Source organism: Hibiscus syriacus, unplaced genomic scaffold, assembly GCF_006381635.1.
Source record: "Hibiscus syriacus cultivar Baekdansim isolate YM2019G1 unplaced genomic scaffold, ASM638163v2 tig00110610_pilon, whole genome shotgun sequence".
Lineage (NCBI taxonomy): Eukaryota > Viridiplantae > Streptophyta > Magnoliopsida > Malvales > Malvaceae > Hibiscus > Hibiscus syriacus.
This window is the reverse complement of record NW_024062800.1, coordinates 4171156-4243244: the sequence shown is the minus strand read 5'-3', so window position 1 is coordinate 4243244 and position 72089 is coordinate 4171156. Positions and strand designations below refer to the sequence as shown.

Genomic DNA, 72089 nt, shown 5'->3' with positions numbered 1-72089 from the left:
AATTTTTCAGATAAATAACTCTAACATAGCTCGTAAGGTACTTTACAGCGTTTAGACAAATGTTACTGATGTTCCTTTTTGTACAAGTATAGTCTTAACGGATAGAAACTTTGGTTTACTCGCTACAGATAAGGACTCAGCCCTGGAGTTTCGGCTCATAGAGGTACGATTGTAGTCTAGGGGCATGTACTGATCAGACATATTTTGCCATTCAATCGGCTGGTCTATCATGAAAATTTTGACTCAAACCAAAGCTCTGATACCACTAAATGTAACCCCCACAGACCGATAAGGGTAACCTGATCCGATCCGGGGTGTCACATTAGGGCCACCAGAGCGACCCACTGTAATTATAGCGGAAAATTTAAAACTTTTTATCAGAACATGTAAACTTATAAAATCAGTTTTCACTATTTAAAAATAAAATAGATTTCCTAACTCGTATATAAATCAAAATACAATTAGATGCCCCCTAATAACATGCACCATACTCTGCAACAACGCCGGAAGAACTCCCTTACTGAAGTCGATAGATGCACTGCTACTGATATTTCAGGTGGTAACGGACAATGAGCTTTCAGTTCAGAGAAATATTTCGGATAACTGAGTTCAGGAGATCAGAACATGTTATCTAGTGTATTCCCGTAAACCAGTGAAAAGATACATATCTTTTAGAACAGTAGCAGTTGAAAACATATTTACCCTGTGCACAAAGCAGAGGAGCATACAAAAACGATAAGGTCTTATACTTGCACATAGCAAAAGAGCCTGGGGAAACTGTAAGGCTTACCCTAGCACACAACAAAGGAACCTGTGGAAACTGTAAGGCTTACCCTTGCACACAGTAAAGGGACCTAGGGGAACTGTAAGGCTTACCCTTGCACACAGCAAAGGGACCTGGGGGAACTGTAAGGCTTACCCTTGCACACATCAAAGAGACCTGGGGGAAACTGTAAGGCTTACCCTTGCACACAGCAAAGGGACCTGGGGGAAGCTGTAAGGCTTACCCTTGCACACAACAAAGGGACATGGGGGAACTGTAACGGTAATTAATCCATATTTAGAAATCATGTACAAAAATACCGTAATCAGAAACCATATCAAAATATGTGGTAAATTAGATCTCAAAATAAAATGTATTCAGAACATCGGGTAGTGTCTCATAAAAATATTCAGTACGTAATTTATCAAGATCATATTTTTCAATGAAAATAGGAAACCCTATAACATATTTCAAGTAAACATAGTTCATAAAACCAGTAGATTCCAAGATGTCATAAATCATTAATAATTCATATTTTTCGGTAAAACTCGTAATCGGAAAACATATAACATGTTGTCATGGTTCATAAACCAATAAATCAATAGTTTCGGTGAAACTCATTTAAAAACATATAAAATCGTCATGTGGTACATGTGGAACACACTAGGATATCCAAGTATTTCTCAGAGTCACTTAGTAGTTATCCGAATTAATAACATGAAACTGATGTAATTTGATCAGATTTTAAAAATGAGGTCCTATTGAAGGGAATCGATTACTAACTAATCTAATATGACATTTAAGGTTGATACTTTAGAATTCCGATATGATGCATATGCATCAGGAAAGTGTTCAGAAATCTTTATACAAAATATGTCGTTTGATCTGATTATCGAACAACTCTTAGATGAATAGTTCCTAGAACTAATGCTTATCGATTGATCAATTCATTGTTCTTCCAGGATAATTACTCTTTAATACCATAATTTCTAGTCCATATATTATCTTCGGAATCATCGCTAAATAAATCTTCCATAGTCTTTATTTCATGTTCACTTTCACTATACATGAAATGCTGACGTGCTTGATTTGTAATTCATGATCCATAAGAACATTACATCATGTATGTTCATTAACATTTCCAGATTCATCCAAATCACTTATTTAATCCTCAGTCCTTGAGGTTACTTAATTTATTTAGCATTCAAGTGCATTCCAGTTACTTCGGGATTTTCCAGAATAATTCAAACGTTCATGAATTTCAGATACATGTTGTACTTCCGTTTCATTCAATTTGGTCTTCGTGGTTGATTTGTCGAACAAACATCCAAATCTTAGTGCTTAACGCGATCTAGAATTGAGCTGAGCTGAATACTTCCAAAATTATCATCGAGCCAAGCTTGAGTAGACAAACATGCATTCAAGTAATAATTATGCCGTTCAGGTACTGACATATTATTAAGGTTGAGCGGCTCACTTAAGCTGTGTTCCATAACTTTTAAAGGTAGTCCAACACCTATGCTTATTTGGATTCCTTAATTAATCCCGGACATTTACTTAATATAGGCCATATGGGTATTTTGGTAATTTTGGTGTTCAGTTTTATTCTATTCATTTCAGAGCTCGATGATATATAATCATTCCTGAGCTTGGTGATATTCTTAAGTCATTTTCATTACAGGGTTATTTTGGTCATTTTACAGATCTACGGTATTGCAATCTTTTACTTCCATCCGGTCTTATTATTTAATCCAATCTTATCATTTCCTTCAGTCCTTTCGAACAATTCTGTCAGTAGAATACCCCCGATAAATTATTCTTTAGATATTTACTCATTACTCGAATATTTTCGGGTCAAGTGCCTTCTCAGATTTTACAAACGGAATATCATGAATTTTTCTGTACAAAGATAGGATCTTAACAATTAAATTCGTACTTAATCGAGTTAAGTACAAATCCTCAAAGTACTTTCTCATTCAGGGTCAACTCAGATTATTTTATCTCTCAAGGGCATTTTCATAATTTATTAACCAGATAATTTCGATATTATCTCTTAACGAAAATAATATAATTTAGAGATCCTATGATTAATTGCTTTCTTGAACACTCTCTGATCTTGAAATAATTCCCTGAACAGACTTCTAGTATCTTGCATAAGCCCTCTTGGGGTTAAAAACTAGTTATCGATAACTTCCAAGTACAACTAACATTTCTTATGCACATCAATATATTTATCAGATCAATATATCTTTTCAGATTTATTAATCCACTTCCAGGGACAATTCTTATCATTTTCTAATATAAGGGTAATTTCGTATTTTTACCCTACCGAAGTATTCTCATAATTTCCCATCCAAGTACCTTTAACATTTAACCTTTGATGATATAAAATATAATTTACAAATCCATGTCTGATTTCTTTATCACTAATCACAAACTTGTAATTTAATTCTAACAATCTTTCAATCTCTTATATTAATCATTTGATCCGTATTCAGATACTGAATTTCTACCACATTCATATCGAGTGTAGAAACTAATTAACTACACAAAAGACACCAACATTGTCTTAATCATGCATTTACCAATATTCACATGTTTCAAAAAAAGCATAAAGAGGTTGTAAAGTATTACCTCGATTTCCGTACAATACTGATCGACCATAAAAATTCCATTCGAACGCCTTTGATCTTCAGTTCAACTTCCAATAATTCCTCAGATACATATCAACATAAATTATATCAGAAACAGAGCTTAATTGCGATAAACGAATCGAATCGGGTGATAAATCAGTGAAAAACAGCTTACCGAGTTTGAATTTGGAAAAACGGACTTCGGATTTAGATTCAGAACGTCGAAAGCATAATATGACTTTTCAAAAATTTGGAATTTTCGGTCAAAATCAAAGTCAACGGGTTTGACCGGCAATTTCGAGGCCTTCGGGTTCGAATTTTGAAAAACGGACAGCGGAATCGTATTTGGAACGTCGAACAATGTCAGGATAGGTATACTCGGTCGAAGTCAAAGGTCGTTTAATGCCCGGTCAAAGCCGATCAAAGTTTTGGTCAACAGTGCTCAACAACGGTCAACGATCAACGGGTCGGGTCAACGGTTCAGGTCAACAGGTCGGGTCAGGTCAACGGGTCGGGTAAACGGGTCGGGTCGGGTTATGACCGGTCAAACCGGTCAACTATGCACCAAAATCGATCAAACCGATCATTTGGACCATCCCCACGCGCAGTGGCGGCGCATGGGGGAGCGTGGGACCCCTTCCGGCTGCCTAAAAATCACGGAAAAATTCTTAAAAAATTATTTTGAGCGATTTCAAGATATTTACAAAGCTTGGTTCAAATTTTTGAACGGCAGAGAGCTTGATTTCAACGAATCGGAAACTTTGACCGTTTCACCTCCTCACGCGCCACCATCGACGAAGACCGAGGATGACACCGGAGAACTCGGAACGATGCAACGAACACGATAGTGCGGGAGGTGTCGTAAACGGATGACCCGATCGTCGTGAATCGATGAAAACCCAACTAAAACCGAGTTATTACCGACTATACTTCCGACTGAAATTAACGACGAACGGCGATGATTCACGATAAAAGGTTTGAGGGGTTTTGTTCCTCGCTCGACAACGAACACGATGGTGGTTTCGGCTCATCGATCAGAGGTCGGACGGCGAGTAGATCGGAGTTCAAAGAGGGGTTGATGAAAAGGAAAATCTAGAAAAATTTCCAGAAAACATACGGGGGAGAGATTTATAATTCTCTCCAAAATAAAATGGCTAAATCAGGGTTTAGCCACTGAATTTCCTACACTTCTTAAAATGGTCTGCCAACTTTGAAATCTTATAATTTAATCCTCGATTTCTTCTAAAAATACCAATTAAATTCACCAATTTATATTTTCTTAAATTTAGCCCCTAAATTGGGGTGTTACAGCTAATATGGATCCCTCAGCATCCGAAATTACTTCTCAGACCGACCCCTCTTAATCTAATTTTCAGATATCAGATTTTTATAGTAGTAGAGGAAAAATCGCCTCTGGTGTGAACATTGTAAGAAACCAGGCCATACGATAGATCAATGTTGGAAGTTGCACAAATAACCAGCCGATTGACAGCCCACACAGTCCAGGTTTCAAAATGAGGCTCATATTGCCTCTAAAGATGATTCCTCAAGCAGTTTTAGCAATAAACAGATAGAGGAGCTGCAGTATATTTTGAGCAGTGTGACAACCAAGCCTACCAATGTGACTTATACTGCTACTGATGGAAATAATCCATATGCTTTCTCGGTACAATGGATAATAGACTCGGGTGCATCAGATCATATGACAGAAAATATTGATCTCTTGGAGTAATATAGTGAAAGTAGCTTACCAGCTTCTATCAAAATAACAGATGGCTCTTTCACTACAGTCAAAGGGAGTGGTTCTGTTACATTAAACAAAAATCTACTACTTCATAATGTCTTCTATGTTCCTAGACTTGCATGCAATATGTTGTCATTCAACAAATTAATTAAAGATTCTGGTTATAATGATGTGTTTGGTACTGGTGGTTGCATTTTTCAGGCACAGGGCTCGAAGAGGGTGATTGGCAGTGCTAGGCTGGGCAAAGGATTGTACACCCTTGAAGGTAAAGCATCTCATTATCATGCCTTATCCAGTTCTCTTAGGAAACCAATTTTATCTTCTAATCTCAATACCAATAAAATTATGTTATGGCACTCTAGATTAGGTCATCCTAATTTTTTCTATCTTTCCAAAATGTTACCGAACTTATTTATAAATAAAGATCCATCTTTGTTTTCCTGTGAAATTTGTCAAATAGCCAAACACGCCAGAAAACCATATATTGCAACCAAATTTGAACCAAAAACACCTTTTTTCGTCATCTATAGTGATATTTGGGGCCCTTCTCCTGTCAAAAGTATTTCTGGGTATACGTGGTTTGTGTCTTTTATAGATGATTACTCTAGGAAAACATGGGTATTATTAATGAGAGAAAAGTTTGAGGTTGAGTCTCTCTTTAAAAGTTTTTATCAAAAAGTTGAAACCCAATTTGACACAAAAATCAAAATTATAAGGAGTAACAATGGGAGTGAGTATTTGAATAAAACCCTTGGCTATTTCTTTAAGGAAAAAGGCATTGTTCACCTTACTTCTTGTGTCAACACACCTCAACAAAACGAGGTAGCATAAAGGAAAAATAGACATCTTCTAGAGGTTACTAGGTCTCTTATGTTTGTTGCTAATGCTCCTAAGTATCTTTGGGGGAAGCTCTTTTTACAACCACTTACCTCATCAATAGAATGCCAAGTAAGACTTTAGATTTCAAAATTCCTACTAAGGTTATATTTTAGCTTTTTCACCATTTTAAACATTTAAACTCAAGTCCTTTTTCCTCGGGTGTTTGGGTGTACAACCCTTTGTTCATATCCACAACAGAGGGAAATTAGATCCTAGGTCCATAAAGTGTGTGTTCTTGGGATATTCATCGAGTCAAAAGGGTTACAAGTGTTACTCACCTTCCACAAAAAAGACCTATGTCTCCTTTGATGTTACATTTTTTAAAACCAACCTTATTTTTCAAGAACAGAAATTCAGGGGGAGAGTTATAAGGAATTTCAACCTGTTCAAACCAATATTTCTTTACAGCCTACCCTTTCTTTACCTATTATTGTCTCTCCAAATCTGGCTAGCACTGCCCCAATTCTTAGTGATAGTGATGGGAATAACCTAAATAACTCTGATGAATTACCTTCCTCTTTATCTCAGAACTCTAGTCCGTGCAAAACACCTTCCACCACTACCAAAAATGCACCTAACAATGACCCTGAAACCATAACTCCCCAATCAAAACAACTCAGTGTTTACTCAAGAAGAAGGAAAGATGTTGTTGAAGAAATCAGTCAGTCTAGCATTTGCCAAGAACTAAATTCGGATCATGTTGCAGCTGAAATAGAAGGTAATGATGGTTACCAAGAGGCTACTATTGTTAATCTTGATGAATTTCCTATTGCTACTAGGAAGGGGGTAAGAAAATGCACTGTTCATCCCATAAATAAGTATGTTTCATATTGGAAATTACAGTCTAATTTCAGGGCCTTCATTGTCGGCATTAACAGTGTGAAAATCCCATGAAATATGACAGAAGTATTTCAATCTCCTGAGTGGAAAAAGGCTATGGAAGAGGAGATAAAAGCATTGCAAAAGAATAAGACATGGATTTTGACATATTTGCCAGAAGGGAAGAGAGTTGTTGGATGCATGTGGATATTCACAGTCAAATATTATTCGGATGGGAGTGTGGAAAGATACAAGGCAAGGTTGGTTGCTAAAGGTTTTTCTCAGTCCTATGGCATCGACTACCAGGAGACTTTTGCATCGGTTGCAAAATTGAATACCATCAGAATATTGTTATCAGTAGCTGTTAACATGTACTGGAAATTGCATCAGCTGGATATAAAGAATGCTTTTATGAATGGGAACCTTGAAGAAGAGGTATACATAGAGGTCCCCCAGATTAGAAAGAAATGTCACTAAGAAAACTGTGTGCAAACTCAATAAATCCTTATATAGCTTAAAACAATCTCCCAGGGCTTGGTTTGATCAATTTGTTAAGGCTATGACACAGAATGGTTTCAAATAAAGCCAAGCGGATCACACATTATTCAGAAAAATTATACCGAGTGGTAAGATAACCCTCCTAATTGTCTATGTAGATTATATGATTATAATTGGCAGTGATATAGAAGAAATAGAAAAGCTAAAGATGAATGTTGCAAAGGAGTTTGAAACCAAGGATTTAGGGAGTATGAGTATTTCCTGGGTATGAAAGTTGCAAGGTCAGAGGAAGGGCTGGTCATAAACCAGCATAAGTATGTTTTGGATCTTCTTGTAGAAACTGGATGCTCGACTGCAAACTAATTGAAACCCCAATGGAGGTAGGCTTGAAATTTTGCAAGGAAAGGACTGGAAATCCAGTAAACAAGGAAACCTACCAAAGGTTAGTTGGGAAGTTGATCTACCTTTCACTGACCAGGCCTGATATTGCATACTCAGTGAGCATTGTCAACCAACATATGAGTGATCCTTGAGAAGAACATTTGGAAGTTGTTAACAGAATTCTAAGGTTCTTGAAGTTTACCCCAGGAGCTGGACTTATATTTAGAAAAACTTAAGACAGAACAGTGAAGGTTTATACGGATGCAAGCTGGGGAGGAAAATTAACAGATAGAAGGTCAATTAGTGGCTATTATACCTACGTTTGGGGTAATTTGGTGACTTGGAGAAGTAAGAAACAAGTTGTTGTCTCTCGAAGTAGTGTTGAGTCAAATTTTAGAGAAATGGCTCTCGAAATATGTGAAGGAATGTGGATTAAAAGACTGCTCACAGAACTGGACTTAGATGACAAGAAGAATTTTGAGATTTTTAGTGACAGCTAATCAGCTATGAGTATAGCAAAAAACCCAGTGCAGCATGATAGAACTAAACACATTGAGATAGAGAAACATTTTATTTACGAGAATGTCAACAATGGAGTTACTGCAGTACATTCTGACGAAGAAACAGCTGGCAGATATCTTCACTAAAGCCCTTCCACGAGTGACTTTTGATGAGTTGTCATTCAAACTGGGTATATACAACATATATACACCAGTTTGAGATGGAGTGTAGGTTATGTAAGTGTAAGGTTGTAGGAATTATAGAAATGAGCTGTCAATTCCTTAAGAGATTATGTAATTATTCTCTGTTTTTCAATCTATTTCAAGGGATTACATCTCCTAGGATTAATATCTTTCCTAAACTTAGAGTTCCCTAGTTTAGAGGCATAATTTGTATATAAATATGTAATATGTTCTACTGAATATATACATGAATAAAATAACACAGACTTACTCTGTTTTCTACACTAAGTTAGACACAAAGATGAATTAGTGAATAACATATGAAAATTGACACAATTTTTTCCGTGGGACTCTAATCTAGGCTATATTCGGGTAGATTTTAAATCCAAAGCTGTGAATATAACATTAAACACTAGAGTTGAATGAAGAAATTATTTAAAAAAGTTATGGAAGTATTTATGGTTATGCAATTGAATCAAACTCAACCTAGAATCTACCCTGAAACTAAACATGCAAATTCCCATCTTTCGTTCCACCAAATAATTCAATCATAATCCTGATACAATTAACCCATGTTCTATAATTTCTTTTCTCTAGCCATGAAATCATTAGCCACCAAAAACTATACAAAAACTGTTAAGTCAATCTAATCGTTTGACATATATTCCATATCATAATTTCTTCTTAAAGCAAAAAACAAATGTTGAACTTACTTCTCTATTAATAATTTGGAAGTATGCAGATACACTAGGCATTTCAAATGGGTAAAGAGATGCTCATATCAAAGTTCAACAATCAACATTGATACTAAATAAAACACATCAAAAGCTTCTACAGTAAACAAATCCGCAAAATATTTGACCTCAAAAACATCAATCATCGCTGCCTGATAGAAGTAATGAGATAAAAATGTTCACTTTCTCGAGATCCTTGATCACCAATTATCCCTGAGCCTCTTTGTCTACTAACAAATGTTTTTAACTGCAACAAAACTAAAATTTGCCATCAGCAAAACACTACACCATCAATGCTTAGCCAGAAGTAACCACTAAGAAACATATATTCGTCAGTAAATGCCACTGGTGAATTTTCATTTTAAGAAATGTTAAGGAAAAAGATAGGAATTTTGACCTTCATAGCTCTCTTGTAGGGAAGGATTTGATACAGGAACTAGCAAGCAAGAATATACAATTTAAAAGGCGATTATCTTTTCTAATTAATTATACAAAAGTTAAGTCAGTATCAAGGGAAGTTAAGGTTCATAAAACATAGAACTCTAAAAATGATAAAACTATAATCAATCTTGTAAAAAATAATAAAAATCTTTAACTAATACAGTGGAGATGATTTGCATGGATCTTAATCAAAACCTATTGAAACTAAAAGGAATCTGAACTAAATTACCTATCATCTACCCAAAAACTAAAAGGAGATGAAATATAAGCAAGACAAAGGTTGTTATTTATACCTTAGTTTAACTTCCTTGAGTTGGTCTGCAGAAACGAAGAAGAAATACCTTTGGGCAGAGTTAAAATCAAAGAGAGACTTAAAATTAAGGGAAAACAGAAATTCGAACTGATTTGCATGGATCTTAGTTTAATAAAACAAAATGGAAAGAAACAAAACCAGATCTCTGCATTCAGAATGATAACTTTAAACCGATTTGCATTATCTCAGTCAAAAGTTATTGAAATTGAAAATTAACGAGAGACTCAAAATTAAGGGGAAAAGAAAAATCAAGAGATCAAAGGGGGGACGAACCTTGTTGGCGAACTCTATTTTCTTCATCGGAGTTAAGGAACCTGAAAAACAAAAAAACATTCACGATATGATAAAATCTGCACAAGATTTACTTAGACGTAGCTCTATTCTCTTCATATAAGTTAAGAAACCCTAGATTTTGTAGTTGAGAAGAACCAATTAGTAAAAAATCTGTTGAAACAAAAGCCTTCAAACTTTGAGAAATGGGAAATATGAAGAATATCGTAAATGGAGAAAATCGAAAATAATGAGAAAAAAAATCAGATTATGAGAACTTGCTGTGTTTATTCGTATAAATACCATTAAAGTGCTGCATATTTGTGGAATTTGCTGCCCAACGCCACTATATATTCATGTTTTGCGACGCTTATTACAAAAACGCCGATAAAGTATGAGGTTATGGCGGCATTTTCCAAGTAAATGCCATTATATATCACTATTTTACGACGTTTTAATAGAAAACGCCACTATAAGTACATTTAGTGGCATTCTTTCTATAAACACTACGATATATACAAAAATAGTGACTTTTACTCCAAAAATGCCGCTAGAAGCGCCACTACAGACCTATTTTGCTGTGGTGTGTGGAAAATACGGACATGTACAAGAGAAATTCCTAGACCTTGACTCTAAAGAAGAGGGAACTCCTATCACATAACAGCCTTCGGTCGAGCAGCCGCATTCGGACATGTACAAGAGAAATTTAACCCTATCTTTGAGGATGGTTCAAATACCCAAGTAAATGGGAGAATAAGAATGATGGTAATAATTTCCCTGCCACAACTACCAACTCGATCTAAACACCCAAAATGAATGATAAAGGCAAGGCAGCTTCTATCTAGCACCCCCAAGAACCCGAAAAACAAGTCAGTGATTCTTGCACATAAACCTTTGACGATTGTCACAAGCAACGTGCATCTTAAAGCATCATCCATTGGTACCAGTTTTTCCCCAGCCTCTCGCCAGCAATTACTCAGTAAATCTCAACACTCGGTGGTTATTATTTTTTAGAATGATGATTCCAATTATGTGCGTGAACAAATGCAACTTGAGCCTCTAAGTGGTTCTGCCTATTCCCTACCTCCTAGTGACCCACCCGATAATATTATCCAATATGGAAGATCACACACGACAATTTTTAAAGTTCTAATTTGACCATGCTTCTAAGAATGGATATTGATCCAGTTCTCTCTCTTCGGATTCTTTCACTGCTATCTAAATCTTTATTTAGTCATCTCTTCTCTTATTATCTTTTTTATGATTTAAAAATTATTCTGTTAGAACATGCAAGGCTATGAGCACCCAAAGTTCTTGCTCTCTATTCGCCAATACTTAAGGGACATTAAATTGGATTTTGTTGGTTTATTTAAACCTCATATCAGTGTCTTTAAAATTGATTTTGTCATCTCGTCTCTAGGTTTTCCTCATTATCTTCAGGTGGAAGCTGCGGGTTTCTCTGGTGTAATCTGGCTTTATTGGTATAACACCTTCTCTATTTATATTCTGATTAATCATTTCCAGATTTTCACTTTTGGATTCATTTTCATTTTGATGATAGCTACTCTCTTGGTACTTTAATTTATGCTAGTCATGATGCTACTAAAAGGAAATCTCTCTAGCATTTTCTTCACCATATTGCCTCAACTATTACGTCTCATTGGCTGCTCTTTGGGGACTTTAATGTTACTCTTTACTCTGATGATATGAAGGGTGGAGTCACCTCTTCTAGGCCTAGTAATGCCGTTCACGATCTTGTTTTTGACTTTTACCACCGATACATGGGCTCTCTATTAGAAGGTTTATAAGTTGGAATCTAGAATCTTCATTTTAATGATGCAATCAAATAGGTCTATTTACAAGGTTTGTAAGCTAGAATCTTAGTTTTAATGATGCAATTAGAGAGTTTGGATTTTATCAGAAATGAAGATGAGCCTTGTGTTTATAAGAAGGCTAGTGGAAACATTGTTTCTTTTCTAATCTTGTATGTAAACAACATATTCATCATAGGAAATGATATACCTACTTTACAGTCTACTAAGACTTGGTTAGGTAGTTGTTTTTCTATCAAAGATTTGGGTGAGGCAACATATATCTTAGGAGTTAAGATCTATAGAGATAGACCTAGATGAATTCTAGGTCTGAGTCAAAGTACATATATAAAAAAAAGTAATGAAAAGGTTCAGTATAGAAGAATCCAAGAAAGGTTTTTCGCCTATGAGACATGTTATTTCTCTTTCGAAGGAAATGTGTCCTTCAACTTCACAAGAAAAGGAACAAATGAATAAGATTCCATATGCTTTGGCTATTGGTTCTATCATGTATGTCATGATATGTACTCAACCAGACGTATCATATACTTTAAGCATGATGAGTCGGTATCAGGTAAATCCTGGTGAAGGTCATTAGGGTACAGTTAAAAATATCATTAAGTACTTAAGAAGAACTAAGAATACATTTCTAGTCTATGGAGGCGAATAAGAGCTTAGTGTAAAAGGTTATACTGATGTCAGCTTCCAAACTGACAAGGATGACTCACGATCACAATCGAGTTTTGTGTTTTGTCTTAATGGAGGTGCTATGAGATGGAAAAGTTTAAAGAAAGACACAGTAGTTGATTTTACGATAGAGGCTGAATACATTGCAGCCAGTGAAGCGGCAAAAGAGGTTGTTTGGATCAAGAAGTTCATATATGAACTAGCGATTGTTCCTAACATATTTGATGCTATAGAACTCCGTTGTGACAACAATGGAGCCATTGCACAAGTTAAGGAACCCATATCTTATCAATGGTCCAAACATGTTCTTAGGTGCTTCCATCTCATTCGATAGATCATAGATCAAAGAGATTTGGAGTTATGCAGACGACACACGGATGACAACATTGTTGATCCCCTGAAGAAACCTCTGACACATCAGAAGCATGATTGTCACAATGAGTCACTTGGTATTAGATATGTGAGTGATTGGTTTTAGTGCTAGTGGGAGATTTTTTAGAGTATGCCCAAAGACCAATCATATGATGATTGTATTGGCATATTTTCTTTACTGTATTTATTGAATAAAGGCATTATCGTTATTTTCTTTTGTTATATTTTTGTGCATTAAATAAACTAAAAGATAATAATGTCCGTGTAATAATATGATTATTATTAAAATATCCTTAGTCAAGTATTATTATGGGCATGGACAATAATAATACGCTTAAGACTAACATGTTATTGATTGATGACATGAATATGTTGTTAGAGAATAATGTATTGGATTGACCCGCTATGAGCATATTGACATAGAGATGTCAGAATTGACCCGCTATAAGCATATGTCTTGGATTATTATGTGATGGACACGATATTGCTTATGGTGACAACTATATGTATGATCCTTATACTTGAGACCATTACTATCTTAACATATATTGATGTATGTTTTGATACATTAAAACGTACTCTTTAACTAGTTGCACTAGAAAGACTGACATTTAACATATCACGATATATGTAGTGGGGTGTGAATGATAGATATAGGATTTGTCCTTCCTACATAATAAGAAATATATCACAGGCCACTTGATTGAGTGAGACTAGAAATGGAAGGTCATGCTCGAATAAGTTGATATGAGATATCACAAATTATTTGTATATTATAGTCTACTCTATATATCAAGAAATAATAGATGGACTATATGAGTGTCACTATTCCAAGACTTGTGTCTATTCTAGATATAAAGGACAAAATGATATAATACATTAAAAGAGTTAGTCACAAACATGTTATTTCGAATCATGACTTCCTGTAACTTAGGTAACAATGATTTATTGCTAGATGTCAATCATTGTTTGTAATATTAGAATGGTTCTAATTATTATTACTTAAGTTACAAGAACCTACATGGTCACACCCAATGGTTGAAAAGAGAAATTTATAAATGTGTTACATATGTACAATTTATTGTACATGAATAAAATTTGTAAATAGTGTTTGTGTGTAATTTTAAGTACACATTAGATACTGAATTTAATTAAAGGAATATAATTATGGTAATTATATTCATTATTAAATTCGGATTAAAACCCTAATAGTTAGGGTGTAACAATAAAAGGGATATGTTGGTATAGCAACCTTTGACCCTTCTAAAAATTCTGAAATTCCTTAAAACTGTTTTGAGAAAGAAATTGCTCTCAACTATTTTTTAACTGGGTGAACTGAGTGAGGCAAGGCAATTTTTTTTCTTGGAGGCTAGGATTCTAATCGTTCATTAGATCATGAGCCATTGTTGCATTGTTGCTATTCAAGGAACCCAAGGTGAGAAATCCTATTTCTTCCTCCTGATTTTAGTTTTATCGTACATGGATCGTTGGTGAGACTGTCAAGTTTGTTTCCACTGCGCCATGGGGTGCACCGATGGTTCCAATACTCTCATGGTACGAACTTCACGTAGAATAGAGGTACGACTTTCGCTCACCTTGATCATTTCATCTGCAACTTCCATTGGGATGAGGCTTTCCCTGAGTCTAGCGTTCAACATCTCTTAAGAATGCGTTCTGATCATCGCCCCCTACTTCTTAATGTCTGCTCTCATAATCGACGAAACTCTCCTACACCATTTTGCTATGTCTTCGGATGGCATTTGTGTGTTGATTTTAAACGTATGATTATTGATAATTGGGTTCCTTCAAACAATCTCTCAACTATAATCAATCATTTCTCTATTCCTATTGTTGATTTGAATAAGTCCTTTGTTGGCTCCATAGGCACCAAGAAACGGATTACTATGGCTCGCCTAAGGGGCGCGCAAAAGGCCCTAAGCACTCGATAGACTCATTTCCTCCTCAATCTCGAAGATAGCTTGCTCACTCATCTTGAAATCATTCTTGACCAATAACAAAATTTGTGGGGAAAAAATCGTGCTCTGATTAGATTTGTTTGGGTGACCGCAGCACTGCCTATTTCCACCGAAAAATAACTCTTTGAAAACATCAAAACTGCATCACAGATTTAAAGCTAAGTGATGGCGATTAGTGCCAGGATGACGATATTCTAAAGGAGGTATTCGTTATTTCAAAAACTTATTTTCCCTCGAGTCTCCGGTTTAAGGGACTTATCCGACCAAGGGTCGTTTTCTACCTATCCCGGAATCCTTGCTTTCTAATTTGGATTCGTTGCCTTCAAATGAAGAAATGCACTCATCCCTGAAGGACGTGGCTCCTTTAAAGGCTCCCGGCGTCGACGGCTTGCATGCCGAATTTTTCCAAAAAATTGGGAGATTGTTAGCCTTCTCTTTGTAACTCCATTTGAGATGTTTTTGAAGGAGGCGATATTAAGTCGGTCTTAAACCAAACGGTTATTGTTCTCATTCCAAAGGTCACTGCCACTACTTCTTTTTCAAAGTTTCGACCAATTAGTTTGTGCTCTGTTATCTACAAGTTTCTCACTAAAGTGATCGTTAAAAGACTCCAAGGTCTGATGCCCTTGATTATCGCTCCAAACTAAACCAGCTTCATCTCGGGCAGGAATATTATAGATAATATTGTTATTAAGTAGGAGGTCATTCATACAATGTGATCCATCAAATCTAAATCGAGATGGGTTAATCGAATATTTGAATAAAATATATCTAATTGAATTAATATATCATACGTATAAATAAATAATAAATAATTTTAAAAATCATTTTATTTGAATAACCCTTGAAATTGCACCCAAAAAATTTTAAGGTCTTCTATGAGTTAATCGAATAATTAACAAATCTAATAAATTTTAGTATTATATAAGTACGTACATATTTTAGGTCTTTAATGGGGAAAATTCTCTCTGAAATCTTCTCTGAAATTTCCCTTCTCTGGGATCTCTTTCTTCCGCCGGCTCTTGCCTCCACGATTTGGAAGGAGATTTCTATGGCCGTCATTTCCTTCCTCGTGGAAATCAGATACAAGAATTATGTGCAATGGATTCATAAAATTGAAATCGTGCTTCGGTATTTACAATTGGATGTTTGGCGATCACAATTGCTTTACAATTCTTTGATGCAGCCTCTGGGTTTTTATTTATTCACGCAATACATATGGTTTCTTCTCCTTTACAATATCATTTAATCATCTTGGGTTACTTGCCTTTATTTATTTATTTTTACCGATTTGGTTATCGCTGATTTCTTTCAAGAACTCCTCTAGGAATATATCTCCTTATTTGACTCAACAAAGAAGACCGACATTAATGCATATGTGGAGGTGCGGGGTGCAAAATGGCTCTTCAAGCATTGTACGCTTCGATTTGAAGAACAGAAGTATCTACCCATCGAGCCTCCGATCAGAGTCGGAGAACTATGCCATTAATCTGAATCAGGAAACATGGTTATCGCTGCAAAACTGGGAGGTGAATGCATCCTTGTCCATATATGAATATCGATTATTATTGTTCTACAATCTTTGGTTCTTCTTTTTGGCTTGATGAAATTTCTTTTGATTGAAACAGGGCACTATCTACATCTAGGTGGTTCAAATCGAGCCGATAGAGGCTAACAGGAGTCGAACTTAACCGATCAGGAAACTATGTTGGGGCTTTCAGGGTTTGTGTTACCTTTGACCAGAGGCGAGCATACAACAATAACTGGTTGGTAAACTCATATGGTGTTTCATTGATGGTTGGGTATGGGTTTCAAGACTATGATATTCACTTCTTGAAGATCTCTTATTGCCGATCAATTTGGGTGATCCCTTTTGTTAACGCAAATCGAAAAACACGTTTTGTTGTTCAATATTGGTTGCTGCGCTTCCATTTCTTCATCTCTTGGTTTTTCGATTATCTAATCAATCTAATGCCTTGTCTTATGCTACATGCAGAACAGGAGCTATGTTTCTTGTGGTTGATCGATGTTAGCTTGACAAGGACAACATTAAAATCTTTGAGGGTCGAACTAAGGTGGAGGTGGTTCCTACAATTCTCGGTGATTGCATGCATATATCACGGTATGACATTCCCTATATATTTCACGATTATGGAATATTGTATACCGACCTTGTATGTAAGTCTAAGTATGACCAAGATGATATTTGGAAACTGGATTTACCATATTTTAGCTGTAAGGTCTATTCTATGAACTAGTTTAACTTTGGTAGGAATGTTTGTGTGTCCTGCTTGTGTGGCTTAATCTTCTCACAATCTTTCGAGAATCCGGATAATCCGCATGTTTTTTAGGGTTAGAGTTTGCTCATTATTAAATGATTTGGTTTTTCTATACAACTGATTAATATTGGAGTTTATTATTTTTTTTTTTTACAGTATGGAACATCTATGGGCAATGTTCTTCTGTGGGATTGCTTCAAACATGCAAGATTTTTTTTGATGTATGGAGGAAAGCACATACTCTTGTCTTTTTCATTTGGCTGGATATATGTTATAATCTACCAAAGAAAGACATGATTAGGCTGGAAGGAGTCTCAAGATTTTAGTCATTATGCTTTCTGGATTATATGGCATTACCTGCTATGGATGGATAAAGCGCAGTGTTAATCTAAGTATGCTTTGATATATTGTCTGTTTACAATGGAAGTTATTCTGCCAGGTATGTCCACTTGGCATTGGAGGGTTTGAAATTACTATCCGCTTACTGTAGCTTATAGAATTAGAATTTTAACTTGGTTTATGCTGGTTTATCTTCAACATGATAATTTTTGCATGGATTCCTACCTTAACATACATATGTCTGGTATGGAATTATATAGCCATCGACATTATCCTAAGGATAGATCGGTGCAGGGTATGAATGCTTGGTGCTGTAATATTCGAAGGATTAAATGTGGTATTAGTATGTGTTATGGGATGTTGGATTCTTTTTTCTTTAATTGCCATAGAAATGTCAAGGAATCGAAGACTAGTGTTGTTTTTTCTAAAAAAATGTTGCAATGACATGATGGAATAGTTTTCTCATGAGCATACTTTGAATACAAGACTATCGGACTATTATTACATTGCCACTGATGGAGCAATATATAGTCACTATGCTTCAATTTGGTTTTATGATATTTAATTGGATTGTATTAAATTTAGTCTAGCTTTTAGCAATGTTCAATTGGATTGTATTAAAATTAGTCTAGCTATTTACTGTTTATATTGTAATAATTCGGAGTACTATCTAAGCCATTATAGCATGGATGCGGACTTCATTGGCCATCGAGCTCACACGATCACCGGATGGGAGATGCTAGAGCGGAGTAGTTTGGACATAGCTAGGAATGATTTCATTCTATTTGCTGATGCATCTATATTGAATCATGCACATGCCACATCAGAGGTCTTGATGCAAGGTAATTATACTTTCCATGGGCTTCTTTTGAGTTATAAATTGGTAAATGCTGGTAAATGTTATCTTGATATCATACTTCTATGTTATAACAAACTGGATTCCTATCTATGCTTTTATAGCATAGGCGAGGAATTCTCTGGTTATCGGCACCATTATCATGGTTGATCGATGCAGGGTATTGGTAAAGGGTTGACTTGTGATAGTTGTAGACACCCATTTTCGTTCGTATTTTTAAAGAATTTATATGAGTATATTATATTATTATATTATTTACTAATATTTTTTTAGAAACAATTTTTTTTCCTCGTGACAAGCCCAACGCCCCAAGGCCCAGTATTACACGCGCAAACTAGACCGGGATCCGTTTGTACCCTACTTGAAACCTTAATGCAGATTAGGGTTTCTAACATTTCAGTCGCCAGCTGCTTCAAGTGTCGCATCCCTCGCATGAAGAGTCCTCAATCCTCACGTCGATTCCACCATCCACAATATTCCCGGTAGCGTGGTTTCATGGAACAATGACAAACAACCAAAATAAGCATTTTAGCTTCAATGGAAAACTCTAAAAATAACTAATCACTAGGCTATTTAAACGATGTAAAATCACATACATATGGGGGATCGAAACACGAAAAAACAAGGAAAATAGAGAAAAGTAAAGAGCATTCGGGGTTGAAAAATATCAAGGAGAGACCCAAATAATAAACAAGAAAAAACCTTACCTTTCGTTTAAAGCCGGAACTCCAGGGGTCGTCGGAATCGAAGGAACCAAGGGGTTCCTTTGTAGATCTATGTTGTTTGAGCCTGTTTCAGGTCAAATGAAGCTCAGATATGGACTCAGGGCTAAAAAACACTTCGGGTAATATCATTTGTTTCCTCATTCGGCGTCGGCGAACGGCGATCGCCGCCGGCAGTGGCAGTCGATTAGGCGGGTGCCGGCCGATTTTGAGAGTTCTCTGGAACTCTCTCAATTTCTCTCTGACTCACACAGAAGAGAATAGGGGTGTTCGCGGTCGGTTTGGATCAGCTTATGGCTAAAAATTCATTCGATTCGAAAGTATAAATGTTTGCGGTTTGGATCGGTTTAGATGTGTCTAAAAAAATCCGATCCGATCCAATTAAGTGTGGCTTGATTCGGTTTGGATTTGTGCGGTTTTTGAATTCTAATTTTTCAAAATAATTCTTGAATTGTTATCATAAAAAAACATCATATGTATAAAAAACAACAAAGAAAATATATATTTTAACAAATGCGAATTTGTGAAGCTTACAAAGAAAAGGGTTTCTTTTACTTGGCCATGGAGGAGGGAGGCAATGGTGAGATACCAAGCAGTGTAGGTGGTCATTATAAGGCCTAGAAAAGACAAGATTCTGTAATTGTGAAATGAAGGGATGAAGACCGTGGTTGCACAACAAGCACAAAAGATGCAATTACATGTCCTCTAGTACAGATTGTCATTTGTGTAATATATGTTGCTGTAATAGCAAAAACAAAAGATACCCAGCATCAGGGAATTCATTGGAAGAGACTATCGGTTCGGTTTGGATCGGTTCCGGATTTCGAAACTGAAACCGAACCGACGATTTTTAAAAAAAAACCGAACACACTAAATCGATATTGTTTTTTTCGATTATCGACTTTTTGGATTGGTTTTCGTTTTTTATCGGATTGGATCTGAACACCCCTAGAAGAGAAGCAAAAATGAGAGTTGGGGTGTGTTCTTGGCGTGTTTTCCAATCGTATATAGGGCCAATCGTATTCAGGGTCCTTCTATGTTTGTATCATTTTATTTTAGTCATGAAGGAAACTTTTAATATATTCTGTTTTGATCTCTTATGTTTTTTTAGTTGTATTTTCGTCCCTATTTAATATTTATCTTTAATTTATAGTTTTATTTAAGCATAGGTCATTGTTCTTTATTGTATTTATAATTTAATTGTATACTTTTATGTTAGATCGTTTTAATCCTTATCTGGTTAATTATTATATTTTTATTAATATTTGACTTTGACCACCTTGTTTATAATATTTCCAATTTAATCCTTTGTATATACATTTTCTTTTTTTCTTTTTTTCGTAATTAATTTCTTTGTTTCTTTTATTTATTTTATTTAATCTAATATATTTATATATATATATATTATCTTTTTTTATATTTTTATTATATATATGTATTTATTTCTTTTGTTTATTTAATTTAACATTAATATTTATTTATATATGTTTAAATTTATATATATATATATATATATATATATATATATATTAGTTTATATATTTTGACTATTATTTTTAAATATTTTTAATTTATATATATATATATATATATATATATATTAATAATTATATTTTTTCATGGGCCTTATGCTCCACCTTTTCTTTTCTTTTTTTAATTTTTTCACTTTTTCTTTATTCAACTTTTCAACTTTTTTTTTAACTTTTTGAATTTTTTTTTTGTTATGAATATAAAATTGTTATTCTTTCATAAACGTTTTTCTTTATTTTTTCTCTTTTTTCTCCTTTGATATCTAACATTTATTTCTTTTTTATTATTTTATTATTTTATTTATTTCTTTAAAAATTTATTTATTTTTCATTGTTTCTTTTTTTTTCTCTCTTTAAACTTGATTTTATTTTAATTAAAAAAATTCACATTTATTTATTTATTTTTATTTTTGCAATCTAACATTCTTTTTGACCCTTTTTAGAAGAATTTCAACCAATCAAAGATAATTAATTTGAATTGAGTTTTTTAAATTTTAATTTCAAATTCAATTTTTTGTAATTAAAGACAACCGACAAATTAATTAGTACCAAAAGGGCGGTTCAAGGGTGCTAATCCTTCATTGACTGTAACCGACTCCCAAACCCGATACATTTCTGGTGAAACGCAGATCAGGTAAGATGGTGTCTGATCTACCAAAATATCATTTTAAAGTAATCGGTGGCGACTCTAACCCAATTATTCAAGTCGAAGCCCAATTCCAGGCCCAATCAAAAGACGGTCGCGACAGCTTGGCGACTTTGTTGGGGATAAGTAAGTGAGTCAGGCAAGAATTAATTTTCGGTTGTCTTTTTATGTGAAAATAGTAAATTTTAATTTTAATTTATTTATTCGATTCCAATTATTTACCTTTGACTATTTTTCAAATAAATAGTTTACTGACATTTTTTCCAATGATTTCAGATTTTTAAAAAGTTTATATCTTTGGCTCTATACCTCCGAATTCTTATTAAGTAGGCGTGAAAGTGACGCTATCGTGAGAATTTATTCTCCATATGAGCCTAGCAAGTAACCTTCGGGATTCATATACCTTATGTTTCTGTGTGAATTTATTCTCCGTATGCGCATAAGGGAATGTTTTCTCTCGAGTTTAACTTAGTCCACATAAGCTTGTAATGTGCTTAGGACTAAGGGTCTGACAAGCCCAAGGGGCACAAGCAAGGAGAACTCGGATACATTTTTTAGAACCTAAACCGGGAGACTACATGGAATTAAAGTCTACCCTAAAAACCTCATTTCAAACCCTAGGCTATTTTGAGTTCATTTTCTGCCTTATTTTATGTTCAAAGCATGTGAACTAGAAATTTATGCGGTTAGGAATTGTTCAAAATCAACTTGCGGGATAGAGATCATGTCCGGGTAAGAATACTAAGCATCTGAGGTATATATCATGTGGGGTAGGACCTTTTTCATGATTATTTTGATTATTATATTTACCTTACTAACTCTTTTCATTTTTGTTCTCTTTTATTTAATTTTTATCATTTGCATCATTCAAAAGAGGTGTTGAATCATCAAAAATGTGTTCGTTAAATGTAAATAATTTGCATTAATGGACAAATGAGTTATAATACAAGAGATGAAAAGCTCAGAAGTCCAACTATGGTCAGAGAATACTCAAAATGGACCGGGATTTACATTGTGCACACAAAAAGTTAACTTTTTGAGTTGACAACGGTTGTAGGGGCAAGACGAGAAAAATGTTATTAACCTAGAGAGTCCCTTCAAAGAGAACAAGAAACAGATAGCAAGGCGATAGCTGAAACTGAAGGTCATTGTTGACGCATTCAAGAAACAAGCAGATGAACTTCGGATAGTTCCTATCAATGGAGGGATCCAATGATGTTTCCATTAGGGAATAAACTCAGTAGATAGTGAAAACCAGAGATGCAGTCATTCGAGATTTCTTGGGACAAGTACAAAAAGCAGTTCAGAGAGGCCGGAACGGTTCGACAGGGTATTCAACCGGTGACAGAAAAAGACGAAAGACAAATCAACCTGTCAGAAGCTGTCGGAGTCTAAAAGAATATACTTTTAAAATGTATTTTGTCTCTTAAGAAATAACATTTTTGTCCCCAATAAGGATTATTTATAATAACAGACACATTTGTGTATCAATGCCTCGAACATTGCATTTATTATGCATTCCTGCATATTTCACATTATTTTCTCTCTTTTTTTACTATATTCACATGTCTCATAAAAAATGGGAACATTTCAATCATATTTCCATGATTTACAAGGAACTTTACCAACAACTTTTTGACACTCACGTAGTGTAGCCATACCTGGTGGAACCCATGAAGCCCAGTACCCCAAGTGGTATGATAAGAATGCTCATTGTGAATATCATGGCGGTGTCCCAAGGCACACTATTGAGAACTATTACGCATTTAAGAGAATCGAGCAGAAGATGCGTAACAAGAACTAGATCGACTTCAGCAACTCAGGGGCATCCAAATAAGGAAGAAGATCATTTCATCATTTGCAGTATTTTGTTTGAATTTGTTTTTCTTCTTTTCTCAAATTTTTTAAAGAGATTTAAATGAATTTATGCTACTTTAAAGATGGTGAGCAATGAATCAAATTTTCAGACTTGAAATTCTTTGAATATCAACAGAATTAAAAAACTCTGTAAATGATTTAGAGTTACAGATCTTTGGAAAACTAACACAATTAAAAGCTGATAAAACAAATGATTTTGACCTTACCCAGAATATACACTCAAACACCATATCATTCTCTTGCAAATAACCAATATAGCCTTCTCCTCTCATAAGGGAATGAAAAAGAGGCTTGGTATTTAGATGTGCATAAGTGCAGACAACATGGGCTTTTTTTGCATATGACCTTACTATACTTTTTGTTTAAGACGTTCAATGATGATCATGATCTTCACAAATAGAATAGTCGAGTAGGTGAATCTAATTCAAACCAGTTCTTTGAAATTGAACTCAAAAGATGAGATTTCTTGACTTTCAACAACACCTAGACTATAACAGATTCTTCTTAACAAACTTAAGAAATTTGATCTGTATACCAGATTATAATATTATATATATATACAATAAAGCTTGAGATGTCCCTCTAAAGCAATTGGTTAAACACCCCAGCTTTATGGATAAGATTCATCTAGTCTGATAAAGGTTATTATAATATACAATAAAGCTTGAGTTGTCCATCTAGAGCAATTGGTTAAACGCACTGACTTTATGGATAATATTCAGCTAGCCTGATAAAGGTGATTATAATACCTATACAATGATATTGATTTGTCCCTCTAGAGCAACTGGTTAAACGTCCCGGCTTTATGGATCTAGCTAGCCAGGCAATGGCAAATTAAATAAGGAGTTTCGGTAAAAGATGGACTAAGGGAGTTAATGAACACCTGTTATAGTCAACTTCACACGAGCACTCGAAAATTTTATTTTTAGACCGATATTTCTGCATTGCCTTTATTAGAGGAGCCTGCAAAGGTTGAACAAATGGAAGATTTCAGAGGCCTAAAATAGAAGGTCTAGTAATTGATCATGCTAGTTGCGTCATTTTGTCCACATCCAATTAAAATGCTAAGCTAAGAAAAATGTATGTTGCAATGACCGAAAAATGACATTTTTTTATGGTTGAAACCTTAGAAAATAGAAGACCAACCTAAAGCCAACTCATCCATTTGAATATTTGTTAAAGAGTTATAACTCTGAAAGAATTAAAAGAGCTATTGATTCCTTTGATATACTTTGAACTCATGTTTATGATTTGATTTGATTGCAAGCCTGAACTAAGGGGAAATGTTTTACAGAATTCTTACATTTTTATATCTTTTTTATTCCCTCCTAAGATAAGAGAAATGAGAAAAACATTTTCAAAAAGGACAGTCTCAAATGTGAAAAGTCTTGGAAGCTATTGAGGCTCATTTTGCCTCTATTGAAGAAAGAACGAACAATGCTCTTGAAAACAATCAGTCCGAGAGACCATATAGAACTTATGACATCGTCAATAGCCTGAGAAGAAAATAGGGCATGGTCGATTCCGAGTACAAGACCGACAGACAAAATGAGGCTCCATCCAGAAGATAAAATAGAGCCAATTCATGTTGCATGCATCTTCGGCATACTAAAGGGCATCACATTTGTTATTGTTTTTCATATACATAATGTTTTACAACTTTTAGAGTCAAGTTTCGACTCCAAAATGGAAGATACTCAAAAGCACCTCCAACAAAAAGACCTTCGAGTCCGATTACACTCAGCTCAAAGGCGCATCATTTGCAGCATAGCTCAAGGCAAGAAGGCCTATCTACCAAAGACTTTTGAGTTCTATTACACTCAGCTTAAAGGCACATCATTTGCAGCATAGCTCAAGGCAAGAAGGGCTATCTACCAAAGACCTTCGAGTTCGATTACACTCAGCTCAAAGGCACATCATTTGCAGCATACTCAAGGCAAGAAGTGATATATGCAAATAAAAAACCTTCGAGTTCGATTACACTCAGCTCAAAAGCACATCATTTGCAGCAAAGCTCAAGGCAAGAAGGGCTATCTGCAAAAGATCTTCGAGTTCGATTACACTCAGCTCAAAGGCACATCATTTGCAGTATAGCTCAAGGCAAAAAGGGTTATCTGCCAAAGACCTTCGAGTTCGATTACACTCAACTCAAAGGTACATCATTTGCAGCACAACTAAAGGCAAGAAGGGATATCTTCCAAAGACCTTCGAGTTCGATTACACTCAGCACAAAGACACATCATTTGCAGCATAACTCAAGGTAAGAATGGCTATCTTCCAACAAAAGACCTTCGAGTTCGATTACTCTCAGCTCAAAGGCACATCATTTGTAACATAACTCAAGGCGAGAAGGGCTATCTACCAATAAAAGACCTTCGAGTTCGATTACATTCAGTTCAAAGGTATATCAAATTTTTAACATAACTCAAGGAGAGAAGGGTTATCTATCATCAAAGACCTTCGAGTTTGATTACATTCAACTCAGAGGCAAATCAAATTTACATCATAGCTCAAGGAAAGAAGGGTTATTTGTCAACAAGATTGTCGAGTTTAATTCCATTCAGCTCGATGACACATCAATCACACTACTTTCCGATTACAGTCGAGGTTTTCAAGTCTAGAAGAATACTTAGGTTAGCTGTGCCTTAGTGACAAGAAACAGTTTTCCAACAGCATAGTTTAAGTTGAGAAAAGCTATATGTTAACGAAGACTTTTTGAGTTCGATTTCGTTCAGCTTAAGGGCCTATCAACCATATGGTGGAGTCAACGAACTATTTTCCAGTCAAATTTTTAAACCAAGATCTTTAAACCGAGAAGAAGACCGAAGTTGATTATAATTTAGCAACGAGAAGCCACATTCTGATTCAAATTCCGAACTACGACTTCAATTTCATATCATTTCAAAACGGACTCGACTTCACGTCGGATGAGTCATCCGTAACTCAATTCGACAGGGAGTTATTCCTAATTAAAATATCAGAGTCAATTTTCAACTTCACCGGACGAAAATTTGTGTCTTTTTTTCTTTGCCCTATTTTTTGTTGCACGAAAAATGACAAAGAGGGGTAGCTGTAGACACCCATTTTCGTCCGTATTTTTAAGGAATTTATATGAGTATATTATATTATTATATTTTTTACTAATATTTTTTACATATAATTTTTTTCCTCGTGACAGGCCTAACGCCCCAAGGCCCAGCATACACGTGCAACCCAGAAGCAGCCCTGACCCAGATATGTTTGTACCCGACCTGACTTGAAACCCTAAGATAGATTAGGGTTCTAACATTTCAACCGCTAGCTGCTCCAAGTGTCACATCCCTCACTCGAAGAGTCCTTAATCCTCACGGCGATTCTACCATCCCCGATATTCCCGACAGCGTGGTTTCATGGAACAAGTAAAACAACCAAAATAAGTATTTTAGCTTCAATGAGAAGCTCTAAAAATAGCTAATCACTAAGCTATTTAAACTATGTAAAATCACATATATAGGGGGATCGAACCACGAAAAAACAAGAAAAATAGAGAAAAGTAAAGAGCATTTTGGGTTGAAAAATATCAAGAAGAGAGCCAAATAATAAACAAGAAAAAACCTTACCTTTCCTTCAAAGTCGAAACTCCAGTGGTCGCCAGAATCAAAGGAACCGAGGGGTTCTTTTTAGATCTATGTCGTTTGAGCCCGTTTCAGGTCAAACGAAGCTCAGATCTGGACTGAGGGCTTGTAACAACCTCAATATCGGGTTAGTGACTAAATTGTAAAACTTCAGAATTTGGTAATTAAAGCAGAATAATTGAATAGTATTGTAATTTGGTGTAGGGTTAAATTGCAAGGAAGATAAAATTGAATGATAGAATGGTCATTTGCAAGGAAATAATTAAAGAAGGGATATATATATTAGCTACACGTGGAAAAGTAGGAAGCAAAACACAAGGTTCCAGAGTTCTCTTCTTTTCTTCTTTCTCCATACGTGAAGAGGTCAAAACAAAGGTGAGATATCTTATGAGCTAATTGTTTGCTGAAATTTAAGTTTGGTTTTGCTCCTTAGATGCTAATTAAGCTTAAAGAAAGCTTAATTTTCTTTAAAGCAACAAGATGAAGGGTGTAGGAAGAATTAAAGATTAGGAGCTCTTGAATTGAATTTTAAAATAGAGTTCATATTTGAAATCGGAGGTTGAATTTGACTTGTCATCGAGTTAATTAAGAAATACGAACTGTTAGAATTAGATTTAGAACATGTTGCAAATTGAGGAAGATTATTGAAATCTATGTGGAGGATTGGATTTTTAAGTTTAAGAGGTATTGAAAATGTATTAATTAGTTTAAGTAGGTGTATGCAAGTTAAGGATATAAAAAGAGCGGAAATATAAAGTGTTGAGAAGATTTTGAAGAGATTTTCGTGCTAAAATAACATTTCTGGGCTATGTGCATCGATGCACATTCAATGTGTACCGATGCATCAAGGGTAAAATCCCAGAAATTGGTCAAGGTGTATCGATGCACATGAAGTGTATCGATGCACTCCTTTAAAATAAAAACATTGAATGCCATCAGTGTATCGATGCACAAGTAGTGCATCAATGCACCCGCTTAAAATACAAACATCGAATGGGATTTATGTACCGATGCATAGATAGTGCATCGTTGCACCCGTCAAAGGATGCATCGATACATGGTGTAGTGCATCGATGCATACCTTCATTAAAAGATGAAAATAACTTTCTTTTAGCCTAAGGAGTGATAGTTTAAAATATATCAATTAGTATATTGATATGTATCAATGTATTACTATGTAGATTTAGAACGTAATCTCGTTCTGGAACAATCGAATGATTAGAATCGAGTCAAAGCAAGGCTAAGGTGAGTGCATATCCTAGATGAAATAGAATTGAGATAAGACTTGCGATAAGTCTATCTCTTACATTGAATTTATGATTCCATATTCATGCACATGCATACATATATATATATATGTGTTAACGTTATGTGATTTCATGAATTTTTCATTCATGATTTAACATGATATTATATGAATGAATGTCATAATCAGAGAATCCTTCCAGGTATGTGAAATAATGGAAATGATCATATGAAGTGACTTATGTGTTTACATGGACAATGATGAAAGAGATATGAAATGAGAAATATAATTATAATTAAGATCATGTTATTTAATATGAGAGCTATAGGTATAATTGGCATGCCAAGAGTCGAGGGATTATCAGTGATCCTTTGGGACATAGTGGTCCTTCGGGACAAATATTCAATGCCCCTAGTGGGATTTTATTCGAACTATGGTGACAACATTATGCACAACCTCAGTGTACTAGCGTACCTTCTACTCTCAATAATGTACATGGGCAATCCAAAGATAAATTAAAGTGAAATTAGCATGAGAATGTATGTGTTATGTGTACATGTTATCGTCATATATGTTATAGTGTAATAGATACATGAAAGTTAAAATGTCCTGATCAATGATAAGAATGCATGTTCATAAATTCATTGTTATACATGTGTATACATATATTTATGTTATGCCTCACTAAATCTATGACTTAGCGTTTTAGTGATTTACACGTAGGTACAAAGAAATAAGAAGAGCAGTAATAGAAGTGGCAAGGACAGCATCACTACTAAAAGATCATATCAGAAGCAATTGATAAAGTAGGTATTTTGGTTGTGTATAGAGTGTTGGCATGTAATAAGTTGTTAATTACGAATGCTCTGATCAATTTTGTATTTGTGGTCTCTTTTATGTAAATTAACGTATTTTGTTTTAATGGAAGTTTAAAATTTTCCTGTTTTCTTTAAGTGTCAAAGTTTGTAAAGTCAATGTGACACTTCAGACTCGTATTCGGGTTGGGTACGGCTTGTGTTGTTATATTTAATGGTATCAGAGCTACGGTTTAGTCAATTCTCAGCATAAACTGAAGTCTAAAGTGTCGTATAATGTATACATTCCAACAAAATAGTGAAAACTTCTTATCAGATAGAATAGTAAGAATACTGGTTTGCTAATAAGAATGATATGGATATGTTTTTATAGATGTCCGGATATGATAGCTCTAGGAGTGAAGCGGGAGATGATAGGACCGTTGAAAGCAGCAATTCACATGTCCTGGCCAGGCAGAGTGAAGATCAGGCACCCTCTGGAGTGCCTGTAAGTGATCAAGATGTGTTCTTCAGAACACTGGACGCGGTATTGCGCGTTTCCAACCTTCTGTTACTTCAACTCTGAGAATGAATGTTGTGAAGGATTTGAAGGGTTTAGGAGCACCAGAGTTTAGAGGTGAAGCTGAAGAAGGTCCTGTTGCTGTGGACCTTTGGCTTAATGACGTGAAAATCTATGTGGATGATTGGATTTTTAAGTTTAAGAGGTATTAATTAGTTTAAGTAGGTGTATGCAAGTTAAGGATATAAAAGGAGGGGAAATATAAAGTGTTGAGAAGATTATGAAGAGATTTTTGTGCTAAAATAACATTTCTGGGCTATGTGCATCGATGCACATTCAATGTGTACCGATGCATCAAGGGTAAAATCCCATAAATTATTCAAGGTGTATCAATGCACATGAAGTGTATCGATGCACTCCTTTAAAATAAAAACATCGAATGCCATCAGTGTATCGATTAACAAGTAGTGCATCGATGCACCCGCTTAAAATACAAACATCGAATGGGATTTATATATCGATGCATAGATAGTGCATCGATGCACCCGTCAAAGGATGCATCGATACATGGTGTAGTGCATCGATTCATACCTTTATTAAAAGATGAAAATAGCTTTCTTTTAGCCTAAGGAGTGATATTTAGAATATATCAATTAGTATACTGATATGTATCAATGTATTACTATGTAGATTTAGAACGGAATCTCGTTCTGGAACAATCGAAGGATTAGAATCGAGTCAAAGCAAGGCTAAGGTGAGTGCATATCCTAGATGAAATAGAATTGAGATAAGACTTGCGATAAGTCTATCTCTTACATTGAATTTATGATTCCATATTCATGCACATGCATACATATATGTATGTGTTAACGTTATAGTGATTTCATGCATTTTTCATTCATGATTTAACATGATATTATATGAATGAATGTCATTATCAGAGAATCCTTCCATATATGTGAAATAATGGAAATGATCATATAAAGTGACTTATGTGTTTACATGGACAATGATGAAAGGGATATGAAATGAGAAATGTTATGTTATTTAATATGAGAGTTGTAGGTATAATTGGCATGCCAAGAGTCGAGGGATTATCAGTGGTCCTTCGGGACATAGTGGTCCTTCGGGACAAATATTCAGTGCCCCTAGTGGGATTTTATTCGAGCTATCGTGACAACATTGTGCACAACCTCAGTGTACTCGCGTACCTTCTGTTCTCAATAATGTACATGGGCAATCCAAAGATAAATTAAAGTGAAATTAGCATGAGAATGTATGTGTTATGTGTGCATGTTATCGTCATATATGTTATAGTGTAATAGATACATGAAAGTTAAAATGTCCTGATCAATGATAAGAATGCATGTTCATAAATTCATTGTTATACATGTGTATACATATATTTATGTTATGCCTCACTAAGTCTATGACTTAGCGTTTTAGTGATTTACACATAGGTACCAAGAAAGAAGAAGAGCAGTAATAGAAGTGGCAAGGAGAACATCACTACTAAAAGATCATATCAGAAGTAATTGACAAAGTAGGTATTTTGGTTGTGTGTAGAGTGTTGGCATGTAATAAGTTGTTAATTACGAAATCTCTGATAAATTTTGTATTTTTTGGTCTCTTTTATGTAAATTAACGTATTTTGTTTTAATGAAAGTTTAAAATTTTCCTGTTTTCTTTAAGTGTCAAAGTTTGAAAAGTCAATGTGACACTTCAGACTCGTATCCGGATCGGGTACGGCTTGGGTTGTTACATTTAATAGTATCAGAGCTACGGTTTAGTCAATTCTCGACATAAACCGGAGTCTAAAGTGTCGTATAATGTATAAATGCCAACAAAATAGTGAAAACTTCTTATCAGATAGAATAGTAAGTATGCTGGTTTGCTAATAATAATGATATGGATATGTTTTTATAGATGTCCGGATATGATAGCTCTAGGAGTGAAGCGGGAGATGATAGGCCCGCTGAAAGCAGTAATTTACCTGCCCTGGCCAGGCAGAGTGAAGATCAGGCACCCTCTGGAGTGCCTGTAAGTGATCAAGATGTGTTCTTCAGAACCCTGGATGCGGTATTGGCGCGTTTCCAACCTTCTGTTACTTCAACTCCGAGAATGAATGTTGTGAAGGGGTTGAAGGGTTTAGGAGCACCAGAGTTTAGAGGTGAAGCTGAAGAAGGTCCTGTTGCTGCGGACCTTTGGCTTAATGACGTGAAAATCATACTTGAGGGACTTTATTGTTCCGATACTGATAAGCTTGATGGAGTGGTTTCCTTGTTGAGAGGGCAAGCAAAATTTTGGTGGACCAATGTTATATTGAGAATGTCTGATGATCAAGTACATTGGTCCTTGTTCTTAGAGGAGTTCAAGCATAAATATATCAGAGATCAGTTCATCCGAAAAATGAAGCAAGAGTTCATGTACTTGAAGCAATGGAATCGTATAGTGTATGAGTACGAATGTGAATTCAACCACTTGAGCCACTTCGCTGCTGAGTTAATTCCTAGAGAGAATAATGCTTGCGAGTGGTTTGTAGAGGGATTGCGTCCTTGTTTAAAATAGATGCTTATTGTGTTGAACTTATCTTCATTTCAAGAAGTGGTGAATCGTGCTAAAGCTCTGGAAAGAGCTCAGAATGAGAGGTTCGGAGATTCCCGAGCTCAGACTTCGAAAAGATCGGGCGCATCATCGAGTGTTGTACCATAAAAAAAGGGCAGAGATGTGAGTTCTCGACCCCAAGCGAGATCAGAGTCAATTGCATCTTCTGCAAGGGGATCAAATCAGAAGACAAAGTCAGTGGGATTTGGAGCTGGGAGATCTAACCCGAGCCAAGTCAGGCAATGTCCACATTGTGGAATGAACCATTAAGAGATATATAAAATGATTTCTAGAGCCTGTTTTAAATATGAGGACACCGGACATTTTGTTCGGGATTGTCCTATGATAGTTGGTGAATCGGTACAGCCAGAGAGGTCTTCCTCGATTATTCTGAGGGGGAAGAGGTAGATGTAGATGAAGAAGTCAGTCAGAGTCCTCGACTCCACAATAGATACACTCCACAGCTCGGGTGTATAATCTCAAGACTAGCGAGGATAGAGATGACTTGGAGATTATAGCAGGTACCTTTCAACTCTACGACAAGAATGCTTTTGTATTGATTGATTTAGGGTCTACTTATTCTTACATTTGTAGTAAGTTAGTGAGAGAATTGAATATTCAGTTAGAACCTTCTAGCAACGAGGTGATAGTGACTAATCCATTAGGGCACAGTGCTCGGGTCAATATGGTATGTCGAGGGTGTCCCATACGAATTCAGGGAATTGAATTCCCTGCTAATCTGGTGGAATTACCTTTTGATGAATTCGAGGTGATACTGGGAATGGATTGGTTATATCATTATTATGCTAATGTTGATTGTAGACTGAAAAGAGTAACGTTGAGAAGTTCAAAAGGTATAGAAGTTATTGTATTTAGTGATGAATGAAACCCATTGGCTAATGTAATATCAGTGATGGCGGCAAAGAAGTTATTGCTATAGGGATATCAAGGGTTTATTGTTAGTGTGCTGGATGTGAGAGCTAAAGAGAAGGGGATTGAAGAAATTCCTATAGTCAGAGAGTTTCCTGACGTTTTTCCTACAGAGTTACCGGGATTACCTTCAGAGAGAGAGGTAGAATTTCAGTTTTAGGTAATGTCAGGAACTGCACCTATCGCCATGACACCATACAGAATGACCCCAAAAGAATTATAAGAATTAAAGATCCAATTACAAGAATTATTGGACAAAGGGTTTATCAGACCAAGTGTCTCACCGTGGGAAGCTCCAGTTTTGTTCGTCAAAAAGAATGATGGATCCATGCGTCTTTGCATTGATTATAGGCAACTCAATAAAGTGACCATCAAGAACAAGTATACACTCCCCCGAATTGATGATTTATTTGATCAGTTAAAGGGAGCTTCAGTGTTTTCGAAAATTGATTTACGTTCTGGTTATCATCAATTGAAGATTCAAGATAAAGATATTCCAAAAACAGTATATAGAACGAGATATGGTCACTATGAGTTTATCGTAATTCCATTTGGAGTTACAAATGCTCCAGCTTCTTTCATGGATTTGATTAACCAAATATTTCAACCTTATTTGGATCAATTTGTAGTGGTGTTTATCGATGCCATTTTAGTGTATTCAAAGTCGGAAGAAGAGCATAGTTGGCATTTAAAATTTGTTTTACAGACTTTGAGAGAAAAGAAGTTTTATGATAAACTCTCTAAATGTGAATTTTGGTTGAAAGAAGTGACGTTCCTTGGACATGTAATTTCTGCAAAAGGAATTTGAGTGGATCCTCAAAAGATCAAAGCCATTTTAGAGTGGGAAGTTCCAAAGAATGTGTTAGAAGTCCAAAGTTTTCTAGGGTTAGCTGGTTATTACCGAAGGTTTGTTAAAAAAACTTTTCGATAATAGCATTACCCCTAACTAAATTATTGAGGAAAGAGGTAAAATTTGTGTGAACTCTGGAGTGCCAAGAGAGTTTTGAAAAGTTAAAGAGGATTTTAATAGAAGCTCCAGTGTTGATTCAACCCGAATCTGGCAAGAACTATGTAGTGTACAGTGATGCATTTCATAACAGTTTGGGATGTGTGTTAATGCGAGAGGAAAACGTGGTAGCGTATGCATCGAGACAATTAAAACCGCATGAAAAGAATTATCCAACGCATGATCTAGAGATGATTGCAGTAGTGTTTGCACTTAAGATCTGGCTTCACTATTTGTATGGTGAAAAGTGCTACTTATATACAGATCACAAGAGTTTAATGTACTTGATGACTTAGAAAGAGTTGAATTTAAGACAAATGAGATGGGTGGAATTCTTAAAAGATTACGATGTAGTGATTGATTTCCATCCAAGAAAAGCAAATGTGGTAGCAGATGACTTAAGTCGGAAGATGTTTATAGCCTTACGAGTTATGGATTCCAGACTATCGTTAAGTGGAGAGGGTGTAATATGTGCAGAGTTAACTCTCAAGCCATCATGCCTAGATCGAATTAAAGAATTGCAGGCTAGAGATGAAAAGTGTTCAAAGAAGCTACAAGAGATAAGGAATGAAGAGATTACGGATTATGAAATGAAAGCTGATGGGAACCTATATTATATCAAGCGAGGCTAGTGGTTCCAGATGATGAAGAGTTAAAGAAAGACTTGTTAACGGAAGTTCATTGTAGTCTATTGATCATGCATCCTGGAGGAAACAAAATGTATATGGATCTCAAAAGTCGATATTGATGGCCTGGAATGAAGAGAGATATTACGGAATTCGTATCCAAATGTTTAACGTGTCAGCAAGTTAAAGATGAGCATCATGTTCCATCAGGATTATTGCAACCAATGTCTATTCCTCAGTGGAAATGGGAGAATGTAACAATGGATTTTGTAACGGGGTTACCTTTGACTCCGAATAAAAGAGATTACATCTGGGTGATTGTAGATACATTGACTAAGTCAGCTTATTTTATTCTGGTACGAGTTGACTTTACCATGGACAAGTATGTCGAGTTGTATATCAGGGAGATTATACGTCTACATGGAGTACCTGTTTCTATTGTTTCGGATCGAGATCCTAGATTTACTTCACGATTTTGGAAATCATTACATAAAGCGTTGGGAACTCGGTTGAACTTTAGTATAGCGTTTCATCCTCAAACCGATGGGCAATCCGAGAGAACAATCCAAATTTTGGAGGATATGTTGAGAGGTTGTGTTATCGAGTTCAAAGGATCATGGGAAAGGTACTTGCCTCTTGCTAAATTCGCATACAACAATAGTTATCAATCAAGCATCAAAATGGCACCTTATGAAGCTCTTTATGGAAGAAGATATCGTACGCCCCTAAATTGGTTCGAGCTTAAAGATAAAGAAATTATTGGTCCTGAGTTGATCCAGGAAGTGGAAGAAAAGGTCCAAGTAATTCAAAGTAAACTCAAAGCAGCAGCTGATAGACAGAAATCATACGCAGATTTAAAGAGAAAAGAGATAGAATATCAAGTTGGAGATAAAGTGTTCCTCAAAGTGTCTCCATGGAAAAAAGTTTTAAGGTTTGGACGTAAGGGAAAACTTAGTCCTAGATTCATCGGACCGTATGAGATTGTAAAAAGAGTTTGACCAGTGGCATATCAGCTGGCGTTGCCACTTGAAATGGAGAAAATTCATAATGTCTTTCATGTCTCAATGCTTCGGAAGTATCGATCTGATCCCTCCCACATCGTGACTCCAGAAGAGGTTGAGGTTAAACCAGATTTGATTTATGAAGAGGAACCGGTTAAAATCTTAGCTCACGAGATTAAGCAACTAAGAAACAAGACTATTCCATTAGTTAATGTATTGTGGAGAAATTACAATATAGAAGAAGCAACATGGGAACGTGAAGAGGACATGAGGATTCAGTACCCCCATCTCTTCGCATAATGAAAATTCAAGGACGAATTTTCTTAAGGAGGAGATTTGTAACAGCCTCAATACCGGGTTAGTGACTAAATTGTAAAACTTCAGAATTTGGTAATTAAAGCAGAATAATTAAATAGTATTGTAATTTGGTATAGGGTTAAATTGCAAGGAAGATAGAATTGAAGGATAGAATAGTCATTTGCAAGGAAATAATTAAATAAGGAATATATATATATTAGCTACACGTGGAAAAGAAGGAAGCAAAACACAAGGTTCCAGAGTTCTCTTCTTCTCTTCTTTCTCCACACGTGAAGAGGTCAAAACAAAGGTGAGATTTTTTATGAGCTAATTGCTTGCTGAAATTTAAGTTTGGTTTTGCTCCTTAGATGCTAATTAAGCTTAAGGAAAGCTTAATTTGCTTTAAAGCAACAAGATGAAGGGTGTAGGAAGAATTAAAGATTAGGAGTTCTTGAATGGAATTTTGAAATAGAGTTCATATTTGAAATCGGAGGTTGAATTTGACTTGTCATCGACTAAATTAAGACATACGAAGTGTTAGAATTAGATTTAGAACATGTTGTAAATTGAGGGAGATTCTTCAAATCTATGTGGAGGATTGGATTTTTAAGTTTGAGAGGTATTGAATGGGTATTAATTAGTTTAAGTAGGTGTATGCAAGTTAAGGATATAAAAAGAGGGGAAATATAAAGTGTTGAGAAGATTATGAAGAGATTTTCGTGCTAAAATAACATTTCTGGGCTATGTGCATCGATGCACATTCAATGTGTACCGATGCATCAAGGGTAAAATCCCAGAAATTGTTCAAGGTGTATCGATGCACATGAAGTGTATCGATGCACTCCTTTAAAATAAAAACATCGAATGCCATCAGAGTATCGATGCACAAGTAGTGCATCGATGCACCTGCTTAAAATAGAAACATCGAATAGGATTTATGTACCGATGCATAGATAGTTCATCGATGCACCGGTCAAGGGATGCATCGATACATGGTGAAGTGCATCGATGCATACCTTCATTAAAAGATGAAAATAACTTTATTTTATCCTAAGGAGTGATAGTTTAGAATATATCAATTAGTATACTGATATGTATCAATGTATTACTATGTAGATTTAGAACGTAATCTCGTTCCAGAACAATCGAAGGATTAGAATCGAGTCAAAGCAAGGCTAAGGTGAGTGCATATCCTAGATGAAATAGAATTGAGATAAGACTTGCGATAAGTCTATCTCTTATCATTGAATTTATGATTCCATATTCATGCACATGCATATATATATATATGTTAACGTTATAGTGATTCCATGCATTTTTCATTCATGATTTAACATGATATTATATGAATGAATTTCATTATCAGAGAATCCTTCCAGGTATGTGAAATAATGGAAATGATTATATGAAGTGACTTATGTGTTTACATGGACAGTGATGAAAGAGATATGAAATGAGAAATGTAATTATAATTAAGCCTATGTTATTTATATGAGAGCTGTAGGTATAATTGGCATGTCAAGAGTAGAGGGATTATCAGTGGTCCTTCGGGACATATTGGTCCTTCGGGACATATTGGTCCTTCGGGACATAGCGGTCTTTCGGGACATAGTGGTCCTTCGGGAAAAATATTCAGTGCCCCTAGTGAGATTTTATTCGAGCTGTGGTGACAGCATTGTGCACAACCTCAGTGTACTCGCGTACCTTCTGTTCTCAATAATGTACATGGGCAATCCAAAGATAAATTAAAGTGAAATTAGCATGAGAATGTATGTGTTATGTGTACATGTTATCATCATAGATACATGAAAGTTGAAATGTCCTGATCAATGATAAGAATGCATGTTCATAAATCCATTGTTATACATGTGTATACATATATTTATGTTATGCCTCACTAAGTCTATGACTTAGCGTGTAAGTGATTTACATGTAGGTACCAAGAAAGAAGAAGAGCAGTAATAGAAGTGGCAAGGACAACATCACTACTAAAAGATCATATTAGAAGTAATTGACAAATTAGGTATTTTGGTTGTGTATAGAGTGTTGGCATGTAATAAGTTGTTAATTACGAATGCTCTGATCAATTTTGTATTTTTTGGTCTCTTTTATGTAAATTAACGTATTTTGTTTTAATGAAAGTTTAAAATTTCCCCGTTTTCTTTAAGTGTCAAAGTTTGAAATGTCAATGTGACACTTCATACTCGTATCAGGGTCGGGTACGGGTTGGCGGTGTTACAGGGCTAAAAAATGCTGCGGGTAATATCATTTGTTTCCTCCTCTTGCGCCGGCGAACGGCAATCACCGCCGGTGGTGGCGGCTGATGAGGCAGTTGCCCACCGATTTTGAGACTTCTCTCGAACTCTCTCAATTTCTCTCTTTCACTCACATAGAAGAGAAGCAAAAATGAGAGTTGGGGTGTGTTTTTGCGTGTTTTCCAGCCTTATATTGGGCCATCAAAACGGCGTTGTATCGAGAAGGACCAGTGCAACATTTTTTATTATGGGTAAATTCTATTCAGGGTCCTTCTATGTTTGTATCATTTTATTTCAGTCATGAATGAGACTTTTATATTTTTTGTTTTGATCTCTTATGTTTTTTAGTTGTATTTTTGTCCCTATTTAATATTTATCTTTAATTTATAATTTTATTTAAGCATAGGTCATTGTTCTTTATTGTATTTATAATTTAATTGTATACTTTTATGTTAGATCGTTTTAATCTTTATCTGGTTAATTATTATATTTTTATTAATATTTGACTTTGATCACTTTGTTTATAATATTTCCAATTTAATCCTTTGTATATACATTTTCTTTTTTCGCAATTAATTTCTTTTTTTTTTTTATTTAATCTAATATATTTATATATTTTTTTATTATTTTTTTATATTATTATTAATATATATATATGTGTATTTATTTCTTTTGTTTATTTAATTTAACATTAATATTTATTTATATATGTTTATATATATATATATATATATATATATTATTTATTTATTTATTTATTTTGACTATTATTTTTAAATATTTTTTATTTATATATATAATAATAATAAATATATTTTTTTCGTGGGCCTTATGCTCCACATTTTCTTTTCTTTTTTTAATTTTTTTCTTTGTTCAACTTTTTCTTTTTCAAATTTTTAGACTTTTTTTTTGTTTTGAATATAAAAAATTTTTTCTTTCCTAAACGTTTTTTCTTTATTTTTTCCCTTTTTTCCTTTGAAATCTAACATTTATTTTTTTATTATTATTTTATTATTTTATTTATTTCTTAAAAATTTATTTTTTTTCATTGTTTCTTATTTTTTTTCTCTTTAAACTTGATTGTATATTTAATGAAAAAAAATTCACATTTATTTATTTATTTTTGTTTTTGCAATCTAACATTCTTTTTGACCATTTTTTAGAGGAATTCTAACCAATTAAAGGTAATTAATTTGAATCAAGTTATTTAAATTTCAATTTCAATTTTTCGTAATTAAAGATAACCGACAAATTAATTAGTACCGAAAGGGCGGTTCAAGGGTGCTAATCATTCTTTGACCGTAACTAACTCCCGAACCCGACACATTTCTGGTGAAACGCAGATCAAGTAAGATGGTGTCTGATCTACCTAAACATCGTTTTAAAGTGATCGGTGGTGACTCTAACCCAATTATTTAAGTCGAAACCCAATTTTAGACCCAACCGAAAGACGACCGCGATAATAGTAGGTTTCATTCCCAATTGTACATGATTGTGAGGAGCTTTATGATGATGCCACATTGTATGATACTTCTCTATCCTAATCCAGTCACTGTTTGGATGGCAGAAAAGCAAAGAATGGTAGCCGGGGAGTATGTGTACATGATATCAACTTGGGATATTGCTGCGATGGGTACACTGTTTATCTGCAGGTATATATTCATAACCTTTGCACTTCAATACTTATTTAGATATGATGATAGTGATAGTTATTTGGCATGCCTGCCATGGTCGTGAGAGGTCAATTATAAAAGTCACACGTTATCCCAATTCAACTCATATACATGAGGATCGTCACTTTAAAATATGGTTAAATCAACTATATCACATAATAGAGATTAATGATGTTTCGTAAATAAACAGGGGGAACGAAACAGGTAAAATGATTTGTTATGGGTTATCTCACAAACCTGCGCTCTTAAGTAGAACGATATAATATTTAGAGAAAATAACTTCAGTGACCAAAAATGCCTTATAATATACGAATTTAATCAATTTTTTTTGGATTTGCCAAAATGACCAATAAATTCGCAACACGATCTCAAATTCGCAACGCGAATTCCAATTTTGCAACCCAGTTTCCAATTTCGCAACGCGAATATGTAAATCGCATTGCGATTTTCCAAATTCGCGTTGCGATATTCCAAATTCGCGTTGCGATATTCCAAATTCGCAACGCGATAGTCAAATTCTCAACGCGAATTTAATTTCACAATAGGTTTTAGTTTCGCAACACAAATGTTTTGGGTATATAACAACGCAACAGCAACAACTCATAACCTAAATCCCTAAATCGCAACTCATTCCATCTCCATCTATCACTCTCTCCGACGACATCCGTTCCTATATCCAACGACATCCTTCCCCATCTCTATTTTTTTTACATAATTTTATTTCTATATAATTTTTCAATGATTTCTCTCCCAAATTATCAACTATCAACTTAATAAAGGTATGTTTTTCTCTAAGTTAGTGATGATATCTAGTTTATAGTTCGTTTGTTTAGTAAATTAATTTACAATTTTTTAGAATGGAATCATCTAATGTTGATCATGTTTGGATAGATTTGTGTTTTGGAGGGTCATGGGAGAATGTTCATGGTGTTTTACAATATGTGCCTTTACCCATGAATCTTCAACTAAAACTGTCATTAAAAAAGTTAACTTATGAAACTCTAATGTTACATGTTGCAAAGAAATTAAATTTAGAGCCTCTAAGTGGATTTAGGCTATCTTATTTGAGAAAAGGTAAAGTTTATTTGTTAACCGACAATGAAGATGTTGAACGATTCATTGCTTACATTAGTTTTTCGCAAGAAGATGATGTTACATTATATGTTGTTGAACCTAGAAGTAGTGAAGTTGGGTCAGTAGCGGGTATTAATCAACTAAGTTCTTCAACCCAAAATTTAATGGTTCCACCACAATTTCATCACCAAGCAAATTTTGTTTCACCACATTTCCAATACCAAACACAATCTCAAAACCCACAACCTTTTCCTAATCCAAATCCCAATCAACTTTCAGCACCAAATTCCGGTTTTCGTATTGACCAGTTAGACGATTATGAGCCAACAGAAAAAATTATGAGTACTAGTCAGTATTCGAAATTTGATCTTGGTCAATACCCAGACTTTGATCTTGGTCAATACTTGGATTTTGATGATGTGATGGAAGAAGAAACAAGCCCTGCATGTAATGATTTTTATATTGGTCAAAATCCAAATTTTGATGATGAAACAGTCGCTGCCGAGAAAGATATTGTTGATGATAATGAGGATGAAGTTACGACTGTGAATGAACATATTGAACATCCATTATGTAATTCATATAACCCTGAAGAAGAAAAAGAAGAAGAAGAAGTACCCAAAGAAAGGAAAAAGAAGAAAATGCCACTGGAGTATAACTGGAATATGTTAGAATTACTTCAGATACCGGAAGAAGAGTTGGTAAAGATATCAGTTGATTGTTACACAAAAGTTATTCGTATCAAGAAAGATGATTGTTTTTATACAAAGGAAGACTTAAAGATAGCTTTGTATACGAAATGTGTGGAAGATGGCTATCAACTAAGAGCTAACAAATCAAGCAAAGATCGTTTCGAAACAAGGTGTATGATTGACAAAAACTGTACGTGGCGTATGATTGCTAAGAGGATAAAAGATTGCAAAATGTTTCAAGTTAGGACTTTTATTGATAAACATACATGTTCAAGAACCCAAGTTTTTCCTCACCATAGACAGGCAAACAAAAAGGTGTTGGGTGGTTTTCTGGCTGAGTTAATGTTTTTGAATGGAAAGTTATATCGGGGACATGAAATTATGACTGACATGAATGCTCGGTTCAAGATTAGTATCTCATATTCTCAAGCTTTGAGAGCCAAATGTTATGCCTTGGAATTGTTGAGGGGGTCGCCAGAAGCATCGTTTGCCCAACTGCCGGCTTATTGTCACAATTTAAAGCTGAAAAATCCTGGGTCGGTAACTCATATCAAAACAGATAGAGATGGACGCTTTGAGTTGCTGTTATCACCATTGGTGCTGCGGTTAGCAAATAATTATAATTTTGTTGACTCATTTTTGTTAGTTGTATGCATTTCACATTTAAATGATTATATTTCTTGTGTATATGATTTTGTAGATTCGTTCGTTTATTACTTGCATGCGCCCAGTTATTATAGTTGATGGAGCACATTTGAAAGGTCGATACCTTGGAGTAAACTTATTATCAGTAGCCATGGATGCTAACAATGGGATACTGCCAATAGCTTACGAGGTTGACAAATCTGAAACCTCTGATTCATGGACATGGTTTATGGGGCATCTTAGGGATTACATAGGTCTTATTAACAATCTGACAATCATATCCGATAGGGCAAACTCAATTGACAACGCTGTTAGAAGGTGTTTCCCAGATGTTTTTCATGGAATTTGTGGTGTTCATTTGTACAGAAATCTAAAATCAAGGTATGCTGGTATAAAAAATCACAAATGGACATACTAGAAGACTGTAAAAGCTTATCGGGAAGTGGATTTTAATAAGCATATAAATTATTTAAGACGTGTTTTACCTCAATGTGCTCAAACACTAGAAGATGTCGGGTTTGAAAGATGGTCAAGAGTACATCAACTTGGAGCAAGATATGGTTTCATGATGTCTAATAGTGCAGAATCAATCAACGCTCTAAGTCGTCATTCCCGGAAATTACCCATTACTATGTTAATGGAGTTTCTTCGAGCCTCTATTCAACAGTGGTACTACAAGAAAAGAAACCATGCAAATATTATTTCTTTAAATTCGTAACTTATCATATATTTTACTAAGTATTATTTATTTAAATTTACAGGAACATTGGAACGTCGTGTTACACCATGGACTGAAAAAAAGATAACGAAACGTGTTGTGAAGTCAATGTCCTGGAGAGTTGAACCATGTCCAAACACTTTGTTTGAAGTATTGGATAATAATTTAAATGGGCTTGTCGATCTAAATGCAAAGACGTGTAGTTGTAAGAAATGGCAAACATCTGGTTATCCGTGTGGTCATGTTATAAAAGTTGCTCTTCATCTAAACCAAGATGATTCAAGCGCATACGCTATGGATTGCTACACTACAGAAGTATATCGACAGACTTATGCCGAGATTGTCTACCCATGTCCACATCCTTCTGAGTAGGACATACCAGATGACTTACAAACAGTTTTGCCACCAGTCATGGACAGCAGGCTACCTGGCCTACCAAAAAATCACGATCGTATACCGTCTAAGGGTAAAGAGAAGAGGATATCGACATGTAGTCGGTGCAAGGAGAGTGGTCATACAAGGTTGACCGTGGATCACCAATGCCATCACAATCATCTTTTCCACTACCGAAAAATGGATCCTCATCAAAATCCAAAGCTCATATGGTGCCAAGCAAAAGGAAATCAAAATCCCAATCACAACCGGCTTCACCTTTTGGGACTTATTAACTTAGGTGATTTTTAAATGCAAACGTTGTATTATGTGTATTTTATGTGTGAATGTATACATTTTCAGTTAGACATTCATTAGTAACTTGAGTTTGAACATTGATATGATATGTTCAGTTGTTATCATGTTGGGATTTCCTCTTGTGTTTGATTGCTTGGATAGTTGTTCTCTTTCTTCTTCAAGTGTCCTTAGCTTGTATTTATAGCTTGGAATGTGTTTGATGTTGTATAAACCTTGATGTTGTATGTTGCGATCAACGCGAAAGTCAAATTCGCAACGTGAAATAAGCGTTGCGAATTTGACTATCGCGTAGCGAATTTGACTATCGCGTAGCGAATTTGACTATAGCGTAGCGAATTTGACTATAGCGTAGCGAATTTGACTTTCGCGTTGTGAATTTACCTTTCACATTGCAAATTTACCTTCAACAGGTCTTTTTTACCTTCAACATAATTCGGATTAAAAATTAAACAACAAATCAATTAAACATTGTTGTGGGTACATTATTTGAACATTGTTATGGGTACATTATTTGGAAAAATAATGTTTCGGACTTCGTTAGAAATAACCCTTTTTCATCGGATTAATTTTGTTTTTGTGGGTACATTATTTGAACATTGTTATGTATAAATTTGTTGTGTATGTATGTTTTGGTTTGATTATATTGTATGTATATTTTCATTCAGATGATATGGGTTGTGTATAACAAAACAATTTATCTCTTCCATGTGAGTACTTTATTTCAACCATGTGACAAGTGTGACAACCCCATCAACTCACAACTCAGCTTTGAACTCAATCAATATTGTCTTTTAGCTTGATGGTTCATAAAGCATGTTACTTTAACAGTATGAATCAATTATGCAATTTCCATGTTCAATTTAACACTGCATTTCAAATTCATTTCATATGTAATTGGAGTTTGAATTTAAATTTCAATTTGAGTTTGAATTTCAATATAAATTTCGGCTCCAGTATAAATATTAGCCCAAGCCAATATGCATGTTATCATTGATTATTCCTAATTTCCATTGTTTTTTTTTCAACTTTAAACGCGAGGGAAATCCCGACCATCGTATTTTTTGGTCAACTTTAAAGCGTCAGAAACGTTCCGGGCGTATGATCTGGGTGGTATACGAGAAATGCAACAAATGGAAACTAAAAATCCTGATAATTAAGGGCTAAAACTTGTAATAATAACAAAAGTCTGAAATGCTTCTGAGTACCACCCAAATCATAAGTCCGAAATGCTTCTGATGCTCATCAAAATCCAAAGCTCATATGGTGCCAAGCAAAAGGAAATCAAAATCCAAATCTCATATGGTGCCAAGCAAAAGAAAATCAAAATCTACAACTTGAGTTTGAACATTGATATGATATGTTCAGTTGTTATCATGTTGGGATTTTCTCTTGTTTGATTTTTTGGATAGTTGTTCTCTTGTTTCTTCAAGTGTCCTTAGCTTGTATTTATAGCTTGGAATGTGTTTGATGTTGTATATACCTTGATGTTGTATGTTGCGATCAACGCGAAAGTCAAATTCGCAAACCGAAAATCGCGTTGCGAATTTGTACCTTCAATAGGTCTTTTTTGTCTTCAAACATAATGCATATTGAATTTTTTAGAAACAACAAATCAACTTTTACAAATCAATTAAACAAGCAAAAAAATAATTCTTATTTACAAATCAAATTAAACAAATCAACTTTTACAAATTAATTAATCAAAAAATAAATCTTATTTCCTCATCAATTGTAACAAATCAACTTTCAATGTAAAATTCAATTGTTTACAAAGAAAAAAAGTGTACCCCAAACTGTTGTTTATGCACAAATACATTTCATGCAGCTCACTTTAGGATTAACCTGCAGAAACCAAACATTTGCTCAAACGACACTTTCTACACATCTAAAACCAACAAACAACAAATTATTGAATTCTAGGTACTTAACCAAATATTTTCAAACCAATTAAAGAGTACTGGATTCAAACTTACCAATTGTTTATGTACAACTTTCAGCACGCGGATGCAGGTAGGCAGTGTCTCATATATATCGATCTGGCCATATAATGCTGAAACCACAAGCCTACTAAAGCTATATCTCTATCTGTGGGAGGTAGATATTGTATACTTCCTGTCGTTAAACATTCCAAGCACAAGCATACGAGAGGACCACAATCCCTCTGGCTCCTTGCGTTTGTTGTGGCGCAGTCTAGTCTCTGATCATTGTAATTTTGAACTTCTTTGGCTTCTTGTTTCCAGATTTTGTCCAATAATCAATCGCATTCAAGTATTTAGCCAAATGATCGCTCCATCTCTTTGTAATAATATCTCTCAAATCAGACAATGGTATGTAATTCAACATGTTGTCATATACCACTGTCTTCAGGGATGGGAGCTGAAGCTCGACGAGAAGCCAATGACGATCAAAACAGGGATAAACACCTGCAATCATAAATAATTGCGCACATCAAATAAAATTTATGAAAACCTTTAAAATATTCAAAAAAATAAATACTAACCTTATCGACCTCCCACAATGCAGGATAAAGTTTAGCTTTTTCATTAGTCAACTTATATGAAGCATCTCTCTGATCCTTCAAGTGAGCTGCGTGAAAAGTCGTCGGCATAATAGTCCATCGAATACTTTTTTCTTCAATTTCCTTATTATTAGAAGACGTGACACCCATGCATCAATATGTTGTTTTATAAAAAAATAAATATATTAGTGAATTTATTAATAATTTAAAAAAAATTAATCAAAATGCAATATAAGAAGAATATAATGCTTACCCCCCTTCGAGGTAGTCATTATCTTCAACCTCTAATAAAATACCCCACCAAGACAGATCAAGAAACAAATGAATAGCATCGTCGATTTGGCATAGGTCAGAATAACACCCCTTGCTCCGCTCATGTAGATAAAAATCAACTGCGGTCTTAGCCCAAAGGGTATTATCCGTAATTGTATTTGGTAGTGTTTCCATCTCCTGCTGAGGAATGGTACTGGCCGGTAACTCATACGAAAGCCAACACGCATCCATCATATCGGGCACGGGATGTGGTTTATCAATATGTCGACATATGACGCCAAATGAATCGGGCTCTTGAACGGCGGGCGGGACCACTTGAACGATGATAGGGGCCTCTTGAACGGTGGGAGGGGCTTCTTCGATGATGATAGGGGCCTCTTGAACGATAGAATGTGCCTCTTGAATGATGATAGGTGCATCGGGTTTATTCTTACGGAGTCTTGGCACTAGTGGGGTGAACGGAGACGTAATGGCACGTGCACGACGTCTGATGCGTGAACCCCGTCATACAAGAAAAACCTGACATAAAGCATCTACCTTAACGGGCCGCTGAAAATAAATTAATATATAAATCAGTAAATAAATAAATAAATAATTCCGAAAAAAATTATTTGCATTTTTAGTATAGTATTAAACAAATTTACCTCATTGTGTAGAGTATTAACCTCATTCTGCAACAATGAAACAATCTCGCGTAGAGCGACAACCTCATCACGTAAGGAAGATACCTCACCGCGTAGCGCACCATTTTCATCGCATAAAAAATCCACCTCACCATGTAAAGATCGAACCTCATCATGCCATGAACCATTATCTTCACGTAAAGTACCGACCTCATGACGCAAAGCACCGACCTCATCACGTAATTCCCCAAACTCATCCCGTGGAGGTAGAGAACAGGGAGATGGAGATAGACGGAGCCTCTTTACCGGTCGTCTATCATGAGGTGATGGTGGAGAAGAAGCTCGATGATGTGATGGAATAGGTGATGGTGGAGGTGGAGAAGAGGCTCGACCAGGTGATGGCTCCGGGTGTCGAGCTATAGAATCGGCCCGATGAGGTGATGGCTCTCGAAGTGGGGGGTGTTCATCATCCGTCCCATCAAAAAACCGCTTACTAGCTTGCCACCAATCAGTGGCAAGCTCAGCATCTAAGGGTGTCAGCCTCTGTAATGGGTAGTTGTCCTCCTAACAATATAAAAGCTCAAACAAAGTTAAACGTGTACTAGTAATAACTTGTTTATATATGGTAGTATTTGTGTGTTAACTTACATCATTAATCGTCGTATATGAGAGTAAGTCTTCCCAATCCAACATGCGGATCCTCTTCCAGGTAATAGCCCTAGGAATATCATTTGATCTTTTTATCGCATATGTTTGCATGCTGGGGAAAGCCTCAAATATCCAAATCTACAAACAATATAATACACAAACATTAGTAATTGTTAAATAATTAATTATAATTTTGGAAACATTATATAGAAATTCTTACCTTAAAGGCCCAAGTAAAGCCTGTCAAAGTGTATTTAGAACCATCGCCCCGCAAACGTTTTTGGTCCTCGAAGGCAGACGACAACTTCTTCCAGGTAGCTTTCCATATATATGAACCCCACGAAAATAGGTTCCATGCATTTAGGTCCTCTACCAATAATATTAGGTCCTCGGAGATTGGTTGTCTTCCCTCTTTGCCTAAAAAGTCGACATGCAAAAGTAGTAAATGGCATACTCGGACAACATCAAGGTCATCCATCCGAGTAAAACCATCTTTATCAAATAATCTCTTCAAGTCGTCGACATGTATACTCGGCTTCGACTTTGCCAGCTCAGGAAAAACCCGATATAACCATGATGGGCGGGCGATATGACTAGTGTACCGACCTACATCATCGTGTCCGAAGCGTAGACCGGTGATTAAGCAAAACTCCTCCTGCCCAAAACAAGTATACGCCGGTGCCGAAGGAAAATGAAACCATATCTCTTCATCACCACGTTGTACCCCCTCGGGTAGATCGTTAGTCATGGTCTGAAGAAACAAATGTGTCAACGTAGCATCTCCACCCGGATGTTGTACTTTCAGCCATGGCCCGAAGCAAGTATCCTCAAACAATTTTCTTTGTAGATGTGTAAGCGTCGACGCAATTTTAGTGGCTATGCTTAATTTATTCCTTAAGGTCAATTGAGCCGAATTTTTTTTTTACAAAAACAATAAACATACCAAGTTAGATATACCAAAAACTACAAATTATACACTACAAACAGACATGATATTAAACAGTGAAAACAAAGCCAAATATGTTTCAAACTAGCACGGTATTCACCCAAGTCATTATTCCATCATAGTTCACAAAATGCATCAGATAACATTCCAGAAGTAAGCACTTATATAAACATTTAAAAGGACAACATATAGGTTTAGTGCAGGTTCAAAGACAACATAAAGAGTAGTAGTTTATTCTTGAAACTTAAATTAGCAACATTGTGAAGTTAGTATTTGTCTTTGTTTTTTTGTTGAAGTAATGCAATTCATTCAAGTTTCAATTTGCAGAATAAAAGAAGTTTCTGAAACTTAAATTCGCAACGCAAAAATGAAAATCGCAACGCGATTTTAGTTTCGCGTTGCGATTTTCATTTTCGCGTTGCGATTTAGGGTTTCTTCAACAAAAAGACAAAACAAAAAGACAAAACAAAGACAAATACTAACTTCACATGGTTAAAGACTAAACAGTTTAGCAGTATTGGCAGTAACCGAATGAATTTAGTAATCTCAGTGAAATGGTTAATCTAATAATAATACAAAAATTTCAAAATAAAAATAAGAGATTAAAAAAACTAACCCCCGTTGGTTGATTTTTCATTTCTGACCGTGAATGGTTGTGAGGGTTGATCTGAGAGATGGAGATAGATGGATTTCGTCGGAAATGTGGATAGATTTCGTCGGAGATGGGAAGGGATGTCGCCGTAGAGAGTGAGAGATGGAGATGGGACTGAGTTGTGCTTTAGGGTTTTAGGTTAGAGATGATTTGCGATAATAATGTTTACATTTGTGTTGCGAAATTAATATTGTGTTTCGCGTAAAAACATTTGACTTTCGCGTTGCGAATTTGATTATCGCGTTGCGAATTTGACTTCTGTGTTGCGATTTACAAATTTGACTTTCGCATTGCGAATTTGACTATCGCGTTGCGAATTTGACTTTCGCGTTGAGAATTTCACTATCGCGTTGCGAATTTGGATTATCGCAACGCGAATTTGGAAAATCGCAACTCGAATTTGGAAAATCGCAATGCGATTTACATATTCGCGTTGCGAAATTGAAACTGGGTTGCGAAATTGGAATTCGCGTTGCGAATTTGTTGGTCATTTTGGCAAATCTAAAAAAATTGGTTAAATTTGTATATTATAAGGCATTTTTTGTCACTGAAGTTATTTTCTCTAATATTTACGTGTTAATGGACGGCTTTGTTGTACTCGTATCACTTATTTTGGATGCGTATGGATCATAATAGTTACCGTATATCGGCGAGGAGTCCCTTATGGACACATCTCTCTTCTCAGAAGACGCTTAAAATCAGGGGTGGATTTCAATTTCAAATCCTTAGGTTTTCGTGTAATCTTGGACTCTGACAAAGACTTTATCTTAGGAGGAGATTTCAATTTCAAAATTCTGGCAAGTAGTTGCATAATCATGATTCATTCCAGATTATGCGGAGTGTTTTTTAAATTTAAATGGGGTACCCAATTTTTTAAATGTCACATATATAATATTTTATCGCGTAAACAAAGGCTTTTTATTAGTAATGAAATTCCTTATCACTGATGCATACACCCCACGCCACTTCTCCAAAGATGATGGGTTAACTCTTCTACTTGGCCCAATGACAAGAAACTGAGCCGAACTCTTAAAAGAAAAGCTTCAGACAGTTCAGGCTTTTCATCAATAAAGGAATTTAATTCCACATAGAAATGGAAGAATTCAAGGAAGGAAATCCATTCATCCTTCCCCTACTGTTACTTGGGCCTCTATAACCCAAGTTGAAGATAACCCAGAACCAAATTGCAAGATTTATAAAAATGGTCTTGAAATTAATTTCAAACCCCTTTAAATTACTAAAACCTTTGTATAGAGTATCCATTGTTGGAATATAAAGCATGGATCACTTTCCTCTGTAGATTTGTGTTATTTAAGTTGTTTTCTTTGTTTTATTAGGATCATGCCCAAAGAGGGTAATTGTTTGTAATGATAAAACCCTATAAAAGCCCATTATTTCCATCTTGCCCTACATGGCTGACCCCTCCTTACTTTTCAAGTCATTGTTGCCCACATTATCTTCTAGAAGACTCATTCGACCATTCATCAAGTTAGAGGTTTCATCATGCATTCAAATGCCTTGATTTTATCACAACCATTGGATCAAGCACTACATCAATGGCCAGCATTAATGTCGCCCATCTTAATGCTTTTAGGACATGTTTTTTATGGTTATTTTATTACATACGTAGGATACTACAAGGAATCCTCCTCGCCTATATAAAGGAGGTGCCCCCCTTCATTGTTTTTCATCAACATTTCTTTGAATAATAATACAATGTGAGAACTCTTTTGCAAGATCTGATTGCCTTGTGCCTTCAAAGCATCTTTTCCTTTAAGTTCTTCCTAGTTTTTGAGAGAGAGATCTTCACACTCAAGTTTGCCTTCTCATTATGATTAGGAGATTGGATAAAGTTGTATTTTGCCGAGTTTGCCTTTTCATTGCGACTAGAATGTTCGGTAGGACATATTAATCTATTTTTCATCTCCATAAACCATCATCTTCTTCCTCCATATTCACGTCAACTTCCATCTCAAAACCCTAAGGTTTTAGTTAAGCACCATACCTACCCAGGGTAAATCTTCAAATAAATTTTTACAAAGATATGACCGTCAGAATTTTGATCTATCTTCTTCTTTGCAATCTTTATCTCGTTCTCTCTCCAACGAGTATTCATCCATCCAAATTCATCCATAACATCCCCTTACCGACCATCATAAGGGAAGATAATCTTAATTCCTTCATTACATGTTGTCTTTTAGTTTTTTTCATTACCCTTGTTTTTCCTTTGTCATAATTTCATTAAAATTCTATTAACCTTGTTTTTATTATCTTAACCTTTTATTCTTTGTCCAAATAATGTTAACATGTGAATGACATCGAGGAGTTAAGAGTGGGGACATTCTTAGTCAAGTTTAACAACGAGGGTGCTATGAAAGTGGCTCTTAATAGATCACCCATGGACCTTTGATGGGGACTATTTATCCTTGGTGGAATTTGATCCAAATAAAGGAGTAGATGACTACTCCTTTGAGCTGATGCGGGTTTGGGTTAGGATATATAATCTACCGTTGGGCATGATGAAGAAAGAGATGGGATTCTCTCTTGGGAAGAAGATTGGTCGTGTGGTAACCATGAACTTGCGCCGTCAGAATGGTAATTTTGGAGAATTCCTCCGGGTACAGGTTGAGCTTGATATTTATAATGCTTTACTGCGATGTTTACGAATTCCAGACTACAATGGAGGTAAACCTAGAGTTTGTCCTTTAAAATATGAACGCTTACCAAATTTTTGCTTTAGATGTGGAATAATAGAACACGCTACTGGGAATTGTACTAAGAAAATGGATGGCCCTAAAGAAAAGTTGAATTACGGTGATTGGTTGAAAGTGGTGACACAACAGCCAACAGTTCGACCTAGAACAAAGTAATTTATCTATATGGACTCTGACATGTCTTAGGTTGAAGGGGATGGATCCTTAAAATCGGAGGATGTCGTGGGTACCTCTTCCAAGGATCCGCAGATGGAAACAGAAGGCACTGGTGGTGAGGGCAATCAAGTTGAAGGAGGCAGCAGTAAAATTACTAAGGAAGAACGGAAAGAGGTTGAAGACTCTAGTGTGGTCAAGGACCATGGTGGCTCCAAGGAGGAACCGAGTCCACCTGTAAGTGAGAAGAATGGCAATATTACCAATGGTAAGTTCAAAGCCGATCATGGTATGAAAGGTGGCGGATCAAAGAATGATTCAAGCGGGAAAGATGATTCGGGAGGCAAAGCTTCTAAGAGGCAACTTCAAGGCAAATATGAAGTCATCAACCCTGTCACTACAAAAAGAACCCGAGTGTCCTCTACTTCAGAAATTGGTGTTGGGGCATCTGTAAAGAACAAAAAGATATCGGTGGAGGCTGCTGGGTAGCCCCGCCGGATGTCATGAAGCTACAATGTTGGAACTATCAGGGCTTAGCTAATGCCTCGACAGTTCATTCCCTTAGGTATTTTTTTAATTTTTTGTTCTTTTTCATTGTTATTTTTAAGTGAGACCAGACTAGGCAACATAAAAGTGAGTATATTAAGACTACTTTAGGTATAGAGAGTTGTTTTACAATGGATTGTGGTGAACGTTGTACTGGTTTAATACTGCTTTCTGTTGGTTTGGCCACGGTAATAATTATTCATTGAAATCTTGGGTTAAAATCTTCATTGTTACAAATGTATTGCCATTTTTATCTTTAAAAAAAAAAAAAAAAAAACAGGGCCAAATTAAGACGGGAGCTCCATGCAGGTGTGAGCGTTTAGCCAAGTACAATCAGGTTAACATCCCAAGCTTTAAACATATGGTAATTAACAACGTTTGCAATGTAGAGAAAATGTAGTATTCCTGATTACTTTGCATTCCATTCCAGCTTTTACGTATTGAGGAGGAGCTTGGTGCGGAAGCCATCTATTGAGGCGTATTAAGAAGTTTAGATGAGGGTGGATCGTACGGCTGAGCTTTACTTGAAATGAATTCACCCAAAACAATTTTCAATCATTTTTTTGGACTCTGCTTACTTTGCTTGCTTTCGGGAAACAAGATGGTCTTTTTCTGTCTTTGGATTTGGTCAAGTTAGGTCTTGTGGTCAGTGGTGAGTAAAACTTACTCAAAAAATTGATCATTTTATTCTATTTCACTCAAAAAGAAACTCTATACCAATTAATTCTAAGTCGTTATTTTATAAACTCAACTCGAAAAAGTTTTATATTCGAATTGAGTTATAAAATAGGAGTCTAAAAATAATTCGAATAACTCAAAATTTTCAGTAATTAAAGGATTGATTTTAAAGTTTGAATTGAGTTTCTTGACTCTCTCTATTTATATATCACATATAAAAAATATATGTATTGACTCTCTCTCTATATATATCACATATAAAAAATATATGTATTGACTCTCTCTCTATATATATCACATATAAAAAATATATGTATTGAATCTCTCTCTATATATATCACATATAAAAAGATATATGTATTGTATATAATTATAGAAAATCTTTTAAATTAGAATTAAATAGCATTATAAATATTTATAACTAAATTTAAATAAAAATTTGAATATTTTAATGTTATTTTAAATTTAATAAATTTAATTTAATTTAAAAAATAAATTATAAAATAAGATTTACCAACTCGAAAGAGCCAACGTTCACCTCTACTGCTCGTGATAAGTTTGAACATATTTTTCAGTAATCAAGTGAAAATCAATTCGGATACTATCGAAACAATTTATAGAACTTTGTCTTATCGCAATAATTATGAATCCGATATTTTGTTAACTTTACATAACTTAAATTTAGAGCCGCTTGATTGTCTTCAACAACTACAAGTGATATGCTCCAATTTCACCATTAATGTATTAAAAACTGAATAATATTTATTTTTATAAAAATAATGTGAACATTATTAATTTACTTCAAAATGTTTCACTGTTTTTTTCTGAAATTCTAAAGGTAAAAATTAATCGAAAGCATTTTACAGTATATGTTCGAAAGTGATTCGAACTGATATAAAATTTCACTGACGCAAAAGGAAGAAGTCGAAGTATTTTCATTGATACATACAAATATATGCAACAAAAAAACAAAAAATTAGCATCAGGTTTAGGTACTTATATCATTGATCATATCAGGCCCATTGTCCTTTCTATGATATGCATTCTTGGTTTATTTGCTACAGTATACTTGATTTGTCTGCAACGTGGATAGAACTTGCAAAAGTTTCCCTTTCCTGTGAATGTTTGTCTGGTAACACTAAGATTACTTCTGTTTTTTTTTTGTTTACACGTCACTTTGGTTCTAATCCTACTTGAAAAATTACCACTGCAATTTGATGTTTATGGTTGTTGGTTCAATTTAACATCTCAGTTCCTACATGCTTTATATTTTATATGTTTACTAGAAATTCTTGAATCTACAATAAATGCTTCTAAATGACTTAAAATCTGCTATGTGCTGTATGTTTGTTGAAATTCATTCCAGCAAACTTATATCATTCAAAATTTTTAACTTACATTTGCAGAGAATGAGAACTTATGCTTGTATTTGGACTTCCAAATGAGACATGGGATAGGTCTCAACCAATTTGTTACTTTTGAAATATTAGTGGAGAAAATGAAAACTTACTTAAATATTAGTGATCATTTGTATAGTTTACTCTTTATATATTTATTATGACACATCAACAATCGGTTAAAAATCTAATGACAGTTAACTCTCAGTGACCACATGTTAATTAAATAAAAACAAAGTGATTAAATGTTATGTTTTTTTAATTTAGTAAGAAAAAATTTACAAAACTTAAATGAAAGTAATCGATCATGTAGTTTATCCAAAAAAATGAAGAAATATATAACTATCTAACTAATTATTATTAGGTACAAATCGAGCAACCTCAGTGATAAATGAATTGTTATTATTCATTCTCAATGTTCGAACACCAATAATGTCAAGGGTGTGAGTGTTTAATGTCAAATGATTAAAAATTATCTTTACACAGATATTGTTTTGCACTTACCCCAAATTAATAAAAAACTAATTACTATTAGAGGAAAACCCCCCTAAATCTCGCTTATTTCCTAACTCTTTCTTTATCTTTAATTGATAAGCGATAACACGTCGATTTTGGTGTTAATCGTCTTCATCGATAATTTTTTTTAATTTTTTTTTAATTTACTGCATTATATTTTTCCTTTTTAAATTTTTTAATAAATATACATTTATGATACGTTATTAATGCATTTATGACATATTTTTCTTTATCTTTTGATATTTTTTTGCCTTTGTTATCGGTCATTTGACCGTTGTTTTTGTTTATCTGTTTTTGGGTTGGATTTTACATTATCACAACTGATCATGATGATATTTATTTGTTAGCATGTTGATATTCTCTCATTTGGACTCTTAGATTGGATTTGGATATATGATTTACATTCATAGATAGTTTTCTCATGTCGTTCGACTATGATTTACAATTTTTTGATGGTTTTTCAATAAATTAATCTCATTTTTTGATTCGTTTGTAGATGATGTCAGATTTGTTGGTATCTATATTATATTTGAGTTTTTATTATGTTTTTAACCTTTTTCTTTTATGGTTCTTAGTATGACCTTAAGTGGTTAATTTTTTGTGTTAATTATTATAAGAAATTATTTTAATTATATATTTAATTTAATGTTATAATTGCAAACTTTTATTTTAATTATGGATATTGACAAAGCCGAAATGATACACAAAATTTATAAGTGTTAAACATCTAAACCGTCAGTTTTGATCGATTTTAGTACCTAGTTTTTTCATTTTTTTAAAAGTCATATCTAATGTTTAGTTTTTTTTAGTATCCGTTATTAAAACTTAACGCATTTAGCATCTAAATTATTAGTTTTGGTCCGTTTTAGTATCCAAACTTTCAATTTTTTTTCAAAATTTAATGTTAAATTTTGAACGAGTACTAAAAATGAAACAAAACTAAAGTTTAAGTATGATTTAAAAAAAAATGAAAGTTTAGGTATTGAAATGAACCAAAACTGTTAGTTTAGGCACTAAATATGCAATTTACCCTAAAATTTATAACTGAATATATTTTTTGAATTCTTTTATTTTTTTCAGAATTATCATTACAAAATATAAAATTTATAATTTAGTTAGGCATAAACAGTTAAGTATAAATCCTTAACATGTTGTGTTATTGTTTTATTGTTTTATTGTTTTATTGAGAGATTACTACTAGCTAGCAGACTAATGAAAAAATATTATAAATTAATTATGTTAATAACTATTTTGTATAATTAGTATCCTATTCACATTTATTGTTAGTTAAATTATCAATATTTTATTAGTCTAAATGAATAACTTAAAATTTTGCAGGCTGTGGGGTTCGAACCCACGCGCACTTTAATGCAGAAGATCTTAAGTCTTCCCCCTTATCCACTCGGGCAAACCTGCTACTAATTTATAGGTACTATCAAGAAACTATCTAATACAATATAACGTTGTATGACCCCCGACCTCAGCGTATGTATTGAAGTTGTATTTTTTTTTATGATTTCCAATTTTAAGGGAAACAACTCAATCAATAGAGAATGGTATACAAGTTGATGAAAAAATAAATTACTTTTTATTGATAATTTTTTTAAAAAAAAGAGATAATCATTATGTAAAAAGGTAACCTTTTAAATGAAACATGATTTTATTTAACAAAATAACTAAAATAATGGCGTTTTTAGTGGCGTTTTAAAAGTAAACGCTACTAATTTTGTTTATAAAGCGACGCTTAGGGGTAGCGTTGCAATATTCATCTACCTTTAGTGGCGTTTTTAACAAAAATACCGCAATAGACAAATATAAGGCGGCGTTTTTAAGGTAAACGCCACTACCTCGTGTACTTTAGTGGAACTTTTGTAGGAGATGCCGTACGTTTGTAACGTTTGTTTAGTACACGCCGCAATTTCACTGTACAATGGTGTTTTTTTAGGAAACGCCACAATTGTTTAGTCATTTAACTCACCTAGTTCCAAATTCCTAATTTTTTCGTTTCCATTTTTTAAATTTCCTACCCTAATGCACAGCTATCAGCTCCGCGCAGCCAAGCCATCAGCAGCGGCAAGCATCCCGCCGCCGTCGCCATCTTTCAATACATTTCCCTTACTCTGCATTTTTGTTGATTCGGGAATACGTTACACTCTGCCTTTTTCATTGTTTAATCAATCGAATTTAGCAGTTTAAAGGATTGAGATGTGATTTTTTAATTTTTTTGCTTTTTATTCGTGTTACTGGTATTAGAATGAACTGGTGTTTGTTTTTATTCAGTGATTCAAATACCATCTTCCTTATTTTTGGTTGTATGCTTTTGGCACTGCACTGATGTTAAATTTATTGGAAAAGGTGTTTTGATAAATAAATTACATAGAAATTGATAATAATTGTATCGTTAGTGAAAAATTGAAAAACGGAAGCCCTTATAAGACCATTTAACCAAACTTTGAACAACGAGAAATTATGATTGTACATTTGCCTACTCTCTTTCTTCATTCTTAGTAAGGAAACAGTAAATGAGACAAGAGATTTCATATTTCATGTTTGTAGCTAAGGTGGGTTCTATGTTCATTCTTGTTAATTGTGTGATTTAAAGTCGAGTTTCCAAGCTTTTCTACCTCAAATGATCAATCCCTTATTAAAAGGATCGACCCTTTTTACCAAATGATCGATCTCTTTCACCAAAAGGATCGATCCCTTATTGAAAAGGATTGATCCATTCCGTTAAAGGATCGATCCCTTTCTAGAAATAGTTGAATTATTTGAAAAATGATCGATCAATTTCACTAAAGGATCAATCCCTTGTGCATTAAATGTTTTTTTGGGTAGGTAAGGTCTATAATGATCCCTAACAGCTCCAAATAGCTAAAATTAATGGAGAAAGTATAAATTGAAGGTTAAATCTTCCCAAGACCAACAAGAATCATATTGAACCAACCCACCAACATCAAAGTTTTATTTTTGTGCTTAATTTGTCAAATTATTTGTTGTGAACTACATTGTTTATTTTGATCAAGTGCGTATTGGGTAAGTGCTTAAATTGTGGAAACATATTTGTCTTGTGAGTTTTTCTCTTTGTTTACTTTATTTGTAATTCCTCTTCTGGAAAGAGTGTAAGCAATGATTTGGGATATAAATATTGTGTGTCATTGTAAGGTAATACATTGTCCTTAAAGGTTAGCAAATCTAGTAGATTTGAGAAATCCTTAGTGTGGATGCTAAGGTAGTGGATGTAGACTCTAGTTTAGAAAGTCAAACCACTTAAAATCATTGCGTAAAAAGTTTTATCATTCGTTTGCTTCCACAAATTTCTTAAAAGACCAATTCACCCCTCTTGGTGGTTTTCAGTTGATCAATAAAACTAATAATCGGTATCAGAGCGGGCCTCAATCGACAATTTAACAACCTTGAGAATGTCCTTGGAGAGCTCTATCAACTTGCTCAATCAACCGATAAAAATGACGTCAGCTTTTGGCTTCTACAATGTTGAAGACTCTCAAACCATTACATGATCACCATACTTCAATGGAGCAAACTATTCTTATTGGAAGAATAAGATGATGTTGTTCGTTCAAGCTATTGATTACTCGGTTTGGGAAGTCATCATTAATGGTTCACTTACTCCTCTAAAAAACAAGTTGGAATGGACCAATGAAAATAGGAAGCTAGCTCAACTAAACACTAATCACATGCATATTCTATTTTGTGTACTTGGAACCGATGAGTATAATAGAGTGTCCTCATACTCTAATGCCAAAGAAATTCGGGACAAGCTTGAAGTCACTCATGAAGGAACAACTCAAGTCAAGAAGTCCAAGATTGGCATTCTCACTCTTAATTACGAGAACTTCAAGATGAAGCCCGATAAAGACATAAAGAAGATGTCTGATCGATTCACTTCAATAATCAACGAGTTGAAGAACTTTGGAAAGGTCTATCCCAATGAAGAAGTAGTGAGAAACATTTTTGCCTCATTATCCACATCTTGGAAAGGCAAAACAATCGTAATCGAAGAAGCTAAGGATTTGGAGTTGTACACCTTCGATAAGCTTATTGGATCATTGCTCTTAAGTCCACCAATGAATATAAAGAAAATTCTAGTGAAGAGGTGGATAAAGAAGATGAAGAGATGATCAAGAGAGTCAAGTGATTCATGTCGTCCAAAGAACAATAAAGGAAGCATGAATCGAAGAAGGGAAAGGATCCTATCATATGGTATCATTGCCAAAAATTGGGACACTTTTAGTATGATTATCCCTACTTAAAGAAGAAAGGATCAAGCAAGCCAAAGAAGAAGGCTTTTGTGGCTACATGGAGTGATAAAGATTCCACCGACAATTAAGAGGATGAAGTAGCCAACCTTTGCCTCATGGCCATCCAAGAAGATTTTAAGGTATCCTCTAACTCATCCAATTCCAATTCTTATACATTTGATGAGTTGCAAGATGCTTATGATAAATTAGTATTAGAATATGAAGTCATGATTTCAAAACACAAAAAACAATCATTCAAAATTGAAAATTGAAAATGACTCACTTTCTAAGACTAATAGTGAACTTGAAAGCAAAGTCAATGTTTTGCAAGAAAAATTATATGTTTTTGAGAAAAACAATAAGACTTGCAAAATTTTATTTTCTAAAGTCCATGAATATCATCAAAGAAAAATTGATGATCTTGAGAAAGGAAATGCTAATTTTGACAAAATTATTAAAAATAAATTTGAAAGAAGAGATTGCTCTAAGTCAAATTTTGTCAAAAATGACTTCTACAATAAACATGTTTATTCCCCTAAATTCTATAAAGGAAAATGATTAAGAGTATATGGGTCCCTAAAGGACTCATTAGTACCAAATATAAGGAGGTCTTATCTCTATGAATACCTAAGAGCACTATTTTTTTTGAAACTAACATCAATGGACCCAAAAAGATTTATGTACCAAAAGTTGTATAATTTTCTATTGTAGGTGTGTTGGAGCTATTGTGAGCAAAGTTAATCTATTTTTGAAGCTCTAAAACACAGTAAGAAATAACACTCAAGGAAAGGGAGACCTAAGAAATCAACCTTAATTCAAGTGGTAACAAGTTTCAAATTTCATGTAGTTTTTTGCTTTATATGATTTTATATGTTTGTATGCATGATTAAGTGTCCCCACATAGTGCTTAATTGCAATTAATTAGGGGATTTATTATTATATGAGTTGCAATTTTATGGCCTTATATGCTTATAATAATGATTTTGGCATTAAATTTGCAATATTTGATTGTTGCTGTGAAATCACTTTCTCTATGTTTTATATTGATCATATATGTTGATTTTAAGAATATGATGGTTAAATGTAGCAAAAATTTAAAATATGCATGTTTAGGATCTTTAGAGCCATTGTATATTTGTGTGACTTGATTTTGACTTTACTTATGCAAATTATGGACTAAATTGATCAATAAAATAAATTTGTATGATTTCATTTTTCAAGTTAACATTCATGCACATTTAGTATATTCTAAGTCATTAAAATTAATTTTCTATCAATAATATGACTAAGTTGCAAAATATTCGAGTCTAGTGTCATTTTTTTTGTCCTTGGAATAAAAATACAATTTTCCAGAAAAAAGATCGATCTCTTTACGAAAAGGATCGATCCCTTACATTTTCTAGAATAAAAGATCGATCCTTTTAGGCCAAAATCGTCTAGAGAGTCCTTTTAAGCTTGTTTATGCGCATTTTTCCCTACCACTCTTATACGTCGAACCAAATTTACCCAAAACACTCCCAAAATCTTCAATCCAAATCGTTTTCAAGTGGGTTTTGTGTAAACATCAATCCCATTTCATTATTTCAACGAATCATTCTTCAATTTTTGAAGAAACATCACATTTTGGTAAGATTTTTCAAAAATCCTAACTTTTAAATATTTTAAATTTGGATTAATTAGGTTGAATTAGGTGGCTAGAGAAGAAATTTTAAATTGTTTATCACTTATTTTGTTGCAGGGAGCATTACCCATAACCAATTATTTTCAAAAACCCAATTTTTTATCTTACACCCACAAGGTGTTCGATAAAAGTCCCAACCAAAACCACCTTCAAAACCATTCGTCCATACCCATTTTTCTAGCCCAAAAGGTTGTTCTAATTCATCCTAAATAACCTTTTAACATCCTTTAAACGTCTATTTTGGCCTAAATTCATATTTTTCGCAAAAATCCTTCATTATGCCAAAAAGAAAAACTATGGTTTCGAAGGGACAACCCACATGTCAAATTGGTTCTTGGATTGATCAATGTTTTCGAAACACCAAAGCTCATGAACATTTTGATTCATTTTTTTCATATCGACCTATTAAGGAAACCAAAAAAATTGATTTTGAACTTTTAAACAATTTGGGTTGTCCTTACGAGAAAAAATTTAAGGGATATGAAACTTTTCACTTTTCTCAACTTCGATGGCCCCACTTATTACACTTTGGTTCAAACTTTTTACTCGAATGCTTGTGTGTCATCCGCTACTTGTGATGACACCACCTATCGGAACATTGTCTCGTATCTTATAGGTTAGACGTCACTATTACCGTTGACTCCATCGCCCAATCTTTTGACCTTTCTCTTACCGGTGATGACAATGAACAGGACCCTTTTCCTCCCCAGATGGGCCTTCTAAACAATAAAGCCATCATTTTTCCCTTAACAATCGTTTGATCCATCTCATTATCTCCCATTGCATCCGTGCTTGAGCACAAAATTCTCTACCATTTGTGAAAGTGACTATTGGTGAATGTTTTGCATCCAACATAGTCGTATGTTTCACCTTGCTAGTATGATCTTTAATGATATTGTAAGTGTCATAAAATCGAAGGCTCGACCAAACCTTGTCTATGATATGTATCTTAGTTAATTATTTGAGCTTATTGACGTTGACACTTCTCACGAGCCCGAGGGATCCATGTATTGGGTTCTTAGTCATCATGGAGAGCATATGGATGATAACCATGATGGAGATGAGCACATGGATGAGGATCATGATGACGACGTTGGTGAGGAGCCTGAGGGAGCGGCTCATGTAGACCCAACACCTCCCTTGGATTTCTTTCAAGGTTTTGAGGAAATGATGCTTCAGTCTTTTAATTCTCTCTAAGCCCATTTCGACTCCCATTTTGATGCAATCAAGCAATGTCAGGATGCTATTGAGGCTCGTATGATTGAGGAAGTTCGAGCGATCCAGCACCAGCGTGACGAATTTTCATTCCCTCTTTCATCATCATCTTAGTTCATGTATGCATATCATTTCATTTTCCTTATTTTATTTTTAGACTATTCTACATTTGGATATTTGACTTTGGATGTTTGGTATTATGAACCTATGTTGATTTGATATTTGGTTGATTTTTATATTGGATATTTGAACTTATATGCATTTTTTATTTTGGTATATTCATGCTTTTGATACCTTAGTGCTTATTCTTGATTCTGGCTTGTTTTAATTACTTTATCTCCTTCTTATATTGTACTAACTTATGAATTATTTTTTATATAACAAAAAAGGGAGAAGTAAGTGTAAAAGAAAAATATTTTTCAAATTAACATTGGAGTTTAATTTTTTAAAATTCATAAATCCTTTTATTATTTTTCTAAGGGGAACATTTTTCAAAAACAAATTTTCAAAGAGTTTTGTTATATAAAAATGGGAGATTGTTGAATTAAGATTTTATATAACGATAAATTACAACATTGACTTTGGATTTAATCGTATTTATCAAACATTTATTAAAAATAATTCAAAGTCCAAATTAACTTGAAAAATATGTTTTAAATGTTTTCCAACTTAGTCGAATCTTTTCAAAAACAAACTCGATTGTTTTCGGGCTTTGAAGTGAGTTTCCAAATGGCTCAAATGATCGATTCCTTAACAAATGGATCGATCTCTCTGACTAAAGGATCGATCCCCTTAAAAAAAGATCAACCCCTTGGATTCCAGTAGGTTTGAGATAGATGTATTTACAAAATGGATCAATCCTTTCACCAAACGGATCAATCCCTCAATGAAAATGATCGATCCCTTTCTTGAAATGCTCATATTATCTAAAAAGAATTGATTCCTTTCACCAAAGTATCAATTCCTTGTGCATTAAATGTTGTTTTTGGTTGTAAGTAATGACTATAATGATGCCCAATGGCTCCAAATGGCTATAACTAATGGAGAAGTTATAAATAGGTCAAAGCTTCCCAATACCAATAAGAATCATATTGAACCAACCCACCAACATCAAAGTTTTGTTTTAAGCTTAATTTGTCAAATTCTTTTTTGTAAACACACTTGTGAGCTACATTGTTTATTTTTCTCAAGTATGTATTGGGTGAATGTTTAAATTGTGCAAACACATTTGACTTGTGAGGTTTTATTTTTGTTTGCTTTATTTGTAATTCCTCTTGTGGAATGAGTGTAAGAAAGGTTTTCGGGTATAAACCTTTTGTGTCATTGTAAGGTTACACCTTGTCCTTAAAAGTTAGAAAATCTAGTGGATTTGAGAAATCCTTAGTCTGGATGCTAAGGTAGTGGATGTAGACTCTGGTTTAGAAGGTCGAGCCAATCTAAATCATTGCGTAAACTTTTTTATCATTCGATTGCTTCCACAAATTTCTTAAAAGGCCAATTCACCCCCTCTTGGCAGTTTCCGGTTGATCGATAAAGCTAACAATACAAATTCTTGAATTTCCAAAAAAAAAAGTCGAAATCAAGCTTGTTTTAAATAATTCCATATTGAAATCAATTGCGATTAAAAAACTGATTTAATATGATAATAACATCATCATAAACACCTTAATTGTCATAAGAAAACCTTGAAAATCGATAAAGAAAATTAGCACATTAAATACCTCCAAAAATCAATTTTATTTCATAAACTCCTCTTTAAATGAATTGATTATTCAAGATAATCATTGAAGACAAAAAGAACCAAGGAAAATAAAATTACCTTGCTAGAAAAAGAATATTAAGAGATGATGAAAATCAACAACTGCAACACCAAGAACCAAGAGAGAAAAACGGCAAGAATGAAGGAAATGAAGCAACTTTGATTGAAGAGAAAAGATCAAGATGAAAGGAGTAAAAATCAACAACAAATGAATAGAAATGAGGAATAATATTTTAAGCCATGGAAGAGATGTTGGGAGAATTTTGGAGAGAATTACAGTAGTGTTTGGATGAGAGAATGAAAAGAACGGTTAATGAAATTAAGAATAAAAATGAGAAGAAATTTAGGAGAATGAATCTAGCTAGGAAAATGGAAAAAAAGAAATAAGACTCACGGTTAAAATTGGAGGGAAAAATCCTAAAACACAAGCCTTGGTAAAACTAGCTTCATAGGTTTTTATGTTTGATTCATTTACAATTTAGTCACTAAAATCAATATTTCTAATTTATTCAATTTAATCACTTCATTAAATCTATTTTATATTTATTAAATATCATATTTAATATTATAAAAATCATTTAAACACTTCCTAATAATATTTATAATTTTGAAAGTTAAAAATAATATTTTATCATAAATTTAAAAAATTACCCAATTACCAACTCAAACTACTAACCTGAATTTTGAGATGTTACAAAAATAATGTTGAGCTTTTCTTCTCTCATTGCTTGGGAAAAGACATCTCAGTACTTAAAATATCAATGGAGATATTCCTATTATTGAAATGGATGTATCTCGACATTCTTTGGAGGATTCATTAAGTTGTAACAACTAGAGTTTGAGGCAAGTCTCCCCCTCACGATAAAATACCATGAAATTTAGACTTAATATTACTAGAATAAAGGCATCTTTACTCATATTGCTAGAATGGAGACATTCCTATTAGTAAGATGACATAACAAAGTATATCTCCTTGAAAAATTTCTTTACTCGTTATCTACAAAAGAGTGAAGACATTGATGCTCAACAAATTTGATCAAGTGAAATTTGACAGACTTATTTATTAAGGCACTTCCTACAACTACATTTGAGAAATTAATTATCAACGTTGAATTGTGTCGTTTCAAGTATCTTAAGTGGTGCATATATGATGGAAAGTAAATATGAATTGTACTCTTTTTCCCTTAATCAAAGTTTTGTCCTATCGAATTTTCTTGATAAGGTTTTTATTTTTTAATGAGGCAACATGTTATGCATATTAAATACATGTGTACTTTTCTTTACTAAGATTTTTATCTTAATAAGGTTTTAATGAGACACGAATCTTAATAGACATCTAAGAGGGAGTGTTGTGAATATTTATTTATGTGGATGTCTATCTTTATCTATCAGATAAGATTTTTTTTATATTATGATCATGTCTTTAATAGCTACCAGTATTAGAATTATATATTATATCTATTACTTACGGTTATAAGTATAGAAGTTGAAGAAACCTCTATATATGTACTTCACATTGAAAAAAAAACAATATAAATTCCATTCTCTCAGAAACTCTAATAACTGCCTAAAAGAGTTACCGGTTCACCCTCCCAATTATTTTAAGTGGAAAATACAAATGCAAAAAGTGAGTTTTGAATATTTCGATCCCTCATAAAGTTATTTATTCATCTCATCAAACAACTTATAAAACTTTTTCGCTTCTCAATTTGGATCTTCATCACATCCATTTTTTCTCATCTCGGTGAAATCATTAACACTAATATCACAATCATCTTCTCTAACAGATTGATAATGACTTTGCATATTAAATGCATCTCACAACATACCCTTCATGTCATCTTATCTAACATATCGATGATGAACATTAAGAGGATAAGTTGAATTACTGGAGGAAGAAGATCTACGAGGTGTACACTTCTTATCCATTTTTTATAGCCCTGAACAAAACCAAAAACAATTAGATGCTCATAGACAATTTCACGAATGTGCCAATTAAAGTTAACACACTTCTTACAAGGGCAAAGAATCATATTCACATGGCTTGCATTTACAAAAGGTAAATTTAGAAAAGTTTTATTCCATTTCGATACACGTCGTTTACCCTTGACAAATCCGTCCAACTCTGATCCATTTCGTATTTCTAAAATATCCATTTCAAATGTTAATTCCTAATACTACAGAGAAAGTAAATAACTAAATATAATCATTACTTAAATATGCATCATCAAACTCCAGGATCACTTAAATATGCTTTTCAACAGAAATCGGTAGATTTCAATACAACTTGTGATTTAATCACTTTAAAATTCACTACCTAAAGTTAATTTCAAAAGGGGCTAACATCTGCAAATGATTAAACCTATGCTACACAGTACACATCATAACTAAACACTTTATATAATACAAACACATTCAATATATATATATATATATATATATATATATTCTTACTGAAAATGAAGAAACATAATAGGCCAATGTACATAGAACTAAATCACACAATTATACAGAGAGAAAGAAGAAAGAAGAAAGATGGTACTTATTTCCTAAACTTTACAATTATACCATATTCCATTATTATTAAGTAAATTAAGAAAGATGGTACTTATTTCCTAAACTTTACAATTATACCATATTCCATTATTATTAAGTAAATTAAGATCAAATGATAATAAAGGATTAATTAATGCATGTTTAGACTTTACACACTCATGTTAACAAGACAATAACATATTCCATTTATTGTTTGGGAAATGATGAAATATAAACGTCGTTAAACAAGTTTGGTAACAATATGGTATAATTGTCTTAATTTACTTAATAATAATGGAATATGATATAATTGTAAAGTTTGGGAAATAAGTTCCATCTTTCTTCTTTCTCACGAGGACACAGAACCCACCTTAACAAGAATGCACACAATTAACTTATTTTTAAACACACATGTTGTTTATTTATCATTATAAACAAGGACTCAATTCAATTGAAAATGTTTGACTAAGTTGGAAAACATTTAAAACATGTTGGAAAACATTTGGACTTTGAATTATTTTTTATAAATGTTTGATAAATGCGATTAAGTCCAAAATCTATTTTGTAATTTTTTTTATATCAAAATATTAATTCAACATGTATTTATTGCTTCCATTTTTAGGTTTCTAGTTGTGTTTAGTTGTTTATATTAGTTGTTCTTGATCAACTCTTGTTGGAGAAGAGCAGTGTCGATCGAATCAGAGGTTCAGAGATTTGTTTCAGAAAGATTTTTGATAATTTCAGTTTTTTCGCTCTGTTTTGGAAACAAAAAAGTCTATTCTGTTTTTTATGGGATTTTGATGTGTCATTTTGTTTTCTAATGTGCCTAATGTGTGTATTGTTGAAGAAAAATGATGCATTAATTTTTTATAGTCGTTTGGTTAGCATTTGGTGTTGAATCGTGTGGTTACACCATCTAGGTGAGTGGTTGCCCATTTGCTTATGATGTACGTGTTCAATGTTGAATGAAGGTTTAATTATATGTGAGCTCTGAATTTTAGGTTATAAAGTTGGTATACTTTTTGTTGATAATTGATTGTGTAAATTCATGATGCATAGATTAAAGTATGTGATCAAAGTGAACATGTATCTTGTGACATGATTTATGGAACATTGGAAGTGAATTATCATTATGAGCATGTTTGTAAAAGTTTTTGATTATGAGTTAAGAATATATTGAAAGAATATGATTGAGATAATCATATGAATTGTGATGTGTTAATTATGATTTGTGATGCATTGGAAGCAAATGATATCTGCAAGCATGAGTATTAAAACATGTTGAATATTAGTTATGATGTAATGAAAGTATGTGATCATAGTTAGTGCATATATGACATGACATGAAGGCTATGAATTATGGTGCTTTGGAAGAATGTGTTTCATGGAATGTGAATTGGAAATGTCCAATTGATATGGAATGTTATATGGAATGTGAATATTGGCATGTGTATTGAATATGTGTTGCAAGTGATGCATGGTGATTTTGAAAGTGTATATATGAATGTTTTAAGGATGAGTGGAACAACTTCACTATCAATGGATGAGTGAATAATTTGATGTCCATATAAGGTTGATCATGACAACCATTTTCGATAAGTGTATATGTGTATAACCTAAACATCATTTGATAATAACTTTTGTGAACTTGGATTAAATGACTTCTTAATGGGACCTTTGGATATGAAAGGCATGCATAGGAAAGAGTAATCTATGTGTTTTGTATGAGTGTATGTGATACTGGGATACCAGGTAAGGTCGGCAAGTTGAGCTTTGCTCCGAGAAGATCATGGGGTAAGGTTGGTTTATTAAGCTTAGCTCTGAAAGTCGTGGTTTGGACCTGAGTGAGTCTACAAATAAAAGGGAGTCGTATGGAGTCCTTTTATCCAATGAGTGAGTTGTGTTTTGAACAAAAGACCATTGATCTCAAATGGAAACAATGTATGCGTTGTATGGGGATTTGTCGAAAAGGTAATTTTGCATATGTGCATGTGATTTGTTGCAAGGTATATGATGATGTAAAGCATATTTATAATATGGATATTTTGTGCATTTATGATGCATTAAGTGAACAACATTGAAGCATGACATTATAATATGATCATTAAGGTAAAAAAAAGTAAGGTTTCATGGCATTTAGGTATGCTTTCCTTTAGCCTTAACATGTACATAATATTTGAATCTTTAGTCATTCACTGAGCTATATAGCTCACATTCGTTGTTTTATATTTTTTAGGCCTTTACTTGTCAATTCAAGAGCATGAGATGCAAGGCACTTGGTGGTGATCAAAGTAAGGGAGCTTTTGTAAAGTTATTTTGAACCTTGGGTTTATTTTGAGGTAATATGTTATCCTTAATTAAGCTTTAAGTTGATTTGTTATTGTGACACTTGCTAATGCATAAGTGACTTATAATGATTTATGTTATATTTTGATTATTGAATGAATAATGAAATGATGAATTTTGATGTTACATGGATTACATGTTATGCATTATTACTAAGTATGCCTAAGTTAGTCAAAGTATAATTTATGCATTAAATACATGTCTTGATCACCTAGACAAGTTATAATAAGATGACATAATATGCGAGATTCATAGGAAGCATGAAATGATCAATAATGCACAAAACGGTTAGGTAACTTGTGTTTAAGTTGACTTTCTATGCAAAATACTTTGAACTTTGGAAGTTAAATACTTGTATGTTATGTTAAATGATGTTATGTAGCATGCTATATATGTATTATGACATGTTTTCAGTGGTTTAAGAGTGTCCAAGCACATTCGTAGACCTAGGATCGATTACACAACTAATTGGATAGATGTTCATGCACATTAATATTCATTTTCTACATTTTTCAAAAAGCTACTATTTTGTAAAAGATCGATCTCCCGTGAAAAGGGATAGATCCATTCATTGTGTGCTCGATAAAAATAGGTCAAATTGCATTCATGAAAAGCCTAAAGTGTTCTCTAAGCCCTTGGATAGTCCCTGAACTTTAAAATATATTCAATTTGGTTTAGAACTTGATTTCTTAATTAAAGATTGGTTTTAAGTTGGATTTGGGTGAAATTTTTTCTATGAATCTATAATAATAATAATTTCATAATGAAACCTCCAATTTTATATTTTTGGTTTATTTTCATATTTTGAAAAGTTTACATTTTAGTCTATAAGTTGAGCATGTTCAATTAGGTCCCTAAACGATGTCCGATTAAGTTTAAATTTTGCATGTGACTAATGAAAGGTTAATAATTCATATTGGTAAGTTTAAATTATTTATTTTCCATGAATTTGATAATGACATGTGAAATGACTATTTTAGCCTTGCACAGTTAATAACATTTATCTTGTGATGCATGATTGTATGAATGTCATAAGCGTGATTATGTTATATATCTTTGTTGTATATTGCATGATGAATGTTTTATTTTAATTTCTTCCACTTTGTACGTATGATTAGGGTTTTTGTTATGTTCTACTTGATTGGAATCTATTGTGCAATTAATTATTCGGGTCATTCTTCGTGATCGGGTATATGGTGTTACAACTTTTAACAAGATAAAGATGTCTTAACTGTCAATTGAACTCATCTGAGGACATCGAGTTACTCTCTGGTCGATGGTGCACCCATCCTAACTCAAAAGTTTATATCGTGATAACTCCATCGACTAAAGAGAGTTGAGATACCTCTACTAAGGCTACCAGAATTTCCCTTCATACAAAACAACGATATATTATCATTTTCTTTAATTATCATCTCGTTAGAGAGTTCAGAATCCTCGTTGAATGTGTAAGTGTTGGAACAACTCCACTAACCTAGCGAATCACATACCAAATTCCCAGAGAAAACTTTTGGATTTAGACAAATTTACTAAATCCTAACATTTATGACAAGACTAAGTCAAATGATAAAAAGGATCCTTTAAAACAAAAATTGATTCATCCATCGTAACCTGTAAATCTAATTAGGATTATCCATAAACACATCTATCGTAAACTATAAATCTAAATATGACTTATCCATAAACACATCTAGATCCAGGGTGTTACCACTTCCTTATGACTTTCAAACCAAACCACTTTATGCTTTTTTTCTTATCCACGAGGGGACAAGTGTTGTACCTCTAAAAAAATCCTCTACTTATCGAGAGCGAAATTTCTATAGTTATTTGGAGTTCTACGTCCCCCCTAGATAGTCAATGTTCTTCGATTTAAACACCATCATTAACAAATTTTACTATATAATAATCGATATAATTCACTTTACGGACCTGCAAATAACAATCATGATCCTATACCTAATACCCACACACATTATTGGTTAATATATAAACTCGCATAAAATTGAGAAAGAAATATATCTCTTTGACTCAGGACCTCACATTGTTCATCATCTTCATTTCACCGTTTTTCCTAAAAATCGTCAACTACGACTTTCACTCAAATTAGAAAGGGTGTACCACATATATCGTTGTCATAACTCAAATTATACGTCAATAATTTTAAATTTTATTTTTTTATTATTTGTATTAACACCATTTAATTTGTAAAAAATCATATTCAATTAAGGATTTTATACCACAAATATTTGTAAAATTATTTACCAATATGATGTAATGATAAAATACTCCATTTTAATTTTGGGTATCACTTTTGTAAACACATTTGGTTGGTTCTTAAGTTGTTTATCTTTATTCTCTTATATTTTCTTAGGTTATGAGTTCTAGATCAATTAAGAGTACTCTCATTTTCTCCTAGACTCTCCTTTCTCCTTTATTCTAAATAAAATTAAGATTAAATTTATAAAGTTTGCATAAAAAATTGGGTATGAGTTTAGAGCAGCCAAACAAATAACTGAATAAGGGCTCGAAAGCCTAAACGTTTTCTATATTCCCCGCACGTTCCCTCCATTATTTAAATGGTAAACTATACATTTAGTATTTAAATTATTAACTTTGATCCCTTTTAGTACTTAAGCATTTATTTTTTTAAAATTATACCTAATGTTTAGTTTTCATTTAATTTTAGTTCTCTGTCGTTGCACGAACCAACATACCTCAGTGGTTAAAGGAATCATTGTTGTCCTTAGAGGTCATGTGTTTGAGCACCAGCAACTACAACAGGATAATTGAGCGTTCATTATCAAATGGTTGAGAGTATTTAGAACATATATTATTTTTTAACCAGCTTAGCTTAATAAAAAAATAGTTCTTTGCCGTTAAAAGTTTAATGCGTTTAGTACCTAAACTATCAATTTTGGTCCATTTTAGTACCTAAACTTTTAATTTTTTTAAAAATTTAACATTAAATTTTGAACGAAAGTACTAAAATGAA

At 33.9% G+C, this 72089-nt stretch overlaps 1 protein-coding gene and 1 non-coding gene across 3 annotated transcripts; one reads left to right on the top strand and one right to left on the bottom strand.

The window, feature by feature from the left end:
- Nucleotides 1-15971: 15971 nt before the first annotated feature.
- LOC120135561 lies at nucleotides 15972-18016 on the top strand. 2 transcript variants are annotated; one of them, XR_005517265.1, is made up of 4 exons: nucleotides 15972-16533; nucleotides 16633-16770; nucleotides 17001-17126; nucleotides 17440-18016. XR_005517265.1 is itself a non-coding variant. In XM_039151833.1 (3 exons), exons 1-3 carry the CDS (start codon nucleotides 16710-16712, stop codon nucleotides 17607-17609), a joined length of 357 nt encoding a protein of 118 aa, XP_039007764.1. In that variant the 5' UTR covers nucleotides 16540-16709; the 3' UTR covers nucleotides 17610-18016. The 2 variants fall into 2 exon arrangements, 1 of the variants encoding a protein (XP_039007764.1); XM_039151833.1 differs by lacking the exon at nucleotides 15972-16533 and having other exon boundaries at nucleotides 16540-16770.
- Nucleotides 18017-56635: 38619 nt separating this feature from the next.
- Nucleotides 56636-56718, bottom strand: TRNAL-UAA. The gene has a single exon. It is a non-coding gene; the product is annotated as a tRNA-Leu (tRNA).
- Between the last annotated feature and the right edge of the window lie 15371 nt (nucleotides 56719-72089).

Coding starts and splice junctions, on each gene's coding strand:
- LOC120135561 (XM_039151833.1), top strand. CDS start 16,710: ATGTTGGGGCTTTCAGGGTTTGTGTTACCTTTGACCAGAGGCGAGCAT. Junction 16,771..17,000: donor CGAGCATACAACAATAACTG/GTTGGTAAACTC, acceptor TGCTACATGCAG/AACAGGAGCTATGTTTCTTG. Junction 17,127..17,439: donor GATTGCATGCATATATCACG/GTATGACATTCC, acceptor TTTTTTTTACAG/TATGGAACATCTATGGGCAA.